General features: G+C 51.4%; 1 long non-coding RNA gene across 2 annotated transcripts; it reads right to left on the bottom strand.

The window, feature by feature from the left end:
• Nucleotides 1-22914: 22914 nt before the first annotated feature.
• LOC122492720 lies at nucleotides 22915-47429 on the bottom strand. Of its 2 annotated transcripts, none has more exons than XR_006299746.1 (4): nucleotides 44299-47429; nucleotides 36812-36929; nucleotides 36304-36491; nucleotides 22915-25574 (listed from the first exon to the last, which is right to left on the bottom strand). It is a non-coding gene; the product is annotated as an uncharacterized LOC122492720 (long non-coding RNA). The 2 variants fall into 2 exon arrangements; XR_006299747.1 differs by lacking the exon at nucleotides 44299-47429 and adding an exon at nucleotides 37039-37341.
• Between the last annotated feature and the right edge of the window lie 22650 nt (nucleotides 47430-70079).

The raw sequence follows: 70079 nt of genomic DNA, 5'->3' as shown, positions 1-70079 counted from the left end.
CTGGCGAGAGGAACCAGAATTCAAGCTTACAGAACTGGGTTTTTACAGTTCTTTACAGGTCCTTACAGAACTTATGTTTTATTGCATGGCCGAGAGACTCAGACTCAAAGTCCCCAGGCTCCTAAGCCGTGATAAGCCCAGCCGAGATGGTCACCTATACCTGTAAACGTCTCAAAATAAATAATGCATAATTCCCTTAAAGCAGCACCGTCCCACAGAAATGTAACGTAAGCCACGTTAAGTCATTTAAATTTTCCAGAATGGACGTTAAAAAAAAAAAAAAAGGAACAAGTAAGATTAATTTTATTTTTTTTATTTATTTCTTTTTTCTTTTTTTTTCAACGTTTTTTATTTATTTTTGGGACAGAGAGAGACAGAGCATGAACGGGGGAGGGGCAGAGAGAGAGAGGGAGACACAGAATCGGAAACAGGCTCCAGGCTCCGAGCCATCAGCCCAGAGCCCGACGCGGGGCTCGAACCCACGGAGCGCGAGATCGTGACCTGGCTGAAGTCGGACGCTTAACCGACTGCGCCACCCAGGCGCCCCTAATTTTAAATGATGTAGCTCAATTGACAAAAAATCTTATCGTTCTCATCAATAAATATAAAAAACTATTTGCTATAAATATCAAAACTGGGGCGCCTGGGTGGCTCAGTCGGTTAAGCGTCCGACTCTTGGTTTTGGCTCAGGTCATGATCTTGCAGTTGGTGAGTTTGAGCCCCGTATCAGGCTCCACGCTGAGAGTGTGGAGCCTGCTTGGGATTCTCTTTCCCTCTCTCTGCCCCTCCCCTGCTTATGCTCTCTCTCTCTCTCTCTCTCTCTCTCAAAAATAAATAAATCAACTTTAAAAAATATATAAAAATCATCAGTGAGATATTTCACATTCTTTTGTCCCACGTTCCAGGCTTGGAAATCCGAGAACATGTTATATTTATGTCACATCCGAGTTTGGACTAGCCACATTTCAAGTCCCAATAGCCACAAGGGACACAGGTACTGCGTTAGACAGTAGTCTCAGAAGGTGACGTTTCTACCTCGCATTTCGACTTCCCATAAACACTTCATATAGAACAAAAGAAACTGTGACACACGACATTTTATTTGACTTAGAGTCCTAGCGCTCTTAATAACATGAGAATTTCTAAAAGTTTCTTTTGACTAGCACTAAGTAGGTCTGAAGCCCAGACTTGGCCGGCACTTGTCTTTCAAATATCGATAACTGCAAGCGAGTGCACATGACTTAGACTCATCGTTTGGGGCGTCTGGCAATAGAGAAAGAAAGAAAACCAAATTCCCACCGCTCTACCCCTTAGGGCCATTCACCCACGTTCAGCCGAGCACATAGGTGCTGTCTGCCTGGGGACGTTGGGCACAAAGACTGCTCTCAAGGAAGGCACCGCTCGAGTGACATCCAAGCAGTGGGAGAATGCCTAAGGGTGCATGCGCCCGAGCGGTGATGGCCAGCAGGTGCTTCCCCTGGGAGTCTGCCCGATGGGAGACTCTCGGCCTGGATTCTGGAAAATGGCTAGACGCTCTGCAAGGAGGAAGGAGGACGGAGAAGGACAGAAGGTAGCCGTAGACACAGAACGTGCAGGACCGTCGGTAAGCACGGACAGGACTGTTCGTAGCAGGGACCGTCCGGAGCCACAGCCCGCGATGCAGCCACACCTGTGACCAGTGTTCGTAGCCGCGTCAAAAAGCAAAAAGAAACAGGCGACGTTGATTTCGATAACTTTTTTTTAGTTCGGCCCCTTTCTCCCAACTATGGTCATTTCAACGTGTGTGATAGTCTACCCTCTTTTTTTAGGTTAGCCTTGAACTCCGTGGCGTCCTTTACATTCACCACACGTCCCCACGTGGACCAGCCCCGTTCCCAGTGCCCCGGAGCCACCGGGGCCTGGTGGCTACCATTGATGGCTGCGCAAATCCGGACGCGAGCGCCCGTATAAGGACTAACAGCTCCTGCTCGGAATTTTGAGTCCGAGTGGGAAGGCAGACCAGCGTCAAGGGAGGCGGCTAGGGAGGAAGAGGGAGGTGGGGTCCTCCGACACGTCCCAGGAGCCGGCGCCCCTCGCTGCGCGTCATCCTCGGTGCCGGGCAGGCGACACCCAGCTCCTCCCGCGTGGTCCCGAGAGCGGCTGGGTGAACAGCGGAAAGGGAAACCGAGCGCTGAGGAACGTTTGCTAAATTTTGCCAAGTGCCTGGACACCAGATCACGAGGGTGACCCAGAAAACAGCCAGTGCACCTGTGGGGGAGGCTTGGCTGTCAGCCCGGCCGCGGAGGTCACCCGAGGTCACTGCCAGGGGCGCGGAGCACTGGGAGGCCGCCTAATGTGGAAATGTTTGGACGCCGAGCGGCGCAGGCGCAGCGGGCAGCCGCCGGCCGGGACCTGGCCCGGCCAGCAGGGCCGTGAGCGCAGCGCCTGACGGTAACCAGACGCGCGGGGACGCTGGGAGCCGCTGCGCCCGCGCTTGCCAAGACCCCACCACATCTTTCCTAATAAGTCTGGCGGTGCCTGAGTCCTCTCGCTGCAGATCGGCCTCTCCCCTCCGCCCGGTCTTATTTAAGAAAAGGGGGTGGGGTGCTGCAGGAGAGGGAGAGCGAGCCAGCCCAGCGAGAACTTGGCCTGCTGCCCTGCTGTCCCCTGGCCTCCCCTCTCGGCCACAGATCCGCTTTGTGAATGGAGGGGGCGTTTTCTCCAAGGTGGCTCTCTAACCCTTTGGGCGCCCGGGTCGAGCTCCAGACGTTGAGCTCGTGTCCGCTGCTTCAAGCCTTGTCCTGGCGTGGGGAGGGGGCGCCCCGATCTCCCCTGCGCCCTTTCTTTCCTCCTCCTCTCCTCCTCCCCCCTCCCTGGAAGGGCGCCACCCACCTAACTCCAGAAGGAGGTCACCCTCCCCGCCACTGGGTCTGGCTGGGATCCTGGGCCCCGGAGCTGCAGCAGGGAGACGCTTCCTAGCGGCTGTCCCAGCCCCACTCCAGGGAGGGCAGGGTTACAACACGTGTGTGTTTGGGTCAGGAGCACTTTTGAACTATGGCTCCAAGAAAGAACAGCCTGTACAGCCACTCTGAGTCTCCCAGCAACAAAGAATGTGCAACAGATTAGCCCTGGCTTGCAAAACAATTTTTTTAAAAAAACAGAGGTGCAGGCTGGTCTCTTTATAGGGTTCTGGAGCAAGGGTGGCTGGATTGAAAGTCGCCCTCACTGCCTGGGCCGCAGAGCACCAGCCCCGCGCCCGCTGACGGTTTATGACCTTGGCTGACTAGTAAGCCCTTGTAACACCATTGCTGTCGGGGTCTCGCCAGCTTCTCGACCCAGATGCGGTTGAAGGTCAGCCGCCAGGGGACGGGGGCTCTCCTGCCATTGGAACAAGGTTACAAAGAATAATTTTTCCTGCCCAAGGGTTTGTAGATGATTAACATGTTTCTGTTAACTGGAGAGTTAATAGTTATTCAAAGCACTCTTTGATAACGGGGGCGGAGGAGAGAAAATGAATGTGTTAACCATTAATCGAAGGGAAATGCCATAAAAGTTAGGGTGGAAAACGCGAAGCCTGGGAGAGGAATTCACGGGCAACCTCGTGGGGAGGAGGACAGGGCGCAGAACGAGGCCATAAAGTTCATGCACACTTACAGCCGGGTTTTGGGTTTTTTTGTGTGTTTTTTTTAAATTCTTTTCCTTGTTTCGTTGTTCTGAGGAAACAGAACCGGGGATAACAAAATAACAAGCGAGGGAACATGACAAAGCCGGTTTTATTGGCTTTTTTGCTCCAGACTCCCACAGCTGAGTCTGCCCACCGTGTGATTCCTTCTTCCAGCCCCTTCGGGAAGAAGAGGAACCCAGGCCCTCGTGCTGGAACAAAGCGAGGGTGTCCAGGAGGCCCGCCCTGGCCGGCGCCCTGGTCCCTGACCCAAATCACCCCCACTCGCCTGGAGGGGAGGCTGCCCATTCCCCGTCCGGAAGACAAACAGCATTAGCCTCAGTTTCCCCACCAGGTTCCAGCATCTCACAGCAGGCTGGCCCAGGGATCGGGAGGACATAGGGCGCAAAACTGCTTCGCACGAACAGCTTCCAGGCCCCCTAACGGTGGTGCAGGGCCACGAGGAGGCTTAGACAGTGTCATCCCACGACCGTCATGCAGACGGGAGCCTTCTCTCTGTGCAAGGCTCGTGTGGAGTGCTGGCGGGCTATTAAGGCCAGATCCTGCCCTCAAAGGGCTTACAGTCCATTCAGGAGGTAAGACGATCTGTGGCAAGTGCCAGAAGAGCGGTGCAAACAAACCGCCAAACTGCAGAGCAGACTCGAAGGAAGGAGGCGCCCCCCCCCCCTTCAGTGCTGGGCCGGTCACGGAGCGCACAGAACCGCCCTGAGCCGGACTCTGAGGCTGGGCGAGGCTTTGATGGGAGGGGGGAGAAACGGGCGCGAGACAGGAATGGCAGGAAATGTTCAAGGAAGAAATCTAGCTGGAGCAGAGAGGAGGGAAAAGGAGATGGTGTTTTAAAGAGAGCCTCGGGCCTCATCCGAGAGGAAGTCAGCACGCTCCAGTGCGTTGACTGTATTCCCTGGGACTTTGGAGGGGGCAGGGGAATTACCAGAGTGCACTTGGTGGGGCGAGGCGGCGGTGGCGGGGGGGGGGGGGGGAGGGGGGGCAGGCGTGAAAGACGAGAACAAGCCGATCAGCTGTTGGGCCACCAGGGTGGCCCGGGCAGTGAGCGTGGGGCACAGAAGACAGATGGATTCGTGTGGGGCAATGGTTAGGAAGTCAGAAGGGAGAGCCAGAGAAGGTTCCAAAGACAGCAAGTGAGGGGGGCGGGGGATGCCAGCTGGGGATTGGGGCTCTGTCATCCCTGGAGCTCAGGCTGGGGAGGGCAGCCCGAGGCAGAAGGAAGGCCCTGCCTCCTCTGTGCCCTGAAAGGAAAAGGATCAAAGAGTGAAGATACAGCTCCTTTGGGGGCCCCGGGAGGGAGGCCAGACAAGAGACCTTGCTTCGGTGGTCCTGTTCTCATGAGCCTGGGGCGTGGGGGCCAGGGCATCTGCTGAGAGCATGGCAGGGAAGGGGGAGGGCTCACAGACCGTGGAGAGACTTCCACGAGTCCGGGGAAGGAGTCGAGCCATGAGGGGGACCAAGGACAGCAACCGTGAACTCATGGGCCCAGTGGGCCAGGTTATCTGGTTCTTTCTAGCATCCCAGGAGTCCAGAAAGCCCAGAGTAAAAGCAGTGTATTTACCCCTTCAACACATCTTGAAGGTTGACTGTGGGCCGGGCGCCGTTCTAGGCACTGCGGGGAAACGGCGAGTCAGAGATACCTTCCCCGCCCTCACCAAGCTCGCGGCAGACCGAAGACGTCAAAACGGGAGGCTACGATGCAGCATAATGGGTCTTGGTCCTGCACATCACATTCGCCTTTGGAGATCTTTAGGATCCCAGAGTCCCGCCATTATCACTACCACCAAAAAAAAAAAAAAAAAAAAAAAAAAAATCTCTTAACACAGGGCACGAGCAAGTGTGTTTTCTAAAGACCGAGTCTAACACAGAGCAAGCGGGACACTGCCTCTCGCCCTTGCTTCCTCATCCATAAAAGGAGATCATAACGGCATCTTCTTCATCGGGCTATAGTGACAGCCGGACACGATCCGTCCTGCAAAGCCTTGAGACACAGCCTAACACGCAACAATCGCTTAACACTCGCTGGCTGTCAGCTGAAAGGCACGGCCGGGGCGCTGACGGCATGGTAACGCGGTGCTGTGCGAACCCGCGTGGGGAATCTGTGCCAGGTCTGAGGGTCAGGAAGGGCTTCCTGGGGAAGGTGACTTCTGGGCCGAGACACGCAGAGAGCGTGGGGTTAGCCAAGCCAGAGTGGATGGGGGTGAGATGGGGAAGGGGGTCACATTTCAGGCGGAGGGAACAACGTGTACAAAGTTCCCAGGCCACCGGGCCAAGAGCACAGAAGGGACAGGAAGTGGTTTTTCTGAGGCTGGAGTGCAGAGAGAGAGAGAGAGCAGGAAGACAGGGACCTGGCAACATGTGAATTTTATCCCGAGGCCACCAGGGAGCCCCTGCACGGTTTTAGGGGGAGAATGATCAGACCTGTGTTTTAGAAGCATCTCTCTCGCTGCAGTTTGGACGTGAAGTTGGAGGGGGACGAGCCTAGAGGGCAGGGCGAGCTGTGGGAAGGTTGACATGATCCCACCGGGGGAGACCCGTGGCCCGAACCACTGAACAACCACAGAAGGCGGTGGGGAGACAGAAATGGGCAAAGTGAGATGCCCCTGGGTGGCCAGTCGAAGGTGGGGCCGAGGGAGATGAGCTTTCCAAGGACGACTCCCACTCTTGGGTTTGAACGACCTCCCGGGTGGGTGGTGGCACCACCTCGGTGAGAAAGGGACCGTGAAGAAGCTCAAGTTTGGGGAGAGAACGATGAATCGGTTTCAATGTGTGGCGTTTCCGGTGCTTCTGAGATGTCCCGGTGGGGCCGTGTGTCCAATGGGCAGTTGGGAATCAGGGCTTGAAGCTCTGGAAATGTGAATGGTTGCAGGTAGGTTTTGAGCGATTAGAACCAAGGCTGGGAAGCTGTTCGGCGAAGAGTCAAGGGGATATGGGAAGGGGTTCCATTTGCTCGAGGAGCAGTATTAAAACGGAGTAAATAAACATGGTCTAGAGTGGAGAGGGAGGTGGACAAGGTCCAAAAGAGTTCCCGGCAAGTGGCAGCAGCAGTGAAAGTGCGCAGTCAGAGAGGGAGTCCTCTGAGTCCAGAATTTTTTTTTCATGTTTATTTATTTTTGAGAGAGAGAGAGAGAGAGAGAGAGAAACAGAGTGCGAACAGGGAAGGAGCAGAGAGAGAGGGAGACACAGAATCCGAAGCAGGCTCCGGGCTCTGAGCCGTCAGCACAGAGCCCGACGCGGGGCTCGAACTCACAAACCGCGAGATCGTGACCTGAGCTGAAGTCGGACGCTCAACCGACTGAGCCACCCAGGTGCCCCCTGAGTCCAGAATTTTTGAGGTGACATACTTCTGAGGGACCCTTCAGGTGGAGGCACAGCCATCTGTATGACCAAGAAAAGGTAAAAAGGAAAGTGAATGGCTGAACTATTGAACTGGCAATGAGACTGCCCAGGTGATGTGGAGGGGACGGGTGACCTAGATGCAACCCTCACTGGGGGTGTGACTTGGTGGCCCTAAAAGGTGACAGCATGGACAAAGATTTGTGATACTCACGGATGGCCAAGAGGCTCTGGACAGTGGTGGCACAATGCTGCGGAGCCCGCACTGGAGGGAGAGTCACCCTCCTTCCCTCCCAGACGCTTAGAAAGACATGGGCAAAGATATGAATGCCTTTGGACCCACTCCCTCCATGCGGCTCCTGCAGGGGCGCTGACCAGGGAAAGCTGACTATATCCCAAGAGCGTGGGACTGCAGACACGCATATGGTAACTCACCTACTTACGCGGGCATAGAGAGACGGCTTCTCTCCTGAGCTCTGTTCCTGACGTGCTCCATGAGCGAGAGCCTTAGATTTTCCATCTGTCAAATGGGATAGTAATTCTTGATGTCTGCTTGCCTTACTTGGACGCTCTGGCTATAGATATTTCCCCCGAGTGTTTTGGGTTCACATTAAAAGGAACTATGTACACATGAGTGCACTCACTGCTGCATTTTCTTGAACAGCTACCGGCTAAAATGGATCATCATTCCTCTGCCTGTCTTTATTGAGAGATTAAAAGAGAGAATCCCACAAGACCATAGCTCTAGAATTCTCTGCTCTGTAAAATCTCTTTGAAGAAAAACGTCTAAGGGCGTACCCAGGGCTGACGGATGGCGAGAGCTATCTCTAGAATTGTTTGGTTTTCCAAACCCCTTTCCCTGAACATTCTAGACTAAAGCATTCAGCACGGAGGAATGAGAAGGAATATGAGTAATACTTTGAGACCATGTACAGACATGGTTTGGATTCCAGGTTCATGCTGTCATTCACTTATTCATTTTTTCCGCTAAAATGTACAGAGCGTTTATCGTGGGCTCCCTACGAGGCATCCAACCACCAAGCCCAGGGTTTGGTCGCCACTGTCTGACTCCAGAACCGGCTGGCCCTGGCTTGGATCTCCCTCAGAATCAGATTGTTTGCCTCGCACCCCCTACCTGCTCACATTTTGCTCTTCTCCATGGTCCGTGGGGTAAGGTGGCTGCCAGGTAAAAGGAAGTTGTTTTCTGGTGTGCGTGTGTGTGTGCGTGTGCGCGTGAGAGAGAGAGAGAGAGAGGCCAATAGAAGGAGGTAGACTAGCAGTCCCAAAGACCACTGTTCTCCACTATCCTACAGTGGGATTTCCTGGGGGTGAGGTGTGCAGTTAACCTGTCCAGGTAAAATGTCCCATATCCTTAAGGAGTATATAAGTTTCTCAAGCACAAGGATCTGAATCCCTTGGTCCTGGGAAGGGCTGTTTACCCAGTAGAGGGTTACTGAATGGTAGCTGAATAAATGATTCACTCGATGAATTTGAGGAAAAGATCATTCACTTAAACTCCTGCTGACGTAGACAGACACTGAAGAGACTTCTCTGTTCTTGCACAATGTGGTAGGCCTGCAGTTCACTACCTGGACCCCAAGTGGAAGGCACAGGAAAAGAGCGACAAAAACACTGTCCCTGAAGAGTCAGTCCCTATAAATTCACCCTAAGCTTTGACTCATCTAAATGGACCGCCACTTGCGGCCACGTTTGTAGAGCCGAGTAGAGGAAGGACCCGAACAGAAATAACCCTTAGCTCCTACGTCTTTCCTCTTTCTTCTCGGGGGCTTAACGAGGCCCAGGACCACGAGAGCCTTCTCAGCCTTTCCAGCTGCCCGCTTCCGTGGCCAGCCTGGGAAAACAGTGCTCCCCGGAGCTCCCCTGAGCACGGCCGACACGTCTGTTCACCTTCAGGAAGAACACTTTACAGCCAGGTCCACCCAACAATAGAACGGGACGCCTCCCAAAGCAGGGAGGGTGGGCCCCGTGTTTGCCCGTGAAGGCCGTGCCTGGAGCACTGTGAAAGGGACTCCCACCCCGGGTCGGCTACAGCAGCTTGAAACTTCTTTTCGCCCTATGGTTTGGGGTCACGGGGCTTTGCAAAGAATGTGGTGAGCCATAGACTGACCCCACGAGAAAGAAGGGTGGGCTGAGAAACGCAAATTGAGCTGGTGTTTGGGGCCATCCTCACTAACAGATCCAACGCGTGCCAGCTGACCCAATTCGCGGTCCGCCTGCACGGCTAGAAAACTTGACCGCGGGACAGTTTCAGGGACAGCGTGCAGTAAAGGCCTCCACGTGGCAGAAACTGCTGGCGTTCGTGTTCTGCTTGTCTCCACCCTCCCCCTCCTGAGCTCTTTAGGCACTGATTCACATGTGCAGTGGGTCCATGATGTGTGTGAAAGGCGCTGGCATAAAAGTGCTTTTATGGCTCTGGCTTGGGTTTGTAAGCCAAGCAAACAAAAATCTCGGGAATAAAAGGGGCAATAAAATAATCGCATAACGCTTTGAACTCACGCTAAATACCACCTTTATTCCAAGCCTCTCAACGGGTTTTGCAAACAAGTTTAGAACTGCCGTCGTGTCCCCCTGTTATCGGGGGGGAAACCGAGTCACGGCGCAGTGAGCGTTTGAGAGCTTGCGGGATTTGTTTCAAGGGAGGGGTCTGGGAGACGCCTCTGTGTCGGGCCGTCGGGAGGGCGCCCCCCCGACCACACCTTTGCCCTGAGCTTAAATGTATAGATTCTTACCCACACAGCCCAACACAGCTGAACTCCAGTGGGTGGCTCATGGACCCTGGAGTTAACAATAGTAGTTTTCATGCTTATTGTACATCAGACACACCCGATGCTCTCCTATCTCTCCCCTGCATCCCTCACGGTGCTGAGGGGTGGTTACTGCTATCCTCATGTGTAAATTAGAATGATGAGACATGAGCCCATTAATACACTTGCCAAGGACCCACGACTGGAGGGGGGGAGTGCCGGGGGGGGGGGGGTCTAAGCCCAGAGCCTCCACTTTAGGGACCGGGGACACTGACTTTCAAAAAGGGGGTTCAAGCCAACGTTTTTGTCCAGAACCAGAAATTTTAATGCATTCTTCGTCTTTATTTCAGAATATGGGGAAGGCTAGGACAGATTTGGGTAGGTTTCCCTTAGAGTCCAAGGAAACAGTTTGGGAGACAGACAGCTAATGAACAAAACCACGAGGTGAGCTGGACAAGCATTTCTAAAATTTTATATATATATATATATATATATATACACATACATATATATGTGTGTATATATACATATATATGTATACATATATTCTATATAATATATATATATGTATATAGAATATACATATAAAGAACTCCAAAAAATGTCACAAGAGATTCTTAAAATGATGGAAAAAATTCTATTCATTGTTCTTGGTTTGTTTGGTTGGTTTCAGGTTTTTTACTATTTGAAATTTGAAAATTGTCACACTGAACGCATTTTAGTTGTCCAATACGGGAATTATTTGGCAGTTACAAAACCAGGTACCACTGGTCCAAGCACCGCCCACTCTGGATTGTGTGGGCCTCACTCGCTCCTTCTGAGCACACCTACAGCCCCTCGTGGCTCGCAAGGGGACTCTGGTAGCTGTTCACCAAACCCATCTCCCTTTGCTCCCAGGCAAGCCAGGCCCCATTTCCTCCTTTGCTGTTAATTAAGGCCATGTGGCTGGTTCTGGCCAATGGAATGTGACTTCCAACCAATGATCGCTAAACTTTCCTGGGCAAGTCTCCACTGTCTTTCAGTACGATCAACCTCCTGGACTGAACACCCAAGGTGCCTGATCTTGGAACCCACATATCGAGGATGGCAGAGACGTCATCAGCCTGGAACCTTAAGGAATGGATGGAAGAGAGCCCCTTCCCCATTGTCCTGCTGCTGATCAAGCGTAACTGAGTCAGTGTTTACAGCCATCCTAACAAATAGATCCTGTGTACGTAAACTAATCCCATCCACGGGGTAGAAGCTGGTCATTTGGATGACTCAAAAAAAGAAAGAAAAAAAGCTCAAATTCGGAACCGTTTCAGTGACAGTTGTAATAGTTCACAAAATGTCATAAAATGTTAAAATAGCCAGCATAATCTTAAACTAATAGAGCAATTTAGAGATAAGAATCCACCCTCTCCAGGCCAAAAATGAGACGTTCTATAACATCTCCCCACGACAGAGCAGAAAGAAACCCGGGGCACAGAAATATCTCCTTATTTTCCTTCTTTGGTGAGTTAGCGGCCGGTGATAAAACTCAGCCCCTTCACTTCCCCTCCTGGATACCGTAGGCTGAAGATGACAAATTGATTTTGTCTTGAAGCCACCTGCTAGTGACTGATAGTCACTACCTGCATCGGGAAGGATTCTGAGGCCAAGTCAGGAAAGAGTACAGCGATCAATAGGCATTCTCCGTCAAGCACACGGAAAGGGATGTGGCCACATAAGCCCCGGGTCAACCAGTGGTTGTCCAATACCCGCCCATGGACAGATCCCGTCAGAATCCCTTGGGAGGCGTGGTAGCAGTTCCCTCTCTAAGCCCCAACCCTCACCCTCCCCAGATTTGAGGAATTAAAATCTCTGGCTGTGGGCCCTGGAAGTCTATGTTTTTGTCATCTTTCCTTGGAGTTGTGATAAAGAGTTAGCTTTGGAAGCCACCCTGTAGCATGTGGACATCTACCCAATGCCTGGTAGTAAAGAGCCCCGGGCAAGTCACTTCACCTCTCTGTGCCTCAGGTGCCCCACATGTAATTTAGGGATAATAATAGCACCTCCCTCTTAGGGATATTAGGAAGACTAAATGAGGTTTTACATAAAAAGCACTCAACAAACATTACCTTTTATTCTGTTCTCTTCTTCTGTGAGTCTGTAAGAGGCATTTTGCCCACTGCCACCGAGGTAGGGAAAAACGCTGTTTTCTAAGATTTCCAGGTGCCCCAGACAGCACCGTCGCCACCCCCCCCCCCCCAAGTAGCAGGAAAGACGAAAGCATTCACTCCCCATGTGCAGCCCTTCCTCAACTCCACATCCGAGCTGCCTAAGGACCCTGGATGGCACGCCTGGGGGAGAGGCGAATGGGTACACGGTGCGGATCTAAGTCACAACCGTTACGGTGAGAGCGTCAGGGACAGCAATGCTGGTGAGATGCTGGTCATGGTGATGACGTAAGAGTCGTCACCACGTGATGTGATGGCCATGTGCCAAGCAATGTTTCCGATGTGGGTTCAACCAATGTCGCTGATGAGCTAGATCACCCTCAAACATCAACTCCGGACCTTTCGAGCCTTTCCGTATCATGGCGTGTTGACTGTCTCTGCAATACTAATGGGAGAACCCATCTCTCCATAACGCGAGGGGGAAAGGAAAAGGGAAAACTCTCTCATTCTGCAACTTGTTCCCAGCCAGATGCAAACAAACAAAACTCCTGACTCGGGTGTACCTCAGGAAGGTATCTTATTGGAAGGAGAACTGCTAACTCACAAACAATCCAGAAGTTTCCAGAAATGAGTGGGAAGCAAAGAGCACCCCGGGGCAACAGTTTTAACCACAGCCAAGGTCAACACAGCAGCAATCTGGTGGTAAAGCTGCCTCCCCGGGACCCCGACCGACCTGCTGGCCCCACGGCCCTAACACTAACAGGTGGGGGGGGGGATCACCACCCACCACTGGGCCAAGTCCACTCTTCCTACCATTCACTTGAGTCCCCCACAGCGCTGCCAGCTGGCCGAGCCTGGGTCCTGTGCCCACACCCCAGGGCCAGGGATCTTGGAGAGCAAGTAGCTGGCACTTTCTGTTCACCCTGGGGGACGGTGGAACCTACATATAAAAAGTGGGTTTAAATTCAGGGCAGCCCGAAAGCAGGAAATGTTTACTACACCCCGCTAACCCTGGCTATTTTCAGCTTTTCAGGAAAAGCAGAAAACCGACGTCTTACTACTGACTCTCTCTTAGTACTCTCTCTGCTGCTCTGTGGCCCGATTTACAAGCAGGCATTGGGAAAGGTGAGGCCAGAACCTACGGTGGGTTTTGGACACATGTTTTGATGGCCTTTTCAAAGCAAAGCCTTTGCTCCTGGACAGTGGCAGCTCAGGAGCCAGGGGACCTCTGTCAGTCCCAGACAATGGGTTAACAGAAGGCCGGGGCACCGAGGGACCCTGAAAGGTCAAGAGCCTGGACGTGCCCCCACCTCCAGCACGTTCTGTGGAACCACTCACCAGGTGAGGAGCCGGGATGTCTGAGCTCTGGCCCTGCCCCGTCTTTGCTCCTGGCAGAGCTTCGAGCAGATCTTTCAACTTCTGTGACTCAGTTTACTCAACTGCCAAATGGAGATAATCATGTGGAGCTCAAAGGACTTTTGTAATACTCTAATGAGTGTTTATAAACCACTTTGTAGGAGTTTATGGTTATTTGAGCTGGGAAAGGAATTACAAATTATTCGGGAGTAAACAGTATTTAAAATCTGGCTTTTTAACAGTCAACAGGTTTTCCTGGATGTCTACGAGGCTGTCATAATAGGACACTCTGAGGTCCCGTGGTGCAAACTGGTTTCATTCAAAGTATCTCTCCTCCCCGAGAAGCATATGACATGCTTCGGGAGGGCCATTCATCTGCATCGCGTGCCTTTCACTCCACACCAGCTAACAGAACAGCTGGCTTCAGAATGGAAGCCAGACGCCCAAGTTTTGCTTTTTGGTCGTTTTTTGTTTTGTTTTGTTTTGTTTCTCAGGGATCAGGCAATGGAGAGTTCTCCCCAACTACATCCAAAGTGCCATACACTTCCAAGAAAATTTGTACCGCACATGATATCAATAGATAATCCTTCACAGAGAAATATAAAAGTCTGTCCCAACAAAGTTTGGAATAGAAAAGATAGAGCCCAGGGGCGCCTGGGTAGCTCAGTCGGTTAAGCATCCGACTCTTTTCTTTCCAAATTTTTTTTCCATTTATTTTTGAGAGACAGAGTGAGACGGAGCATGAGTGGGAGAGGGGCAGAGAGAGAACGAGACACAGAATCTGAAGCGGGCTCCAGGCTCCGAGCCTCAGCACAGAGCCCGACGCGGGGCTCGAACCCACAAACCGTGAGATCACGGCCTGAGCTGAAGTCGGACGCTCAACCGACTGAGCCACCCAGGCGCCCCAAGCATCCAACCCCTGATCTCTGCTCGGGTCACGATCTCATGGTTCATGGAATTGATCCCTTGCTGACAGCGCAGAGCCTGTTTGGGATTCTCTCTCTCCCTCTCTCTCTCTCTGCCCCTCCCCCACTTGTGCATGCTCTCTCCCTCTTTTTCTCTCTGTCAAAATAAATAAACATCAAAAAAGAAAAAAAGAGAAGATAGAGTACTGACGTGTAGGGAGGAAACGAATAAAATACGGCGAGTCCCTGCACCAAGCTATGTGTTTCCGTCTGCCCATTCTCCCCTGTGTTTGCACAACTTTGTGAGTGTAGATATCACCGCCTCCACTTTACTGATGGAAGAGAAAGCTAAGAAAGGTAAGCTGCCTCATGGCAAAGTCACACACACGGTCAGTGCGCGGCGGAGCTCACGTTCACGCCCACATAAATCGTCTCTTCTGCCGTTTCGTTATTGTGGTTGTTGCGCACCACCATCATCGACGCCCCCTCACTACATACGCACGCGCTGCACAGATGTCCCAGACCTGGTCACGTTCCCTTGCCCAACAATCGATGCCTTCCAGCTACCAAGTCACATAGGCAGGATGTGGAGGGATAGATAGGGCGAACGTTGGCACTTCCTGGCTTTTCTTGGGTTGGCCAGAGGAGAAGGGGCTCAGGACTTTGAATATTGGTAGAAAAGCCAACCTGAGTTCTTGTTTTGCCCTCCGTGTTCAAAGGCCAGCCCGATTCTTGGCCAAACAATTTGCAACCTCTTTCCCTGGGCAGCATGAGTCAGGGCCTCCTACCCCTGACCCACATGGAAGAAGGAAGACATGGGAAAATGGGACCCATCTTCTTGGGAGATAGCGTCCCTGTCCAAAAAGCATTTTCATATCGGTGATTCCATTTAGGTCTAAAGGAGCGAGAAGTCTCTGAAAGGAGTTGGGGGCGGGAAATGACCAGAAGGAGACAGGTCCAGAGCATTTCCCACAAACCACTCAGCGCGGCCCCCAAGACCCACCACGATCTGACAACAAATTTCCGTTCCCATCGTAGGGTTATCTATTCAGATTCACTCGACAAACTTTTACTGGGAATCCCTGCCCTATTCTAAGCATAAGGTCTACAGCAGGGTGTGAAGGATTGGTCCTTGGCCTCAAGGAGGCTATCATCCAGAAGGGAAAAGGAAAAATGATATCCATTCAAGAAAAATTAATTTAAAGAAGAGATGAACAAAGTACCTTTGGAAGAACATTCCATTCTTCTCAGCTGAACCAGACTCTTCATGGCTCAAAAAAATTCCTGTAAGTTCTCAGCTCCAAGCCTTGGGCCCGGCCACCCTCTCTGCCTGGGGTGTCTTCCAGGCTCCCGCTCCCTTTGGTTTAAGGTGCTCCCCACCCCCGGCTTATCCTGGCCACTGCCTCCTCCAACAAGCCTTTCAGCATGACCCACACTCTCTCCTTTGAACTCTTATGGCTCTTAGCTAGTATCTCCTTTATGACACCTCCTATTTTCCACACAGTTAGCTTGTCTTAAGGCCCACATAGCATTGTCCCCCCCCCCCCCCGCCCCACTTAAGGGCAGGGACTATATCTTACCCAGGGTAGAAACTCAATACATACTTATGGAATTTAATTAGATCCCACTGAAAATCCTAACAAGTAGAATAATGCGGAAACTTAATTGTATCTGCCATTAAAAGATTCCTATTACAGAGTATTGTTGACTTTAAAAGCAGGTAACCAGGGGCACCTGGGTGGCTCAGTCGGTTGAGCATCTGGCTCTTGATTTCAGCTCAGGTCATGATCCCAGGGTCGTGGGATCGGGCCCTGCGTTGGGCTCTGAGCTGAGCGTGGAGCCTGCTTAGGAGTCTCTCTCTCTCTCTGTCTCTCTCTCTGCCCCTCCCCCTTGCTCATGCTCGCTCTCTGTTTCTCTAAAAAAGGTAATTTTATTTTATTTTTTTTTCAACGTTTTTATTTATTTTTGAGACAGAGAGAGACAGAGCATGAACGGGGGAGGGGCAGAGAGAGAGGGAGACACAGATTCGGAAACAGGCTCCAGGCTCTGAGCCATCAGCCCAGACCCCGACAAGGGGCTCGAACTCACGGACCGTGAGATCGTGACCTGGCTGAAGTCAGATGCTTAACCGACTGCGCCACCCAGGCGCCCCTCAACAAATATTTTTGAACATGTCCTATGTTGGACCCAGGAAATAAGGCCAGGCAGATACAGCCTGCATGCACAAAGCCTAAAATCTGGCAGAGCAAATAGGCGTGGAACACGAAACTATCTGACACAAGGGAAGGGTCCCAGGTGACAGGTGAAAGGGTGCTTGGGGGGGACCCACCTCCCCAGGAGACACACAGTGGTGCCTGGATACTCCATTTGGTGGCCTCTTTCCTTGTCCTAAGAAAGGGCATGGGGAACTGCTTCCTACCATCACGATAGGTAATATCATTTTTTTCCCCTCTGAAGGGTCAGAGGGACAAAACCCATCAGTGCCTCCATTTCTACTGGGCTGGCTGTCCAAACAGACTGGGTCTAGGCAGCGTGAAAATGAATTTAGATAAAAGCTCATTTTATTTTTTTTTAAGTTTATTTATTTTGAGGGACAGAAAGAGAGAGGGGGAGAGAGAGAGAATCCCAAGCACACTCCACGCTATCAGCACAGAGCCTGACGCGGGGCTTGAATTCCTGAACCTCGAGATCGTGTCCTGAGCTGAAATTGAGAGTCAGACACTTAGCTGACTGAACCACCCAGGCGCCCTACTAAAAGCTCATTTTAAAAATCAACAAACTACAGGCCTGTGGGCGGTTCATCGGGTTAAGCTTCTGGAATGGATTTTGGCTCAGGTCATGATCCATGTTCTTGGGTTCGAGCCCAGGCTGAGCACAGAGCCTGCTTGTGATTCTTTCTTTGTCCCTTTCCTGATCTCTCTCTCTCTCTTTCTCTCTCTTAAAATAAACATTTTTAAAATTTTTTTAATGTTTATTTATTATTGAAAGACAGAGACAGAGCATGAGCAGGGAAGGGGCAGAGAGAGAGGGAGACACAATCTGAAGCAGGCTCCAGGCTCTGAGCCATCAGCCCAGAGCCCGACGCGGGGCTCAAACTCACAAACCGCGAGATCGTGACCTGAGCTGAGGTCAGACGCTCAACCAACTGAGCCACCCAGGCGCCCCTAAATAAACATTTTTTTAAAAAATCAACAAATGGGGGCGCCTGGGTGGCGCAGTCGGTTGAGCGTCCGACTTCAGCCAGGTCACGATCTCGCGGTCCGGGAGTTCGAGCCCCGCGTCAGGCTCTGGGCTGATGGCTCAGAGCCTGGAGCCTGTTTCCGATTCTGTGTCTCCCTCTCTCTCTGCCCCTCCCCCGTTCATGCTCTGTCTCTCTCTGTCCCAAAAATAAATAAACGTTGAAAAAAAAATTAAAAAAAAAATAAAAAATCAACAAATGAAGCAGGTATTTCATAAACATGATGCCAAACCACAAAGCTCGTAGATGAGTGAGCTGTCCCCAGCCCTCGTTACAGAGAACCCCGTCCTCATTCCTACGATCCTCTTGCTGGTGACCCCACCCGGGATGCAGGCCTCTGCCCCGCTGGGCCTGGCGTTTCAAGGGTTTGTCACTGTATGGGCCTTGGCTCTCCTCTGTATTAGCAGCTCCCATAGTCTCAAATAAGGGACCCCTTTTCAGACCCCCCAAAATATGGCAGACTCACATGTGATAATGGTTGTATGTTTACCACTTCTTGATCAAGAAAATACAGCATGACAAAAGCCCGTAAAGAATTTAGGTATGCCGGGGCGCCTGGGCGGCTCAGTCGGTTAAGCGTTCCGACTCCCATTCAGGTCATGATCTCGCGGTTCACGAGTTCGAGCCCCGCGTCGGGCTCTGTGCTGACCGCTCGGAGCCTGGGACCTGCTTCGGATTCTGTGTCTCCCTCCTTCTCTGCCCCTCCCCCACTCTCATTCTCTCTCTCTCAAAAATAAACATTAAAAAAAAAAAAAAGTATGGGTGTAGTGGCTTCACCAAATCATGGGATTAAGGGTCATTTTGGTTTCTCCTTTAATTTTGTTACTTTCCCCATTTCCAACTACTATATTGCTGCTCTTATCCTAAAAATATATATACGCTTTATTTAAATGCTTTGTAAACTGTAAGCGCTTTCTGTGAGGCTGTCTCCTCATCTGTGGGGTGGGGACGAAAACGGCACAGAGCTTCTAGGGCTGCTGTGGGAACGTACAAGTCATCACGTTCTTGCAGAGGGACTGCTATGCAGTCAGGATGGAAAGCACTCAACACGGCGTCTGGCATCTAGAAAACATCCATGACTTCATTTCTTGGTTTGTTGACTGACTGACGGATTGTTCCCGCTATCGAGGCAGGAGAATCACAGAGAGACTGCCCTGCCCTGGGGATCACAGCCCAGTCTCTCAACTTTGTTTGGACAGCTCCCCGCGGGCGCATTGGGGACAGTCCGGTCGGTCCCCCCGCCAACAAGAAAACGAAATCACAGGTCAGGACCCCAACCCCAACACGGTCAGGATGCTGGCTGCTCAGAAGCTGAAAAGCAGCCAGCACCATCCGGGGCGGCACCTTTAGGTCTGGATAATCCTCTTTAGGGACAGGTGCTGTTTTAGCGCTGGCAGTCTCCACCCGAACCCAGCTTGCCCCGTGGGCCTGCGCAAGGGGACTTGGCTTTTAAGGCAGGTCTCCTTGCCTTTGCAAGTGGAGGGGAAATGAACCGATGTTGACTGAGAATATTCCAGTACTCTGGCAATACGCCAGACTGTGCAAGGTGCTTTTTCCTACTTTATTTCATTTCAGGTGACAGCAACTCTATGAGACAGACATGGTCATGTCCTATTTTTCAGATGAAGAACCTGACGGTCAGCAAATATAAGAAATGTGCCCAGAGTCAAAGGGCTTGTAAGAGGCCAGGCTGGAATTTTAACTTTGGTCCAGTTAATTCAGAATCCTACACGCCGCTGTCTTAATCGCACAGACTTGGAGAGGTCACTCTGAACGCTGATCCTAATCTGCAAAGCCCTTTCCTGTCTTCAAAGGGGAGAGTCCACAAAACCTGAGGCATTGGGCACTTTTCTCCTTCCTTCTTCAGCATCTTTACCCCCACCCCCGACTGGCAAAGACAAATGACCTGCCCAAACAGGAAGGTTCATCTGGGGGCAGAGAGACCCTTGGTCGGTATGAGACATTCTTTGATCAAAATTTAATGTGCATGAGAAGCACCACTGACTCATCTCATTGGTCAAGGGACTCAATTCCAATAGCAAATTGAAGGAAGCATGTGTGCCAAAGAAAATCCTTTCCAAAAAGAGGGATGTAGGGCGCCTGGGTGGCTCGGTCAGTTGAGCATCCGACTCTTGATTTCAGCTCAGGTCACGATCTCAGGGTTCTGGGATCGAATTCTGCTCAGCAGGGAGCTGCTTAAGATTCTGTCTCTCTCCCCCACTCTGCCCCCTCTCTTCTTGCTCACTCTCTCTCTCTCTCTAAAATAGAATTAAAGGGGCGCCTGGGTGGCGCAGTCGGTTAAGCGTCCGACTTCAGCCAGGTCACGATCTCGCGGTCCGTGAGTTCGAGCCCCGCGTCGGGCTCTGGGCTGATGGCTCGGAGCCTGGAGCCTGTTTCCGATTCTGTGTCTCCCTCTCTCTCTGTCCCTCCCCCGTTCATGCTCTGTCTCTCTGCCCCAAAAATAAATAAACGTTGAAAAAAAAATTTTTTAATAGAATTAAAAAAATAAGGATGTATGGTGGTGATTTGTCTCAAATAAATGAAAACCAATTGTGAGCTTTAAAAAATCGTTTAAGGCTAGGTGATAGGAATCAAGCCTATCACTCAGTATTTATAGATCCACGGTTGAACTCTGCCATCACCGCCCCCTCCCTCCTAACTGGGATCTACTGAGGTCAACTATAATTCTCAAGCCAGCATGTGCTAGAAAAATAATAAACCCCTTTATCAGCAGAGATTGGAAATTTCCTAACTCCGCCGAACCACAAAATATTAGCTCATTAAGTGTCATCATTTAGAGATGATGAAAAAGAGGCCAGGGAGTCGAGTGCCTTCCCAGAGTCTTTTTTGCAGGGACTTCAGGGATGTCGGTGTCTAGGGGGAATCAAGGTCACAGAATACGTAACTGTCGGGCACCCCAATAATTTAATTCAGTACGAGTGAAAATGACTTCACTTCTTGGTGGGGAGCCCGCATTTCCTTAGGTAGCAATGCAATAATCAAGGCCATAGAAGTGGGCTTGGAAGCCACAAGGAAGAAATGCGGAGAACGGTGGAGCCCACCTGCCTTGTCTACACTCTCCCTGAAGAGAGCAGACTGGACTGTCCACAGACCACAACACTCTCGGACGGCAGCTTCCAATCCCAACGCCAGCGAGACTCACTACTGATGTGCTTTGTCAAATCGGTCAGCTTGGAGACGTCCTAAAAGATCAAGTGAACTGTAAGACGGCTGCGGGTTGGCCCTTTTGAGGGACGGCCCAGAACGTATTTGGGCAACGTGAGTCCTTAATTCCGAAAGTTAAAATTATTCTAAGTCCCGGGGATGTCAGGTACAGCATGGTGACTACAGTTAATAACACTGTACTGCCTATTTGAAAGTTGTTAAGGGAATAAGTCTTAAAAGTTCCCATCATCACAAGAAAAAAGAAAAAAAAAGAAACCTCTGTAATTATGTGTGGTGAAAGATGTGAGTTAGGTTTATTGTGGTGATCGTTTCGCAATACATACAAATATCGAATCATTATGCGTACCTGAAGCTAAAATCATGTCGTATGTCAGTGCCTGAACATAAAATAAGGTAACTCTGTGATTGCCATGATGGACAGGCGCTCGAATAACCCAAAGGGCAGATAATAATATAGTAAAAGTTGTCAGACCTGAAAATGAGGCTATGATGTTTTATATAGAAGCTTTGGCTTTCAAATTATACGTTTAACTAGATCAACACATAAATTGTCTCCTGGTTGAAAGCATCCGACACGGAACGGATGTGACCACGTGCATCCTGGGTGACAGCAAGACCCTCCGTGTGACGGAGGAAACACTGGTGCCCTGGATGAAGCACCGAGCTGGATAAATCCGGCTGTCTGATTGATGAGCCCCGATCGGTGCTTTCTGTGAGGCTGTCTCCTCATCTGTGAGGTGGGGACGAAAACAGCACAGAGCTTCTAGGGCTGCTATGGGAACGTGTAAGTCACCACGTTCTTGCACAGGGGCTGCTATGGAGGCAGGATGGAACGCACTTAACACGGCGTCTGGCGTCTTAGAAAACATCCATGACATCATTTCTTGGTTTGTTGACTGACTGATCGATTGTAACTCACCGGAAAACAGACAGATGTTTGTTTGGAGTACGAACAGGGGTGATGTTTTGTCCTTCATCACTCCCTATGGTTCTCTGCACCAGTCGGTTGAGTAAGTGCCCTGCCTGACTCAGCAGCAATTCTGTGTCAGTGCCATCTGTGGCTTCCCTCGGTGTGGACGGACAGCACCTTGAACTGTTGTGCGTGCAAACTCACACCCCCGTTTATATTAGAACACAATGCTAGGGGCGCCTGGGTGGCTCAGTCAGTTAAGCATCCGACTCTTGGTTTCGGCTCAGGTCATGATCTCATGGTTCGTGGGTTCGAGCCCCGCATCGGGCTCTGCGCTGACAGTGTGGAGCCTGCTTGGGATTCTCTCTCTCTCCCCTCCCCCCCGCCACCTCTGCCCCTCCCCTGCTCGCTCACTTTCAATAAATAAATAAATAAATAAACTTTAAAAGAAAAAGAACACAGTGCTAACCCCCCGACCCGCTGCCAGCATTTGGTCACACGGAGGAGACCGGTCCCAGAATTCCAAAGAGTAAATTGAGAGCCTTTTAAGGAAAAGTCTGTGGGATATAAAATAAAAATGCCTTCGGGGATCGACCTACAGCGATACCTCCAGGTGTGGCGGGGAGGAGAGGACTCACTTGGGGCAGACTGCTGGACTAATGGGGCTCGTGAGCGTGTTAATCGGTGGGGGAAATGCTTCTAAACGTCATCCAGTAATGCGGCCCTTGCCTGGTCCACCGAGACGCTAGGTGCCAACATCTCCGTGTAACTGAACGCGGAGCCGCCGAGATTCCAGACCCTCAACACGCCCGCCAGAGATGCCGTGTATGCATCCAAGCGCTTCAGTGAATCCGTCTAGGATAGTCTCTCCTCTGGTGTCCAAGCCAAAGAGAAAACCTGTTCCCAGACCGAGCAGGGCTTTCAGAAACTAGGTGACTATTCACCAAGGAGACATTGAGGACATTTGCCTGCAAATAATTGTGATAGAAAAGAATCAATTAGGGCCCCATCTGCAGTTCGTTAATACGATCCGTTGGAAAAGGAGGCCAGATTCACCAAGTCAGTCCGAAAGGCTAAAAATAGGACTAATGTGAGCCTGGCCCAGTGCACTGAAGGCAATAAAAAGATCTCTACATCTGCTAGAGCAGGAGTCCCTGGACGCTCCCTGACTCTTTACTACTTATCCTCAGTGGTAATTGGGAAGGGAGGCATTTATCTGCTTTCCAGAAAAAGCAAAAAACATTCCATGAGGATCACTGTGGCCAAAAATATCATCCTGTGCTGATGCAGGAGAATCAACAGAGGTTGTTTTCTTATAGCACAAATCTCCTTCTAAATTGTCCGAAGGAATACATCTCCCTCGAAAAGATTTACGAGTCACTTGGGCAGCAATTGCCAAGGTGCGGTGGGGCAACGATCATGCCTTTTTTTTTAAAGGAGTTTATTTATTGTGATGTGTTTATTCCAAAGAATATAAACACACCCAACCTGTGACTCCAAGCCAAGACTTTGCCGTCTGCAGAGATGGAAAAAAGGAAATCAGAAGGTGGCACACGAACGTTTGAAAACTGGAAAATAGTCTTCTAGGGCCGAAGCCGGTTGGGTTCCCATGGCTTGGACAAGTGATGTGTGCACAGAATCATTTTCACAGCCTCGCGGAACACAGAACCAGCGAGATCTCCAAATGCCCAGTGAAAACCCGCAAAGTTGCAAGGACCACTTGGTTTTCTCCCTACATTAAGAAGTCTTCATCCAAATGACCCGAGCGACAGTATAGGATTCCTTTCCGGATCACCAATCTCTGGGCCCAGATCTCTGAAGTTGAACCAGGCGTACCCCGTGCCCCGGAGGGGACAAGAAAGAGCGTTTTACCTTTTTGAGCCAGCTAGAGGCTACGGGCGCAAGAAAGGAGTTCCTGGAGACTTTTGACAGCTTACTCCACCCCCAGGCCCTTATCCTCGTTTTTTGAACCACAGCCATTCACATCCTGGGATGTTGAGGGGATGCCCCGGTAGGAGGCACGTGGACCCTGGGTGCACCCGGATGGGACTGCGATTTCAGAGGACACCTGAAATCTGGTGGGGAGGTCAGCGTGGGGAGTGAGCCCTCAACTCACACGGAGAAAAGAGGGGTTTGATGCCTTTTTGCTTCGCACTAAACCTCTCATCTCTGGTTAAAGAAACTGGCTCATTCCACGATGGAATACGATTGCGTTAGAGCAGATGCGGAAGCAGAGAAAAAGAGAAAGGAGCTGCAGAATAACACGTGAGCATGATTTGCTTTTGTGCAAAAGGAGAGGACTTAAATACGCTTGTGTATAAACGTAGAGTGTTTCTGGAAGGATTTGCCGAAAGCGTTAACGATAGTTGCTTATCCAACAACGGTAAGAGAGGGGGCACCGAGTGTGGGGAGAAGGCTTTTAAGTTCCACTTTAGAGCCATCTGTGTGTTGGCAATTTTTGCAATGATCTCTACCGCTTTGATAACAAAGGCCTTTTCAAAGATAGCAAACAATGGGAAAATAGTCCAAAGCTGGCGTCGATGCCCCCAGAATTTTAGTCCATGGGACGTTCGGTAGAGTGAGTGGTTCACTTGCATTTACAACATAATCACAGTACGTAATGCACGTTACCTAATAATCATCATGACGGAGACCAGCGTTCCCATATTAACCATGATCCAGCACGCACGTTGCATAACAGTCTCACGTAAGAAACCTCTTTCTGCAGAAGCACAGGATGGACACGTGGGCATGAGCTCGGATCGCCCCGGCTCCAGCTGATGAGACAGCCCCTGTCCCTCTGGCTGTAATCACAACCCCCGATCCACGTCAGGCACTGGCTGAGTCGCATCGCAGACATCAGCTCTCATCTTCCTGGTAACTCTCGGCTGTTGGTTCCACGTCTCTGTTTACAGACGAGGAAATCGAAGCTTTGAAAGTTTACCCCATTATTGTGACAGCGACACTGGCCCCCTCCCGGCCACAGCACGAAGTTCTCCCTCGGATTACGTTTCCCCATCCTCCCGACAATGAAATGTGAGTAGAAGTGAGGTGTGTCGTTTGAGGCTCATGTAACCTGCGCTTTCTCTCACCCTCCGCGCGGAGATCTCCGAGGCCCTAGGGGTCGGCGAGCCTGGGCTCCTGAATCGCCACCTGAGGACCATCACCCACTGTCCTGAACTGGACGTAAATATCAGTGCTAAGGCTGTGACATCGGAGGGGTCTTTTGTTACTGCTGCCCGTGTTACCCTAAGTAATGCAAAGTGCCAGAATGCAGTTGGATTTCAAAGGAGAGAGGGCTGGGCCAGGACGCTGGGGCCATTCGCCTGCAAAGCACGCTCCCTTCCCCCCATGCTGAAATGCTCCCAAGCCACACCGTGTAGCTCCTCAGCTCATCTGTGGCCTTAGCCAGCCGCCGGCCCACCGTGGGGCCTGGGACCCAAGCCAAGAGGCGAAACGATAGGGGCCAGGGCAGACGGCACCCCAGCCATGCAACAGCTCCCCGGCTACGTTTCTCCGCACAGAAGAGGAGGGGGCGGGGGGCCCGGGGCGGGGGGCTCCCAGACAGGCTGCAGTTCATCAGCAGTGTCTTCGGGGATCGCTCCGCCAGGGAAGGCTCTGATGCCAGCTTCATCTCCCGTCTTCCTCCATCGCCTGCCTCAGCCCCTGCTCTGCGACGGCTGATACTCAAACCGCTGTGCTTCCAACCGCTTTCCCTCTGGGAAGCCGTGGGCCTGGTCGGCGACGGCCTTCTTGTCTACGCGTTCCCCCGGCCCGTTTCTGGTCAGAGACGGAGGGATGTGATGAGCCACCGAGAATCCGAGGAGGAGGCTGTCTAGTCCAAAAGGGGCTGCGGATGTGGGAGCCGGGATCAGAGCTCCAAAAATATTCTGTATTTCAGAAGCTGTCTTATCCCCTGCGTGGCTGGGTGGCCCAGAGAGATCCATTGTCCGGTGAGGGGCCCTCGTAATGAGCTGCGGGGAACAGAAAAGCCATCGTCTTTGGGGAACACGGGATGCGGCTTCGATTTTGGGTGTATCTTTGGCTCTTTGGTTAGGCGTGGTCCCTGCAAGCTAAAAAGAGATGTATACCACACAAATAAGGGGAGAGAAGCAAGGAGAAAAAACATTCGAGGGGTCTTTGCTGACCTTCCGGGGGGTGGGGTTACCTTAGAGGAAGGCTCAGTTCTTGGGCTATCCGTTCGCCACTGCTCTGCCCGCCCGCACAGCTTCCCGGCACCCTCCGTGAGAGAGCGGCGTGCTGGTGATAGACCTCACATCTGTGCAAGGCCCCGGAGGAGTCAGCTCAGACCACGTCAGCTCTCCCTGCATGACTTCCATGAGGACAGCATGGCTGGCGGGTGGTCAAAAACCAGAAGCGAGGCCCAAACCCTGGAGACAAAGGCGGAACTTTCCGGTCCAAACCAACCATAGCCACTGGGGAATGAGAACAACGTGCTTACGTGGTAAGCCCTGCAGAGAGATACTTTTCTAATATTTTCCAAGACCTCAGCTTTCTTTTCTTTTTTTCCAATAAAATCCTACGCAAGACAATGTTACAGGCCAGTTGCTTCACCAACGTTGCATCACATTCTCACTGGCAGGATTAGCGTTTAACCATCCGAGAAAACCAGGATATTTGTATCCTGAAAACGCAAGTCATTAATTTCCTCTTTCAGTTCTAAGTGTTTCACTGGTACCTCCAGAAGCTTCTGTGAAATCTGGCAAGAAGAAAGGTGATCGATGATGTTATTTTAGGGGGCACCTGGGTGGCTCAGTTGGTTGGGCATCCGGCTTCGGCTCAGGGCACGATCTCAACGGTTCATGAGTTTGAGCCCCGCTTCGGGCTCCGGGCTCACAGCTCAGAGCCTGGAGCCCGCTTCGGATTCTGTGTCTCCCTCTCTCTCTCTGCCCCTCCTTCACACTCTGTCTCTCTCCCCTTCTCTCAAAAATAAATAAACATTTAAAAAAAACTTTAAAAAAAAATAATGTTATTTTAGGATAAAACACTGTATTTATCAGCGGCATCCCTTTTCTTGTTTCTGACAACGTAACTTTCCGTACGTTGGCGCACTCCCTAGCCTGACAACAGATACCTCCTCCAGTTTGTAGGACACAGTCACACTTTGTTCCAGACTCCCTGGAAGGCACTGAGGATCGGGCGGTGATCAGCTCAGCCCTCGTGGACCTTATGCTCTGCTGGAATGAAGAGATGAACCCCAAGAAGCTGAGCTGCCATATCGACTCGTACTCGGCAGACCACCCTTGCTGCCTAAGGTACAGCATTTCAGCTGCATATCCACGTGCCCCAGAAACACAGTGGGAAACCTGAGCCAGCCTTCCTCGTGACTTCAGGCCTTGCCCCGACTCCAGTGGAGACAAGCCAAAATGTTTCAGCTCCCAACCCAGGGCAGATCTCAAATATGACACGTGACTCAAAAGCAGTCGGTGAGATATGGCCCCTTCGGCGAGGGTCTGATTGGTTCCAGAGGAAAGAGTTTAGACAGCCCGGCTCAGAGCACACGTCTGGAGGGGAGTCCTCGGGGCCTGGGTTTCTGGCAGGCCTCCGGGCTCAGGGACTAGCAGGGCTCGCTACGTGCTCACCCGTGAAGCGCTGTGAGACACGCAGCCCGTGGAAGCCAGCAGGGCTGGTCCCACCTGCAAGCTGCTTACCTCACTCCACCACCCCCTGAGGGGGGGAGTCTGGAACATGTTTCCAGGGAGGGCAGCCTCTTAAGGCTATAATAATGTCGATCAACTCGAATGGACTAATATCACAACACTGTGATGGGGTCTTCAAGAAAAGATACTAAAATGGTCGCATTATCAGAGAGCTGAGCACGCTAAAGTTGACCGTCTTACTCTGGGCCAAGCCAAGTGGTGAGTCAGTCAGGGACAAGGCTGACATTTTCTTTTCAGCAAGTCATATTTCCTTCCATTAAAAAAAGTAATGGAGAAGCCAGACCCCAAACGACAAACGCTGTAAGATTCCACTTCTACGAGCTCCTGAGAGGAGTCAAATTCATAGAGACAGAAAGGAGACCGGTGGCCGCCAGAGGCTGGTGAGTGAGGGGTGGAAATGGGGAGTTAGCGTTTCAGGGGGACAGACTTTCAGTTGGGAAGATAAGAAAGTTCTGGAGATGGACGGTAGCTGATGGTTGCCCACGGTGGGAACGTCCTTAATGCCACTTAAAAAATGGTTAAAGTGGTAAATTTGCGTTCTGTATATTTTGTCACAATAAAAAAAGTTATGGAAATATTCGCTCTGATTCTTTAATTAGATCCTTTGAAGATGAATTGTGTTCTGTTTAGCATTTTCTTTCTGTATGTGGGCTGGCCTTTCCACAAGGCATCAGACAGAGACTCTTGAGGACAGAGACTATTATTTATCCTTTGAGCCCCTCAGCACCAGTACAAATCCCTAATATATAATGTGGGACAAATGTTATTTGAAAGAAAAAAAAAAGAATGAACAAATGGACCCAGCATTGCCTCATCAGCAAAGGTCATGTCACGGCACCGTGTTTTTTCTAAAAACATGTTCACAGAACAGTAACGACAACAAAGACAAAGGACATTATTGAGTGTTTTGCATTCAGAGTAATTAAGATTCTCAATCCAAAAAAAAAAATTGTTAAATACACATATGTAGTCATAGTGAAAGTTTCCTGCCTACATTTCCCATAAAGCTCTTACTTCACTCTAATAAGAGGTAGGAGTGATGAACGAATGAATGGCTTATCCTTCCTGGTCCACGGAGTTAGATTTTCCCCATCTGGATATCAGAGCATTCCATGCAGAGAAAGAGAGTGTCCTGCTGGTCCCTGAGGAAGTAAAGGAGGCACCTAAAGTTGGTCCAGCATCAACGTCCCTTTCCGGGGCAGCTCCCTCCTCTGGGTGAGACAGGAAGTGATCACTGGCCGCCCTCCCACTGACTCAGCCGTGAAACCTTTACAGTAATTCGACTTCACTACACTGATGCTTCCTTGGGCGAAGACTTTCTCGTTTTCTGGTAAAGCAGATCTCTGAGGCGCGAGAAACCCAACAGCGAGAGAAAGGAACAACAGAAAGCAATGCTTGCCTTACTCAAAGCCAGAGAGCATGGATGGCAGAGAGAACTGAGACGCCTTTCTCCCTCAGCTTTCTTTTCAGTGCTGAGCAACCCTCCCAGTGTCCTCAAATTCCTAAGGGTTTTTTTTTTTTTTAATCTCACATTTTGGTACTAAATAAATCCAACCATTTGTGCACTCTAGTCCTTTTTAGCAAAGAGTGCGTTAGCTGTTTTCTCTGCAGAACAAAACCAAAACCCCATCCAAATGAAAAGCTGCACATAAAAATAAGGGATGTCTTCTGATCAGTGCAGTAGAATTGCCATGAATTCGGTCAGGGTTCCTGGCCTGCTTCACCATTTTTTTTTGTTGTTTTGTTTTGTTTTGTGGCATTAGGTACATTCACGATGCTGTGCAACCATCACCGCCATCCGTCTCTAACGTTTGGGGAGATCTCAAAACATGTAATCATGGTGAGAAAGCTTTTTCTGGGCTCAGAAATTCGGAATGACAGAAACTATCATTTGTGGCATTATCATGGAGGAGAATCTGAAAAACCTCCGGCCACAAAATACCTAGATATGCTGTACAAAAATAACACACACGGTTTTAAAAGCACAGCTGAGATCAGTAAAGGAAATCCCTGAGGCCAAAGCGGGCTGAACACCGGAGCAGGTGCGGACACTTTGGCTGCCTGTGCAGAGGGAGCCCTGGCAGGGAACAAAGTCACCTTGAGCTTCAGAACCACAGGCCATGCTTCACGCAGCCTTGGGGTTTAAACTGACACACCTGTATGTTCTAGAAAGTCCATGCTGATTAGATAGCATCAAAAGAGTCCCAATCTAGTAATATCACAGGGGCACTTGCTGAAGCAAATGAGAAACTTCTCTATGGAAACAGATCCCCAGCCTTGGCCACACAAGATTCCCATAGTGCACGTTCTTTGAAACGGAAGTTCACAATCAAAAACTACAAAATGCTTCAAGGGACATGAGCACGAAGAACCAGAGCCAACAAACACGGCAGGCAGTGATGAACCTCAGGAACCCCCAAGAACATCAGATAATGAAGCTCTCAGAAGAGGCTATAAATTATGCCTAAATGAATTTAAAAATATAAAAGGGAGGATCAAAATTATAAGCAAATAATCAGACTCTATTTAAAATTAAAAAAAAAAAAAAAAAAAGACCCAGGGGCACCTGGGCAGCTCAGTCGGTTAAATGTCTGACTTTGGCTCAGGTCATGGTCTCACGGTTCACGGGTTCGAGCCCCAAATCAGGCTCTGCACTGACAGCTCAGAGCCTGGAGCCTGCTTCGGATTCTGTGTCTCCCTCTCTCTGTCCCTCCCCTGCTCATGTGCACGCTCTCTCTCTCTCTCTCTCTCTCTCTCAAAAAACGAATAAACATGAAAACATTTTAAAACCCAAATTTGAAAAATGACCAAATATAACTTCTAGAAATGAAATGTGCATCATTAAAAACAAAAACGTAACGAATGGGTTTTAAAGATCAGCTTAGACAGCTAAAGAGAGCATTGTGACCCAGGAAATGGTTTGGAAGGGGATCACCTGGAGCACAGCGCACAGAGACAAAGAGATTTTCAAAATGAAAGAGAAGTTGAAGACATGGAAGATGAACAAGAAGCTCTAGCAGGTATCACACTGGAGTTCCAGGAAGACGGGAGCAAGAGGCGATATTTTAAAGACAGGGGCTGAGAGTTTTCTAGGGCAGGATGGAAATCAGATTTCAGGAAGCAACACTGGTTCAAAGCAAGATAGACAAAAACTAGACACAGTTTAAGGAAAAATTGCCAAAGGGAAAATCCAAGAGCAGAGAGTTGGGGGGGGGGTAGCTTGACATAGACTTTTCTATAGCGACGATGGAAGCCAGAAGTCAGTGGAACCTTTTCAAAGCACTGAGAGATACAGGATGAGCTTACTCGGTTTACAAGCTAAACATAGCAAAGGAACAAACTCAGGCGGTCACAGATCCTGCTCAGGGTTAGTCGTAAAAAGTTACTTCTGTAGGAATGACAGACTTCACGGGGATGTGATCTGCACAGGGTCACTGCTCTTGGCCCAACGCTCGGCGGTCACCAACCTGGAGTTCTTGATCATACTGAACAAGGAGGCCTGCCCTCCCGTTTTTCACTGGACCCTACGAATTATGCAGCTGGTCTTGTTGGCAGGCCCCGAGGGCCTCGTACCACTCAGGAGCAAGCAAGCAACATCCTACACAATGCGTGGTCAAGTTCTTTAAAAACAAAGCAAGCATTCTGCAGAAAAATCGAAGTCTTGTAGCTTGAAAGACAAAAAAGGACTCATGCAAATATATCTGACGGAGTTTTTCAACTACAAGCGCTCGTGTCCCTTGTACATGGGGAGAGAAGGGGAAACCAAGCTCTGTCAGGGAAATTACCAGAAAGGAGTGAGAAAGTCACCAAAAAGCAAACACCTGTTAAGCCAGGTGACTTGTATGCATGCACCAAGGAGCCGTGCAAAATCCAGTGGCTAGAGAGAGCTGATGTTGGTGGAAAGAAAACTATTTCTCTTAAGTCTTCAATAGGAACACTCCACGGCATCACTGGTGAAGTCTAGATAGTGGTCCAAATCAGACAGCTGGAAACACACTAACGCCAATCAATACAACCTAGAGGAAGTCCCTCCTCTGCTCCTTCAAATTAGACAAGGACCTTATAACAGGTAACGACGAGGAGAGGCTGCTGTAAAAAGCGTCACGGTGCATCCCGTTTAGTTCTCTCATTATCAGAAGATTCTGGTAATATAAGAAGGTGCCTTTAAAGGCAGTACTGGTATGAACCTATCTGATTCATTATTTTTTCAAAGGCTCAAGTTTATGACCTTAAATGATAGTGGGCTCTACCCATTAAAATAGCTTTTCACTGTTACCCTGACTTTTGAAGAAATGCAGAGTTAATTAAACTCTGTGTTATCATATTTGCAGCCATCTTGGTCCATTAGGCGAAAGAAAAAAAAAAAGTATCAGACGTCTAATAGAAAGTACCATGTCTCAGTCTAAAAATTCAGAGTTGCAAAATACATAGGCTCGTAATATCAGAATTAAAATGGAAACTTTTCAACTGCAGTTTCTGAGGTTATGTGGGTGGGAGAGAGTAAGACGGTGAGCCACAGTGAAGTGGCAGACGAGAGAGAGAGACAGAGACACAGACAGAGACACAGAGACAGAAAGAGAGAATGATGGATGCAAGTCTATACTGGGTTCTGGGGTCCTGGGGGCCATGTCTGTAGTTTTTCACTGGGGATAGTTTTTCGGGGAATGGCCTGTGACTGTCCTCATTGAGGTAGCAAGTGAAAGTTTCCCAGGATATGAAACTAACAAGCATTAGTAAATTACCCAACTGGGTATAAATGCTGAGCTCCTTTCAGTGAGCCATCCTCATGCTGGAAGGGGGGAGTGTGGAGGGTCCTTTGGAAGCCTTGCACCATAATGTAAATCTTCGGTAGTCCCAGACACTCCCTCCCAGATGGGACCTCTATCCTGCACAGCATGGCACAAGGAGTAGAAATTGGGGAGTGGGCGGGATGAGTTCAGAAAGGGGGCTCCAAATTGGCTGCACCTAAGCATCCCCAGCGCCCACACACGCCTGATTCTCACTCATTCCCTCCTTCCCCCAGAGAACTCTCTGAAATTGGCTCTCTTGGCCGGTTTCTTTCCCTCCCGAGACAAGCTATGGTAGGAGGTGGGGTCACTGGCACATCGGAGGCATAAACAAGGATGTCTGAGCTCAGGACTTGCTAAAGACACCAATAATGGCCTTCTCATCGCGGCCTCCGCCTCCATGCTTAGCCTCTTCCTCCTTCGAAGATTCCTCCCTCTTGGCTTTGATGGCCCAACGTCCACTCCTTCCTCTTTCGGCTTTTGTACGGCATCTTGAGTAAACGATGATGCTACGATCCAGCGTGGGCTTCTCTGCGTGCTTTGGGGATGTACGTTTTGTGGAAATAACAAAAAGAACCTGTTTCTGCTGGTTTCCCATGCAAAGAAGACTAAGGTTTGGCAGTGGTTTGCTTATTGGTCTCTAGCCGGTTGGCCTAAGATGTGTGCCTCCATCAGAAGGAGCACCCCACCTCTCCCAGGCCAATGAATCTGACCTAATTGAAATACGGGATAAGCACACTGCAAATATACTAAGGAGAAGAGAAGAGGACAAGGTAACAAGTCATTAGGACAATGGAGACAAAGGGAAGAAAGGATGGTGACTTCACTGGTGGTGCATTCTAGAAGAGTCCCTGGCTAACACCCTTCTCCCATGCAGGGTCCCCTTGTGAGGATGGCAACCCAGGGACTAACAGCCAACGTTTCCAAGTCAAGATCTTTTAAAGAGCTGGGGCACAGTGGGCCAAACAGGACGTTTTTTTCAAAACGCGGTACAGGTACACAGGAGACGTCTAAACACTTCCAGAACATTGCAGGTAGCACCGATCAGAAAGCAAGCTCACCCTCCTGCTTACTGCTTATTTATATTTAGTATATTTACTGAATGTGCCTCTTGCACTACAGTCCCTGGGCATGTAGGAGGAATGATAATTTTTTTTTTTTTTTTTTTGGAAAGGGCAGTCCCTGCTCTTAGGACTTAGGGCCCATCATCTGCAAATGCATGCCAACACAAGCCAATTCCGGGGATCATTTTGTATGCCTGCGTGCCTTGTTTCCTACCAAAGTTTCTGGGAATGGCTGCATGAATGTGATTTGAAAGAGGGCTTCTGCAGTCAAGGCTTCCACAACCTAACATAGGAGGGAAAATTCTGGGCAGACCGGCTAAACTAATCCTATTTAGGCAGAGACTTATAGAGATAGAGGAGATGTGTCTACACAGTCACAAACACAGCCTGCCAAGGGACAAGTGGGTTGTTAAATATCATTTTTAAGCTAAAGAAAATCTCTTTAAAATGCACATTGTGAGGAGCTTAGTACAAAGATCCAAAGCCATAGGAGCTGCATCTTGAAAAATGCACAGGAGGGGTGCCTGGGGGGCTCAATCAGTTAAGTGTCCAGTTTTTGATTTCAGCTCAGGTCATGATCTCACGGCTCGCGGGATCGAGCCCCAAATCGGGGTCCGTGCTGGGCGTGGAGCCTGCCTGAGATTCTCTTGCTCTCTCCTTCTGCCCCTCCCCTGCTCGCTCTCTCTCAAAAAAATAAAGAAATAAACATAAATAAAAATAAAAATGCACAGATGGCAAAGCAGACAACTACATAGATTTGATATTTTGGTAGACAACTTTGAGGACTGCGCCAGCGAAGGGAAGGCTGAATTAGCACATCGACGCTGTTCCAGCCTGGCCCCTGCGGGTTCCCGGGTGGCCCAGCCAGACCAGAATAGTTGTCTGCAGGAAAGGTAAATCACGGCGTTCCCAGCAGCTGGCACACTGCCAACCTCCACTTCCCATTCTTTCGCTCTCCCTCCTACCCATGACCTGAAGCAGGAGGAACAGAGAAGGAAAGGTGGGGCTGGAGGACACGGGGGCTCACGGCAGAACCGAAGCCACCCCGTGACCTCTCAAAGGAAGAGTGATTAAGAACCGTGGCCCTGAGTTTGAATCCTGCCATCCCTTCGGGACCCTTCCAGTTCCAACAGCCACCACCTGCGGCTGTTTTTCAGAGCATTGCCCACAGGCCATTAGACAGCTTTGCCTGCCTACAGAAGGAACCAGGAAAACGTGGGAACGGTTAAGGAGCAGCCCTTACCCAATGACCGATGGCTGATGACAGGATTAAAGCCCGCATCCCCAGGCCTCCAGTGGGAGCAGCCCCGAGGGGCCCGCACTTCGGAAATCCCATGGGCAGAGTCTGCAGGGCGCAGTGCAAGATGAAAATGCAAGTCCCTTGTTCCAAAGTTGTTAAGAATTTCAAGACAGCAAGAGCAGCACATCAGCCCAAGCACAGGGCCCTCCTGAGCACGGGGCCCCGCACGGGCACAGGGTGCACACCCACGAACCCAGCCCAGCCCGTGGGATTAGGTGGAACCCATCAGCCCAGGGACTTCTCGGAGATGGCCCCTGCTTGGCTCGCTTTCCGGTCCAGCTGCTCTCTCAGCAGATTTCTCCAGGAATCACTTCCCTAACACATCCCCTGCCTGTGAGTCCTCATCTCGGGGTCTGCTTCTGGGAGCCTGACCTGAGACAGGACCTCAGGTGTGCTCCCTGAACTTCTTGAAACCTCAGTTTCCTTCATCGGTAAAGATGGGAGGAAAACAGAGTCTCTTGTTGAGGTGCTGGGAGAATCCCGTGAGATAATGCATGGAAAGTGTTCAGCACCATGTCGGGCCATGAATGCTAGCTAACATCATTTTTGTTATAATGACCAACAAAATTGAGTGCCCTTGCCTTCACAAAGGGACTCTGGGTAAGTAGAATCCCGCCTGTTCCCTCTGTCCCCTGTGTTTGGAAGACCACACCTGAGCCTGTGGCCCAAGTTTTGTCACTAAGGTTTAACAAAGATAGAGCCATATGAGAGGGGAAGCAAAGAAGCCCCTTTGACAAGATAATTAGAACAGAGTGACTCTGACGTAAGGGTGCTGATCGCCCTAGCTAGCTTGGCCAAAATGAATTACATGTATGATGAGATTACTGGACAAGATCCTTCTAGAAGTGCTAGGTGTCATCAGCCCCGGAAGTTCTTCTGAGACAAGAGAGATGAATGCGAGGCCACCATGGATAGCAGAAGTTGTTGGAAGGGGACAAGAGTGAGTAGCCTTCTCTTTATTGTCACCCGCATGCCTGAACTGTCAACACCACAGCCTAAGCAGACATCTTGTTGGAAATCCTACCTTTTCTCACACAGGGGGTTGGTGCTGACCTTAAGAATTTCCCAAAGACCATAATTGGCCTCCCTCTCCAGCCTCTCAGACTTGTCTAGGCCAAGGTGGGGTACAGGGATCGAGCCCCTCCCATAGGAATCACTTGTGCTTTGGAAAGCTCTCCATCCATTGGAACGCATATCCCTCAAACACACAATCACAAAACCCCAGTGACAGCCAAGACTCTATCCAAGCCAAGACTTTCTTAACCACTTAGAACCCAACAAAAGAAAGGCCTTTGGGACAGCCGAAGTTGGTTTCACTGTATCAGGTGCATACTGAGTGACCTGGTCGGCCCTCCCTCTGTGGGAGGCAACTGAGGATACCAAAATACCTGAGACACAGCCCTGCCCTCAAAGTGGCTCACAGGTTCATCCAACTGGGTCAGGGAAACCCAACTTTTCTCTGACGTGGGAAGACGTGGTTTTTGGATGACCAGCCCACATCACATGGCACGCAGATGAGGAATCGCCCCTGCCCTTAGCCTTTTGCTTCTTGATTCCTGATATGACATACGGAAATGGATGGCTGGAGCAGGCTCCTCCCCTACCCCGCACCCAGGCATTCCACACTGTTGCTGTTCATATCAAAAGAACAGCCATGGCATCCCTGGTTACTTCCTGGCGTAGGGCAGGCAGTGACTGACCGAATGAATGAATGAATCCATCAATTAATCGGCCAGTCAACCCACTAACCAACAAAGATACTTGGGAGTGCATTTTCCCAAAGAAACAACACTGTGGGTGGCGAGCGGCCCCAAGGCAACCCCACACCCTGACTCTAGCACCAACACAGCTGAGATGCAGCTGGGAACAACTGGTCCATTTCAACTCTACTCAACATACTCCTCTCCACGAACTCCGGGAGCCCAGCTGCAGTCTCACGTGGTAGGCTTGCTTCACGAACGGGTCCCTACCTGACTTTTCCTGGCCAAGGCTTGCCCAGAACAGAAGGCGGTGCTTTGAATCAGCAGGGCTTCGAGTTAAGGTGCTTCTGAGGCTTGGCGAGGGGCCCGGAGAGACAGCCCGACTCACTGAGGGGCAGCTCTATTTCACGGAGCAGCCTGGTCCAGAGGACAAGTTTGGGTTTCATTGGACTTCTCACCTAGAATAAGGTCCAAGTGCTTCTCACTGTAATGCGGCACTATGAGACATCTGTCACCATTCTGGAAAGGCTATTTTCTCCCCCTTTGATTTGCTTCACAGCACGGGCTGTTGTTGCAGCTAATTGGGGTGGGTAAATCATGGCCAGTCCTCCCTCCCGGGACTCTCTCAGACACCAGCAGAGTCCCTCAGAGGCACTCTTGCCCCTGGGAGTACTCTCGGCCATTCCCTTGTATCCCTGCTTGTCAACCGGTCCCCACACCAGCAGCCCCCCCCCCCCCCCCCCCCCGCCGCAAGCAGCGCTTTCTGTGTCTTGCTCACCTGATCAGAGCCCCGGGATTGGATGCGCCTCACCATCCCTGCAGGTGGGGACACCGTCGCTGCACCTGAAAGTGGGTAACTGCCAACTCCTGGCCGTGACACGTCAGAAAACGGTTCCCTGTAAATAGCGAATTGGAAGCACTATACCCACCATCCAGAGCCGTCGCCAGAACCGTCACGCGCATCCAGCCCAGATCCTGGCATGAGGTAGATGTTTTCTGTCGTACCTTCGAAGCAGTGGCACACGGTAGGATGGACAAGCCTCCTGCTGGAAGGAGGTGCCTCGTGCTTGGAGATGTGATTTCCCTTTCCGACCTACCAACCGCCGGTATGTAGAGATCCGAGCTCAGGACCAGGATCAGAATTTCGGAATTCTCAGATTCAAGTCATTACTCGCACGCCATAAGGATCATAGAAGAGGTATCTGCATTGCAGAAATTCTGCAGAGGGGGCTCTTGGGTGGCTCGGTCGGTTAAGCGTATGACTTTGGCTCAGGTCGTGATCTCACGGTTCACGAGCTCCAAGCCCCGTGTCGGGCTCTGTGCTGACAGCTCAGGGCCTGGAGTCTGTTTCGGATTCTGTCTCCCAATCTCTCTGCCCCTCCCCCACTTGTACTGTCTCTCTCTCTCTCAAAAATAAATTAAAACCTTAAAAAAAAAATTCTGCAGAGGATTCTATAGTTCTCGGACACCTTCACTTGCATTCTGGCCCCCTATTTAACAGAAGCCATTTGCCGCCGAAGAAGTTCATTACTGAAGCTCATAAATACAATTTTTCCCTTGTATAAGTCAGGGTTCTCCAGAGGAACAGACCAACAGGCTGTGTGGAGAGACAGAGAGAGAAGGATTTATTTTAAGGAACTGGCTCACATGATTGCTGGCAGGTCTGAAATCCGCAGGGCAGACTGGCAAACTGAAGACCCAGTGAAGAGTTACTTTTGCAGTCTCAAGTCTTGAGGTAGAAATCCTTCTTCCTTGGGAACCTCAGGTCTTTCTCGCTTAAGGCCTTCAACTGATTAGATGAGGCCCACCCACGTTACGAAGGGCCATCTGCCTTCTTCAAACTCTACTGATTTAAATGTTATTTGTACCTAAAAAATACCATCACAGTGACATCTAAACTAGTATTGGGGTACCATAGCCTATCCTGGTTCATACGTAAAATTAACCATCACGTCCCTTTAGTATTTGTAATCCTTGTCGCCGAGCCAGGTTGACGTACAGAGGAATGAAGCGTCAGAGATGGGGCAGAGAAACTTACAGGGCAAAGCTTCTTTCAAAATGTAAGCTCCTCACTGACTCTAAACTACCAGAAGGAAGGGGCATGTCAGATTGGATTCTGATCTCCACCTCCAGGCCCAGGGCACGTGAGAGATGCTTCACGAACAGTGAGTGCATGTTAGCCTCGGGATCTGAATGAGCCCGGACCCCCATTCCAGCCCTGCGGCAGATTGGCTGTGTGGCCTCGTTCTGATTACTGAACTCCGTGCCTCGTTTTCTTGTATGGAAACAGGAATAATAAAGTGAGAACCCTAATCCATATGAAGATTAGGTAAACGAGTGTTTGTAAAATGCTTACACCGATATCTAGGTGTTTGTTAATACAATACACCTCTTCCCCAGCTCTGAGCCACAGATGATATTGCATTGGCCATTTAGTGGCACCACTGCCCCCAGAAGTTTGAGCTTGTTCTCATCAAGCCTGATGGAAGGTCCTTGCATCCCCTGGTCCACGACAAGAGTACAGGGTGCCAGGCGAGGACCCCTGGTTCTGAGCGCACCTGCCTGCCCACACACAGCCCAGGTGCTGATCACGAACTACAGCCATCCTGCCAGGGAATTCTGCCCAGGACACACGGTCCTCACAAGCTGTAACCACTCGCAACCACCGGGAAGAGTAGAACACAGCAGAACAAAGATTTGCCTTTATCTTTGCAAGGAATGTAGAATGAATGACCTCTTCTCTCTAGATGGCCATTTTCCCTGTCTCACAACTTTGAGTTTGCTCAAGGCTGGTGTTGGACCTAGGCTGATCATTTAATTCCGTATAATTTTTATTAGTAACGGTGATCAGAATGATGGTACTGGCTCCACCCATCAACATTGCATTCAACTCAATTTTATTTTTTTTTCTAAATTTTTTTTTTAATCTGTACTTATTTTTGAGAGAGAGAGAGAGAGTGGGCTGGGACCCCTCAGATCCACTAGCAGAGGCGGCAGCCGTAGCAGGGGTGGGGTGGGGGCAGGGCTAGGGGTGGGGAGGTGCCACTAATTCAAAATGGCGGGAGATGAGAAACAACAGAATGGACCTGTCTGGAGAACACAGGCTCTTTCACGGTCGAATTCATCCTTCAAACCAAAATCTAATGGGAGCCAAGTAGGTGAAGGCCGAGCTGTTTTTATTTAAGCAAAGGTGGAGGGGGTGGGGGCAGGAGGTAGGGCTCTGCTTCTGTTCTGCTCCCTGGACCCTGCATCGACCACTTGCCTGCTGAATGGCCTTAGGCAAGCTAACTGCCCCTCTGGCCCTTCATTCTTTCGCCCTTGAAGCAGAGAGAATGCTTCAGAGGACTATGTAGGAGAGTGAATAAAATGGCATACAGACAGCACCAAGCATAATGCACAGGGCTTACTAACAGCTCCTACCCCTCCTCTTACCTGGGGTGAGTGAGGTGAAGAGGAAGCTAAACTTTGTTCCCTAAAAGGCTCCCGAGCTCCAAGTCCTTGTCTGGATAAACTATATGGGAGACCCCAAAGGCATCAGGGTGTCGGGGCTGGGTCTGCCTTAGACCCCAACCGAGACAGAACAGAGAGTGGTAATGTCCCTCACGGGGTCATAGGTCACCTGTTAATTCCATCTGCCTTCCGTCTCCAAGGGAGCAGAGGAGTGCTGGATCTCTATTCCCTCCTCTGTGTTCTGAGATCCCTCCACCGATGGGTTCTGGTGGGTGTCCCCGAGAGCTAAGGATCCACGACCCTAGGTGGCCAGTGTCCCCGCAGTTCTCTGGGTTTGGGAGCCAGCAAGAACCTTGATCCTCACTGCCGTTGGTCTTGGGCATTTTCCTTCTGTGCTCTGGGGCTCAAAGGAACACAACCACATGTAAGTTCAGCCCAGATTTTTCTCCACGGAACTGGCTCAGCTGTTACACCTTCTAAATCTCGGTCCAAAATGAAGCTTCCGAAATTGGATTCCGCCCCCCAGTTCCACTTTACTGAAGGCAGTTCAGTAAATCTCAGGAGGTACACTCTTCAGCCCTCCCACCCCAACCATGAACTTCCCCAAACCCCCTGGTGGCTGCCTTCTTGTCATTGCTGAAATATCCATTTGGGATAATTTCCCAAACCACATTGTTATTCTTTAAATTAAAGTCTTCCTGGAGCACCTGGGTGGCTCAGTCGGTTAAGCGTCCGACCCTTGATTTCAGCTCCGGTCATGATCTCACAGTTTATGGGATTGAGCCCCGGGTCAGGCTCCGCACTGACAGCATGGAACCTGTCTGGGATTCTCTCTCTGCCTTCCCTGCTCGTGTGGGCTTTCTCCCTCAAAATAAATAAATAAGCATTTAATTAATTGCTTTCTGGCAAAAACAACTACAAACAACGAGTTCATTAACATAGCCCGGTACACAACTAACATACTGGATGACAGCAATACTTAGATACACAAATAGCAATCAGGTGGAGAGGAAAACAGCATATCCTTCAAGAGATTTTTTTTTCAATAGCAACACAACAAAATATCTGCAAAAAACTTAAGATTCAGGCAAAATGTCTCAGAGAAAAACCTTTCAGAAATTAAAAGAAGGGGCACATGGCTGACTCAGTCGGTTAAGCGTCCGACTCTCGATTTTGGCTCAAGTCACGATCCCGAGGTCACGAGATCAAGCCTCACATCAGTCTCCTCCCTGGGCACGGAACCTGCTGGAGATTCTCAATCTCCCTCTCTCTCTGCCCCTCTTCAACTCACGAGCTCGCTCTGTCTCTCTCTCTCTCTCGCTCGCTCTCTCAAATAAAAAAGAAAAGAAAGAAAGATAAAGAAATGCAAAAGAAGAGTAGAACCAATGCAACACATGCCATGTTCTAACAGAGGGAAATTCACAATCATGTCAATATCCCCATGACAATTAACACTATCATATCAATTATGTTAATTAATAAACAATGTGATTTCGATATAAAGATCAACTTTTTTTAAACTAAATAAGCAGATTCTAAAATTCATATGGCAAATGAAGCAAACAAGAAGGGCCAGGAAAAGAAAAAGGAAAAGGAAACAGAGCAAAGGGGGAAAAGGGAAGGAATGAGAAGAAACAACCATCCCATGTATCAAAGTGCATCATAGAGGCTCAATAATGACAACAGCACCGTACCTGCCAATGGACAGCCCAGTCAATGGAGTAAACTATACATAGACCCGGTTCTGGTCCGAAATTCGGTAAATTACAAAGTCGACACGTCTAATCATTGGGGAATAGGCCAATAGATGACGTCAAGATGATTGAAAAAGAGTTAAGGATACCATATCATACCTCATATTTTGCCGCAGCATCAACTCTAAAGGGATCAAAGAGGGCTGCCTGGGCGGCTCAGTCAATTAAGTGTCCGATATCGGCTCAGGTCATGATCATGTGGTTCGTGAGTTCCAGGCCCACATCGGGCTTTGTGCTGACAGCTTGGAGCCTGGAGCCTGCTTCAGATTCTGTGTCTCCCTCTCCCTAACCCTCCCCTGCTTGTGCTCTCTCTCTCTCTCTCTCTCTCAATAATAAATAACAAACATTTAAAAAACTTTAAAAAGGGATCAAAGATATAAAGGACTTAGATATAAAAGTACAAAGATATAAAAGTTCTTAGAAGAAAACACGTCAAATTCCTCTAGAACCTTGGAGTACGGTTCTCTTTTATCAGAATCCGTTAAAAAAGAAAAAGACATTGCAGTATTCTACCACCTAATTTTTAAAAAACGTATACCTACACACACAACATAAGCAAAATCAAAAGACAAGAACACGGGGTAAATATTTGCAAGCCTTGTCACAGAGAGCTAATCTTTCCTTAACATAAAAGGAGCTCCTAGAAAATAGTTAAGGAAAAGGATCAAGCCAACAATGCAATTTTTGTTTAGATGGGCAAAGGCTACGGGTGCAGAGGCAGCTCATAGAAAAGGAAAGGCAACGGCTCCTCAGAGAACGGAATGAGGCTCAGGCCCACTTTAATGAGAGAAAATGCAAATTAAAACTGCATTGAGATGTCTCTGCAACGAGGCTGCGGGGAAAGAGGTCTCTCCTCGATTCCCAGGGGCTGCGTATATCGCACAACCCCATTCAGAGTATCCGGAAAGCCTTGTAAATATCATAAACACACTCACTTGTGACCCAACAGTCCTCCTTGCCGGAATTCGTCCCACAGACGTACCTGCACATACAGGAAATGTCCTGGGTGGCACTGTTTGTAGTAGCCAAACCTTGGAAGCAACCCAAGGGTCCATCAGTGGGAAACTAGTTAAACAAATTTATGGTGTGTCCATAAATAGGACACTATAAAAGCTGTAAAAATGAATGGAGACACTCTTTAGGCACTGATTTGAAAGATCTCCAAGATATACAATTAAGTGAGGAGAACAAAGTCCAAACCCATTTGCGTAGAGTGCTTTTGTCAGCCTTGTCACAAGGGTATTCTGCTGTCGCTTCAATTTGCACTTTTCCTAACCTAAGTGAGATGGTGGGTCCTTCCTGTTCTTTTATGACCATTTGTATTTCCTTTTCTTTAAAAAAAATTTTTTTAATGTTTATTTATTTTTGAGAGAGAGAGAGAGAGAGAGAGAGAGAGAGACAGTGTGAGAGGGGGAGGGGCAGAGAGAGAGGGAGACACAGAATCCGAAGCAGCCTCCAGGCTCCGAGCTGTCGGCACAGAGCCCAAAGTGGGGCTCGAACTCACGAGCCGTGAGATCATGACCTGAGCCGAGGTAGGACGCTTAACCGACTGAGCCACCCTGGCACCCCTGTACTTCCCTATCTGTGAAAGGAGGAAAGAAAAAGAAAATGCTCGTGTGCATGCACACACACACACACACACAAACACACAGAGGCATGATAAAAATGCCCAAGAAACTACTTGGGTTGGGTTGAAGGGAGCAAGGGTAGAAGTCTAGCTTTTTCGAGTGTTGATTTTTGAACCAAGAAAATGAACGATCCATTCCAACGTAAAAGCAAACTAAATTCGGTCTTTCCCCACCGATTCCTCAGGCTCCTGCTAAGCCTATCGTTTTCACGTCTGTCGAGTATTTTTCCCACCTCTAATTGTGACTTTGGAGGAAGGGGCAAGGTCAAGGGTGAACGGGCAGCCGCAGGGGGGTGCCCACAAGACAGAAAGATCGCCTCATGTGAATGGACTCCTGCCCAGTGAAGTCAGAAGAGGGGCTATTTTCACAACAAGGGGAACCAGTGCCCACTGTGGAAAGAAACTGGCCACTGAGTGGGGGGGCATCTAGACAGAGCAACTTCAGCCACGGACCGCAGGTTCCTGCCACCAGCCGGGGAAAGAGCAGGCTCCCAATTCCAGAATAGTTCCTCTCCAGCCTTCAGTGCGGCGGCGGGACCCAGCCCCGACCTGATTTCACCGTTGTGTTCAGAGCTTTGCCTGGATGACGAATGTGCACCTGCTCTCACGTTTGGCTCAGTAATCTGCATCTCTCTTGGAGTGCCCAGGACAGCAGCCTGTCCCTGCCGCCCTCAGCTTTAAATATTTTCCCAGCCTGAGGGGACCCCCGGCCACCGCTTTAAGGTTCTACCTTCCTTTACGGAAGAGCCAGGGCTGGCCAAGGCTCTGCAAGATGAGCCGGCTCATCCGACGCACACGGAAAGGAAAAAAGCAAACCAGGGGTCCCCAGAGCTTCGGGTCCCCGCAGGCCTGATGCCTGCATTTTCCTCACTTTGCTCAGATTTTATGAGCTCAGAGCACGTGCTAGAAGTTAGCAGAGCGGCTGCCCCAGGAAAGAATGTGCTTGTGCCCCCATTTGGGACTTCAAGGGAAAGCACGGAGTGGCCTGGGAGCACAGGGAGAGGGGGAGATGCCAGCTTCTCCGGTTCCCACCAGCCTGGACGTTGTCCACATGAATGAGCTGGTTGGGTTTGGGGAGGCTCCGGTCCCTGAGAGTGAGCAGCAGGCTGGAGAGAACGCATTTGTTCTGTTGCTGACAGGGGGGAACAGGTTTATCACTAGGATCCTGGCTCAAAGGGGGCAGGAGACGTGGACACTGGCCACCCAGGAGGGGTCCTGGAGACAGAGGGCTGGAGGCTGGGCATCGAGCAGAAGCCACGGCCCTCCGGCCCCTCTGCAACCCCGCTGCCCGAGGCATCCCCTCCGTGGGTCCCCACCATCAAGGGCTGCTCTGTTTCCCTAATTAAAAACAGCAGAGGAAGGGAGACCCTGGGCCTGGTTCACAGACTCAGTGACAGAGAGAATATGCCACGTTCCCTGGGGCTGGTGACTCACCCACTCTTCCGAGCGGACATGTGTTTTCCCTGCTGTCCGCAAAAGCACTGAAGAACCAGGGACCGTCGGTCAGGGCCAACACGCCATTGGTATCAGGCATAGGCAGGCCACACACCAGGAGGCCCTGGGCAGGACATCCGAGGGCAGGACTTCCCTGCACCCAGCCCATCGATGTTCCTCATGGGGGACACTCAAGACTGCAGCCTCCAAAAGACTTCATGGAGTGTGGTCCACCGACCGGACTAGTCCACCGACTGGTCTTCCTACCCTCATCCCTCCCATCTGGCCGGGACCGGGCGACTCCTGGACCAGGCAGCTCATCTCCTCCCGACGGCCGTGGTTGTGCCTCAGCATCGATGACACATCTTTCTTCATGACAGGTGTCTCACAAAGACCCCCCCGCCCTTTGCAGACCTTAGATCCTGAGTGGGCACAAGAGGGCCCGTGGACGATTTCCAGACTACGATGTGCCTGCGGGCCTCCCCTGCAGAGTGAGAGCCCTCACGTGTCACCAGCCTCACCATTCACGCCCACGCCTGCTCCAACGTTCCCATGTCCCTCTGGAAGTGTGAGCCCCACGGGGCCATCCCCTCCCCGAGGTTCTCTGAACAGGGCAGAGGGTGTCAGAGTGCGGCCCCTCAGTTACTCGTTGGCTGGATATGTGCCAAGCACTGTGTGCTCCAAGCTCTTCGAGTAGGGTTTCTAGCATAGGGTGGCTCTGCTGAGTCGGGGCAAAACGTGGCAGCCCTGGACTTCTCTGGTTTGAAATTCAGCGTTCTCGGTCTCTCATATGTGCCTGTGGGACCAGGTTCTGTGTGCATCGGAGGTGACCGCCATGCGGAATCACCATGGGAGGTGAAGCTTCAGGAGGAGGCGGCTGGGAGCGCGGCAAGCCGGGGCTCTGGAAGCCGGCCCGCTGACGTGTGCCCTCCTGCCAGCCTGCTGCCTGACTCAGCATCGCCCTTTGTGTCTATTCACAGTCTGAGGGCCGTCGTGAGGGAGTATTCCAGCTTCCACACTGCGCCAGTGTGAAGTGAAGCTCCGAGCCTGGACTCCCGCCATGAAGCAAGTCGCAGGCACGTAAGGGACCAAGTGCCCCCGTTAGAGCCTGCACGTCAACAGAGGCAGCACAGGGAGAAACAGGCAGATAGGCAGCAGTGTTGGATGAAAACTCCAGGAAGTGTGACCTGTACCTGAGTCCGGACTGACTCCCAAGTCCCTGTGACCTACGGCGGATGTATTAGGCATCTGCTGCTGTGTAACAAATTAGCCTACGCTTAGCCGCTTAAAACAGCAATGGCATTTCTTATGTTGCAGTTTCTGTGGGTCAGGAATCCAAGAGTGAATTAGCTAGATGGTTCCGGTTTAGTGTCTCTCCTGAGATTGTCGTTAAAATGTCAGCAGAGGCTATAGTCCTCTGAATGCTTCACTGGGGTGGGAGGGTCTCCTTCTAAGACGGCTCTGCTGTCACACACTGGTGGGTCGTTGCCAACAGTAGAACTTGTTCCTCACACTCGTCCGTAGATCTGTCCACCAATGGCCTCAGCAGTTGACAGCTAGCTTCCCAGAGGGACTTATCCAAGAGAACAATTCGGAAGAAGCCTCAATGTCTTCCAAGACCCAGCTTCAGAGGTCACGCTCGGTCACTCCCATAATATTCTTTCGGTCACACAGGTCAGCCCCATTCATCGTGGGAGGAAACTACACAGAGGCATGACTACCAGGAGGTGGGACTCTCTGGGGGCCGTTCAGGGGCTGCCTGCCACATCGGGTGAGTCTGACTGACAGCCGACATTTGTTTCACCAGATGCCTCTCTACACCTCTACTCCCATGTCCCTTGGGGTTTGTTTCTGTAATGGCACTCCCAGTATCAAATATGTGTCAAAGGACACCCAAGCCTGTTCAGCAGAGGATGGGAAAACTCCAACTCATCTAGAAATAATGGGACACATGTTCATCCAGGAATAATGGGACGCATGCTCATCCAGAAATAATGGGACACATGCTCATCCAGAAATAATGGGACACACGCTCATCCAGGAATAATGGGACGCACACTCGTCCAGGAATAATGGGACGCACGCTCGTCCAGGAATAATGGGACGCACGCTCGTCCAGGAATAATGGGACGCATGCTCATCCAGGAATAATGGGGCACATGTTCAATTCTGCCATAGAGAAACCACCACCGCTAAGAGACAGCAGAGGCCACATCCAACCAGCCCTCACCTCCATTCTCCACCGAGGCCCTGGTGGAGTGCTTGAGCTTAATGTAGAGACGGGGGCCAATTGTCAGGGGAGAGGGACAATTTAGGGGGCAATGCTGGGTGCTTCCATACATGTTGTCTTTCCACATATCCCCTGGACTTTGTTCTAATGTCTTGAGGCACAGGGGACATTGAAAGAAAGGGAGTAAGTGAAACGTGGGCTTGTAATCCTGAGGAAAGAGTAAGAATTACCTACGTTTGGTCACTGAGTATAAGCCGTTACTCTTGGGGGAGGGGGCTGCCTCCTCTTCCCATCAGGTGGCATGGGACCGTGGAGGAAGACAGCAAGAGAGACATCAGCGTGGCAGTGGTGAATCTCGAGGTCCCTTCACCAGCAGGACAGGAGCAAAGGACTCCAGAGCGGCAGCTGTGTGCAAAACTATCTCCCACCAAGGGGACCCTTTGAACCCTCCTGGGACCTTTACCTTCCAGGGAAAGGGAGGGCTTGGGTTCCAGAAGTTATGCAGGTAGGACTTTAAGCCAGAGCCTGATGTTAGTAGGACACATCATCACTCGCTGAACATAAACCCCTGGAGAGCTGGGGAAACACAGGTTACCATGGCCACCGTCCAAGCTGGTATCAGATCCCGAAGCAGCAGCAGAAAGCTGATTTGGAGCCACCTTGGTTTCTCCATCTGCAAATGGGGGGGAAAAAGGTAAAAAACAGCTGTTCCCACGCTGGCGAAGCCAATGCCCCCATGACCAGCAGGGTATCCCAGCTCAAATGTGGCCACACCAAATTTGTTAAATACCTCAAGGAGGACACAACACTGTCCATGCCACTGAAATTAAAACTTTTACTTTACTCTGGGGCATTTGGGTGGCTCAGTCGGTTAAGCATGCAACCTCAACTCGGGTCACGATCTCATGGTTCGTGGGTTCAAACCCCACGTCGGGCTCGGTGCTGACAGCTCAGCGCCTGGAGCCTGCTTCGGATTCCGTGTCTCCCTCTCTCTCTGTCCTTCCCCCACTTGCTCTCTGTCTCTGTCTCTGTCTCTCTCTCTCAAAAATAAATAAACCTTAAAAGCATTTTTTTACTTTACTCCGCTTAAATGTTAAAATAGCATGTGGTGATGGAAAGAGCTTTGAGCTGAGGGTACCAGTGTCTGGGTCTGGATCCAGCTCTGCCATGAACTCGGTCAAGTTTCTGAACCTCGAATTTCTTGACTGCACAAACAGGATGGTAACGGCAAGCTCACGTGGTAACATTTGCATAAGTAGCCTGCAGTCTATATGCTTTCATGTCACCCGTTAGTTCTTCTCGCCCCCCCGGGCTCGCGGGAGGGCGGGAGTGACACGGCCCACACACACGGCGCAGGGCCACCGCTGTCCTCAGAATGACTTAGTGATGGCTCATGGGCCGAGGGGGCAGAGAGGGACCCCAGGCACTATCACTACAAAGGCCCCTCGCTCCGTCCCCCCCCCCCCATCACAGGTGGGCAATCCAGAGCCAGTCTGCTCAAAATTACATAGACCTGGTCTGGGCTCCGGAAGGCAGCCCAGGGAGCCGAAGCACAGGCCTCCGTGACTACCAGCTGTGTTGTCGATACTTTCCTTTGAGGAAGACAAGATCTTCTCATTTCTGGCACTTTGCAGAAATTCGTAAGACTGCTGAGTCGCCCGACACCTTGAGGCCTCCCTTCCTGCCGGTGCCCTGTTTTCCCGCGCAGCTCCCCGGGGCTGCCCCTGCACCTGCCCAGGGGATGATCCCGCCCTCCTCCCTGCTCTTGGCCTTCCTCGTGATTTCCTCTTCCCTTATCAGCTTCAGACCCTGTGAAAGCTGCCCTACACCAGGACTGCGTCCTCTCTGCTTCCCTCTCTCTCTCCTCACCCCCGTCTCTGCAGACGGCTCCCGGAACCACATCCCCAGCCCTGACATCGCTCCGGGCGGCCACACGGTTCTGGTATCGGAACGCCAAACGCCCTCTGCCCTGCAGACCAGCTCCCCCCCGCGCTGGTGAGCACACTCTCCTGTTAGTCACCTCCCCCGGCACCTCAAAGTCCTTCTCCTCCACCCCGCATCCAGTTACGGCAAGCTCCTGGGGAGGCTTCCTTCCTAATGGCTCTCATATATATTTTTCTTTCCATCACCACTGTCAGCACAGATCTTCCAGCAACACCCCTTCCCTATCGCCTTCCCTCCCGGGAAGCCCTCCACTCGCCGGTGTATCATTCAGGATGGGGTTTAATTCCGATGCCTCGCCAGCCGGCCCCAATCTGCGGTTCCACACCTACCTGCTCCTGCCCGAAGCCCTCGCCTTAGCCCGACCACCCGTTGTGTTCCATTGTGGCTTCGGACGCGCGTTCTGTAAATGGCTGCTGCTTCTGTCCCTTTCTCGAAAAAGCTGATCACGGGAGCCCATACTTGCACGGGAATTTCCCGTTTCAGGCACTGCGCTAGCCGTTTTCCACCTAGCCAATCCTGGAATCCTTACACGGACACGAGGAAGCACAGAGAGGTTAAGTAAGTTGCCCGAGGCCACACAGCCAGCGGGTGGTAGGGTCAACCTTCAACCCTCTGCCATCCCTGGCTCCAGGGTCCCCGAACCAAGAACCCCACACTGCCAAACAAACCCGCTGGTGCAGGGGGGGGTTCCCTTACAATTCAGGATCTCAGCATTAATCAAGCCTGGCGTGGCCTTACGGCGATTTCAAAGGGTTCATTCCTGGAGGAGAGAAAGTTTTCCCATCGACCTTCAGGCCTGGGAGGGGATGATGAAAACGTAAGTCATCCTGCCATTAAAATTAAGTTCAATCACCCCTAATGGAATGTCACCTCCAAGATAGCCATTAAAGCCACCCGCCTGAGGCACTCACGGGGGTCTACGTATATCACCATTACCTTGTCCGAGGACAGGGGAGACCGGGGGAGACACTCCGTGGCACTGAGAGCGCCCTGCAGAGGAGTCCACTGCTCGGCCCCGTGACGGGGAAGCCTGGTTTCCAGGTGGTGGAGACTGGAAGGTCTCCCGGGAAACGCAGGCTTGACCCCACACGCAGGGCTCGCGCTGCCTTTCAGCTGAAGTCAAGCTCCAGGAAGGGGTGGCCTTGCCTGGTCCCTGGGCACACACAGCTACACCGCCACAGCATCCTGGAGGTTCTAGCTCCCCCCGAGGTCCCCGGGCCCTCGAGGAGCACTCCCATGTCTCGAACATTTGTGGCACCAAGAGCCTTCATTCACAGGCACAAGGAGAGGAAGTTGTTTTTACTCCATTTTGCAGATGAGACCAACAAGATTCAGGGAGGTGGGGTAACTCGGCAGAAATAATTGGAGTGCAGCGAGAGGGCCGGGGTAGGGCCTCTCTCCCACCTGGACCCCCTTCCTCACCCACCAGAGCTGGAAAGACCCACCACTCCCGAGCCAGCCTCCTCTGCGGTAGGCCAGAAGTCCCCTCCTGTTGTCCAGCCCTGCCCTTGTCTGCTGCCCCTTGGCTTGGCCTTTGAAAGGCCTTCTCCCTGGTGGGTCCTCTCTGACCCCCTGCAAGGTGGCCCAGCAGATCCTCCTACGTGAACAGTGGCCCTCACTTCCCTGCCCAGACCCACTCCCACCTTAGTGACAGGCCACCACCCCGGTCCTGTCTGCCTGCCCTGTGGACGAGCCAGACCCGGCGTCTTGCTCTGTCTTCCCTGGTCAGCACGGCCTCCTCCACTCCCCGGCAGGCAATGACACTCTGGCCACTGATTCCTGGGGAACTCAGCTTCTGACCCGAGCCTTGTTCTGCACCCTCTGGGGTTGGTTTTGACCGGCCTCGGCAGGCGGACGTTTGCCCCTGTTCTGATTCCCCTGAAATCACCTGCAGGGACATCGCGCATCGCTGAATTCACAGAGGCTTCCAGCTTTTAGTTATTTTCAGGAGCCTTTGTCTCCAAAGCCACGTGCTTTTCCGTGCCTCATCCCTCGGATGGATCCAGGGTGGCGGAAACAGCCCGCAACCTCGGGGCCTCCCGGACCCCCGCATACCAGCCAGCTCTCCAGGGCTCTGCCGGGAGGAAGCCCAGTCCCGAATGGCCCACCGCTTCCCTAACTGTTCAGCCCTCAAAGATGCACCAACACCCTGTCCTCTTCCCAAGCAAGACGAGCCCAGGCGAAAGGTAACCTTGATTTCAAGCAAAGGTCCCCACACGAGTCGTTAACATTCATGAGGTGCTTATCGGCACCAAGCACCATCTGGAGGATTTTACCTGGATTGACCCCTCGCATCCTTCCTATGAGGAAGCCACCATTACTTCCCCATTTACAACCAGGGAGGTTGAGGAAAAGGGGCCAAGTAACTTGTCCAGAGTGAGTCATTACTGGAGTCTGGGTTCAAACCCAGAGAGTCAGACCCGAGAGCTGCGTCTTGGGCGCCTCCTCTCATGTGTGAAATGTAATCATGGCGCTGAGGGAAGAGGAGACTTCGGGGTCAGAATTGTCGATTCGCTCCTTACTCTGTGAAACCGGCGAGTTATTGAACCTGTCAGAATATTGGTCCCCTCCCCTGTAAAAACTGGGCAAACAATGACTGCATCTGGTAGGGCGCGTGATCCCAAATTAAACAGCACTGCGTGTGGAAGTGTCTAGAACACTGTCTAATACGTGGTGGGTGCTGGGTCATTGTTGTTTCCCCTGAGGAGGTCTTCAAAGCGCCCGTTGCCATGGTGATCACTTCAGGGCCGAGTACTTAGGGGTCAAGGGGATTTGCAAAAGCTCCTTGAACTATTCTAGAGGAACACTTCTAAGTTTCTAGAGGTTTTTTAAAAATCATCTGACGTGAAGAGAAGAAAAGTCTTGGTCTTCCTGAAGATCGTGGCTGGATTAACAGCATTCACTAACACTTCATGTATACATAATAAAACACGATGGTTTTCACGGAATACATAAACCATCAAATAATCCTATTTGGTCAGTAGTCTGGTATTTCCAGCTTGTCAGAAAGCCAGCATAACACCGTCTGCGTCTGCTTCAAGAAGAGAAACTTTTCCACTCTCTGAGATAAGGCTTGTTGCCCTTGGTTCCTGGTCCCCGGGAGCACCGTGGGCATGTTGTGAAGAGGCCGTAGGCAATTCTGCTCTGCAATTCTGTTCCGGAACGCAACCACTGCGTGCCCCCTCACCGGGGCCCGGCCCTTCTGTGACTGGCACGAGTGAAAATTTCAGAGGGACTTCACGGAGGGATGGGTGTTAACGTGGGCACCGAATAGAGTCAGGATGCTGCCCTGCTTCTCAGAGAATCTGTGGGCCTAATTCTAATTCCTCTTCCTCCCCTTGGACAAATCATTTGACATCCTCAAGGCCTAATTTTTTAATCTTTAAAAATATTTATTGGGGCGCCTGGGTGGCTCAGTCGGTTAAACATTTGACTTTGGCTCAGGTCATGATCGCATGGCTTGTGAGTTCAAGCCTCATGCTGACAGCTCAGAGCCTGGAGCCTGCTTCAGATTCTGTGTGTGTGTGTGTGTGTGTGTGTGTGTGTGTCTGCCCCTCATTTGCTCGCATTCTGTCTCTCTCTTTCTGTCAAAAATAAATAAACATAAAATAAAAAATAAAATTTTTTTAATGTTTATTTATTTTGAGAGAGAGAGAGTGCACAAATGGGGGAGGGGCAGAGAGAGAAGGAGAGACAGAGAATCCCAAGCAGACTCTGTGCTGTCAGCACAGAGCCCCATGTGGGGCTTGAACCCACGAACCACGAGATCGCGACCTGAGTCGAAACCAAGAGTTGGATGCTTAACCGACTGAGCCACCCGGGTACCCCAAGGCATATTTTCTTTAAATCACTTCAGAAGTGTGAATGATGTTATAAGCATCTCTGAAAATATAGGGTAAAAAAGAGAGAGAGAAAGAAAACGAAAATACAGGGTAAATATAATTTCCCTTTCCACATGTTATTCTACACCCTTGAAATATATCTGGAATGTTCTTCCCTCTTCCCCTTCCCCTTTTTCCAGTAAATTCCGATGTGTCCTTTGAGACTCATTGGACAAACTGCCTCCTCCAGGAAGCCCTCCCATACTCCAGCAGTCTAACTTGGCTGTCCTTCTCTGTCTTCTATAATGTCCAGGCTTCCTTCTATCTTGGGACTAATGATCTATTTCATTAACCAGCGAACTCCTAGCTGGTAAAGTGGGCCTTGGCTACCTTTGGACTCCCAGAACCCAGGCAGGCAAGGCCTGGCCCAGGGTAGGTTCGCAAAAGAAGCTTGTCGAACAAATGAATCACGAAGCTGAATTCCATAATCCAAGCCATATTTTCTCATCCACTCTCAATACGGCATACAGATTATACCTCTAGAAACAACCAAGTCCGAGGTTGTGAGATCAGAGAATTGGGTCAGAAAGCAAGGTGAGGAGCAGGAAGCCCCACCCCCCCGAACGTTCCAGGGCCTCAGCTCCATGCAAGCTCACTGAAGACACAGCGACACGGGGAGGGAAGGATAACCTTTCTGTCCCTTGCCAAGCTGTAAAAAGGGATGGCAAGAAATCATGCCCTAATTTTCCTCCTCAGATCACGCCAGCTTGTGGAATTTAACCACGAGAAGACGGATAAATCCCAGGACAAAGCCGGAGGACGAAGTCGATGTCTGGCATCAGCCAGATTCTGGAACCCAAAGTCGCAGAGTCGTGCTGAGTCGTAAAGGTAATCTGGTCTGTCCTCTGCTGTGCATATGAACCTCACTGGACCCGGCGGTCACTCCCGGTCATGGCGCGGTGGGGGGTGTCAAAAATCTCAAGACTCTAAGTTGTAAGTGGCAAAGAGAAAAGTCGCTCAGATACGGTGACATTTTTGAGAGTCAACGGAACACTTATTATGCACAAAGCCTCACGTTGGGAGGCATGAGGGGCCCGGAGGTGAAGAGAATACATCACGCCTGCCCTCAAAAAGCTCGCGCTGTGGAGGGGACTCGGGGCCAGGACAGCAGTGGCCCAATCGAGGGCACCTATAATAAGGGCTGTAAGACAAACAGAAATGGAAAGTTGGGGGTAGAAGCCATGTGTGGGAGTTCTGCAGAACGGCTAGCCCCGTTCCTTCAGAAACTCAACCAAATCACATGGTAGGCGTGATTCAAAAGAATCACCTGTGAGAGGGGGGAAAAATTGGGACAATTGGAATCTCCGTGTGGATTGGGTATTGGATGACAGCAAGGAATCACTGGCCCTTTTTAGGCCCCGAACCAGAATATCACTATGTCTGAAAATGCCGGTACTTTTTAGAGATGCAAAGTCTAGTATGCAGAAGTGAAATGACATGATGCTATAAAAAAATTCAGAGAGAGAGAGAGAGATGAAGCGGGTGCGGTAGAATCTTGATTCTGGATGACACATGGGTGACGCGCGTCGTCCTCTGCTCCCTAGCTTGCGGAATGTTTGAAATGCTCATAACGCAGAAAGGTTGAAACAGAAGATAAGGCGGCAGGCAGTGAAGAGAGACTTTCGGCTGAGCCTTGAAAGGCAAGCAGCATCTCACGGATGGAAACAGACAGAACCGTCATTGGTGGAGAGACCAGCCCAGCAGAGGTCCCTGGGGCGGGAGGGCTGGGGGTGGCTCTGTTTGCCTCTGTGTGGATCAGAGCTCCCAACCTCGGCCCCAGGGGTGAACATGGCCAGCCACCTGCATTGACCTGTTTCTCAAGGATGTGGTAAGCGCTGATCAACAAATAAGGCGAAAGACTCGGAAAATACTGGGCCCTGAACGAGGGCCGAGGGGAAGGGTGCCAGACAAGTTTCCAAAACAACCTGTTTGTTCTTACTGGGCTGACCCTTGCCTCAAGGACAGCCCCCTGCACCCTTCAGTGCTTGCACAATTTCCCCTCCTGCTGCATCCAGACTCTCTACAGAGACCACCAGCCCCACGTGAGGGGCGTCCCTCTTTGCAAGACTGTCTTCTTGGCAACACAGCCCTCATTCCAGCATCTCTGGAGACAGCAGATCAGAGGTGGCCATGCAAGAATACACCTGCATCCGCCTGCCTCTCCCCCCCACCCAGCTCTCCCCACCCCCGATGTGGATCCCTCTGCTGGGGAGGGTGGGCTTTTAGGACCTGCGACCATGTCCTCCCCTCATCTCTGAACCTGATCTGCTTCTGGTTTATACAGTTCTGCTGAGATCATGGAAAAACGAAGCCCAGTCGTATCTACGGTGTGGCCTCAGTGTTCGCCTCGTGGGGTCACTGCATTTGACAGCCCGAGAGCCACTCGGAAATTGCCCGTGGTTCACTAGGGCCAGATGGGAGGTTCCTCTCTTGCGACCTTATCTTCCCTTTGCAGCCCGGGTAACTAATTGCCGAGGGTTGCAAAATCAAAGAGAAAACATTTACAGTGAGAGTTGACCTAAAAAAGACTTAGATGGGGGTCAGCATACTTTCAGCGCGGCTTGACCTCTTCCAGACAAAGCCCCGGGGGGAGGGGGTGCCATGTGCTACCAAGAGTGTGGGTTTCAGAGTCAGCCTGAGAACCGGGTTTGAAGCCTGCCTCCCCACCTACTCGTTTGGACAACAGAGCTGACCTCGGATCACATTTCCTGTCTCAGAGGGGTTTACGGATTAACCGAGGCTCCCGCAGGCGAGATGCAAACACGCGTCGCCTCCTTCTCCTGCTATAGACGTCAGGTTCTCCATGTCGCAGATAAGGCCATCGGAGGACGTGAACGTCAGGCCACTTTCAGCTCCGACTTCCTGCCATTCCACAAAACTCCAGGGGCAGTGGGTCACTCTCCTTGGTGGGCTCGGTAATTTGGTGCATCCCTCATCCAGCCTGTCCCCACGCCCTGGGCGCAGCTGGTCCTATAAAACCACAAAGACACAGACCTGGGTGGAAGCTTAGCCCCACAGGCACCCAGGCTACCAAGCTCCACTTCTCCACGTGAAGAGGCTTCTCTGTTCTGTGGCCCCGTGGGTTTCTCCTTCCTGATTCCTGCCCTGCCTTGAAGGTCACCAGTTGGGTAGAAACGCATTGGAAGAAACTCAGACCTTAGCCATCTTCCTGGTAGGTAGCGTCGTGGATGGAACATTCCCTCCGCCAGATGCTGGGAAATGAATTCACTCCCCGCAGGCTGAAGGCTTTGGGCCCATCTGTTCCTCAAAGTTCCTCACCTCTCAAGTGATAATCTGCCCTATCCACTCCTGGACGGTTGGGTGGGCTTTTCTGGTTATATCGTGGATCCTATGAGCGTGTTCTGGAAAGTATAAAACCCTGGAAGAATGCAATTTGGGTCTCCATACCAGACCTCCAGAAAGGGCCCCTTCACCTGTAGAGGAACATTCCTTTGTCCCTTTCTCAAGACCACGCCTGCTGGCCAACCCCTCTTCGGGCATAAATGCTGGGGCTCTTTCTCCCTGTGCACTAAACCCTTGTGAAGCGGCCTAGCCAACCCTCCCTGGGAAACCCCACGGGGTAAGCTCTTCCATCAGCCTCCCGTGGCCTCCAAGAGGGTGACCATATGTCTCCTGTACCCAGACTGTCCTAGTCTTCTCCTGATGCCTAGTTTCATTACCAATAGAGCCTCCTTTCATTTCCAAACAAGCGTCCCCCCTTGTGTAAGAAAGTGTATGGTCACCCTACCTCTAGGCCAAGGGTCACCTCTACCGGCCTGCCATCTTGCCAAACTGTCATCCTCAGCACTGAGGTCACTTCACGGTGGCTCACCCCCTTCAGATGTCATCTAACACAGATGTTATCCCCTATTTCACTGCTGCCAGAGGGGACACAGTTGTCGTTATATACAAGGAAGATGAGAGGGCGCCAGGCCCCCGTGTGTCCGTGAGGGACACAGCTCTGTTCTGCACCCCCGGCGGGGGAGCACTTTTCCTCTTCTCCGCAATTCTCCTCTTGCCCAACTCTTTATGTGAAGGCGTACCTCCACCAATATCAGCCCCCCTCAGCCGGGGCTGTCCCTGGTCGTGGCTCCCAAGGCCTTGAAGTGGCTTCCGTCTGAGGAGAGGCCCACGGTTGCCAAGGACGTCGTGGGCCAGACAGACGGAAGCTCCTTATCCCTCGGGCTGACCGTTCTCTGCCGTCGCCACACCGCGTCAAGGGCAACTTGCACGAAGTTTGAGGATGCCACGGATAGTTGAACTGCTCGTGTTTGGACGTTTTTTTCCCCTCCTCAGCCAGCGACGCTGTGACTTTTTTCTTACCGGATTGGAGAGGGGACAAACGCCTTCTAGATCACCTCATGTCTGCCACGGTTTACAGTTATGTGACTTCTGCCGCCGTGTGCCTTAGAGGGACAGCAAGGACACAGGCACTGCTCCCATTTTATAGCTGGGGAAACTAAGTTCAGATAAGGAAAGAAGTTCCGGTCGTCAAGTTGACCGAGCCAACCCGGCTTCCTTCTAGAAATAATCAAGCCTTTGACCAAATGGTTCACGCGCAAACATATTCTCTCTCTCTCTGTCTCAGACACACATACTCACACATTCACACAAACGCTGCTGTTCCCCAGGGGACTTCGTATGGTTTCCCTGGTCTGGTTTTACTCATGATACTTTCCTACTTCCTGGCTATAAATATACCAAGGTCAAACCTGTCTCTTAGTTTCACTCTACCAGCCAAATGAGCAGTTACTCCGAAATGAGACAGCAGGGAGCCGCCAGCAAAGGGAGAGGCAACAGATTTGCTCCGTCCTGGACAAAGCCAGCATTTTCTTTGTGTTTGGCCTTTCGGATGCCGCCGCGAGAGCGCTGTCCAGTGAGGCCAAGTCCCATCACCCACTCTTGGTCCCCCAAAGGCGTGGGCTGGGCAAGCACTTCAGATCCCACCTACCACAGACGGGCGGAGGCCGGGCCCCTTCATGGCCAGCCACGAGCCCAGCTGAGAAAACCCACCTTCAGCCTTTTCAGCGGGGGCTTCAACCCTACCCCAGAGAAGCCACCTCTTCTAACTCCCCGTCTCCCTCGTAACGCACATACAGAGCAAATTCTTCCTCCCTTCCTCGTAGACTTCAAATCAATGTTTCTTTCATTACTGTTGTTGTTTTGAATTAAAATACAGCCGTACAGTACCATTGTTACATAGCCGTGATATTCGCGAGCACTCGCTGAGCGCTTGCTACGTACCCAGTGCCCTGCACCCATGTTTGCATATAATCTTCTCAACAGACCTAGACAAGTTAAGTTTCAGCAATACTCTGTAGCCACGGTCCTCAAACTGTTTGGTCTCGGGAACCCTTTACCACCCTTGAAAATGTCTATCATGGAAACCTCCGGAGGGCTTCCGCTCACGTGGGTTCCGTCTTTCAAATGCCCTGTCTTAGAAAGGAAACCGAAGCAGTTTTAAAACCTGTTCGTTCACTTAAAAATAGCAATAATAAACTTCCTGCACGCTGACATAAATACCACGTTTTCAGAGAGAGGACACAGCGGTGGCGAAAGTGGTCCTGTTTCACGGGTTTGTGCGTCCCTTCAGTGCCTGGCTTCGGGACCGAGTTCTCATTTCTGCTTCTCAAATCGTGGTGCAGCTCTCTGGTGAAGCCCGTGGGAATCCACCACACACCCGTGAGACAGCACCGGGGAAAGAGGCAAATAATGCTCGAGTGTCGTTTTCCAAGAGCCTCGACTTCCCAGAGGCCACCCTAAAAGGTGGAGGTTTCTCCCCTCGGCGCAATGGGAAGCCGCAGAAGGGGTGAAGTAGGGAGTGACGTGCCCCGAGCTACGGGTTGGGATGGGTGCTGTGTCAAGAAGAAACAGAGGGGGGACAAGGGTGGGAGCAGAGGGACCGATTGGGAGGCTCTCAGAATAGTCAGGGCAAAGAGGAGGGGGGCCCGAGCCAGGAGGCTGGCAGAGACATGGCTGGGTTCCAGAGAATGCTGAATGCGTGGCTCCATGGGCCCAAAGGGGAGACGTGCGGGAAGGGAAGGAAGCCTCTAGCGCCACACTGAGAGGGGCCCAACAGTGCCAAAGGACTTGGGGGAAGTGCCTCCCTGGATGCATGGCTGTCTGCACCTGCCATGTCCTGGGCTATGCTCAGAGCTTAGACATCAGACGGTGGGCTGGCCTAGGCCAGAGAGAGGGGCCTGCCCTTCCGGGAGCAAGAACAGGACAAGCAGAGCCTCAGTGCTCCCCTCCGTGCAGCATACCAAGGCCCCGGAGAATGTGGCCAAACTCGTGCCCACGCACTCTCCAGATGCTGGAGTTGGCATAGCCATGGGCACACAGAGGCCACAAAGCCAGGAACCAGCACCTTCACAGGCCCTGCTTGGAACACCTGCTTTCTCCAGCCCAGAAAACTAATGCAGTTCACGGCTGTACTGACCTGTGCCCACCCACCCCGCACCCCCCCCCCCGCCGCCCTGTTTTAGTACCCCAACCACTGCCAGCCCCCCCAGGCCCCTTCATGCTCCCCCAGCGGTCAGTGCCTAAGGGAGCTGCCCATGGTGTGGTGGATTGCATTATCAGCCCCATTCTTCCCTTCCATACATGTAGCCTCGCCATTCGGGAATGCTCTTCCCCGCCCCTTGGCTTCAGGCTTAGCGGTGTGGCTTTGTGTTGGCCACGGGCATATGGACAGAGGAGCCATTGTGCCAACTCCAGGCCTGGGTCTTGAGAGTTTTGCATGTTTCCACTTGCTCTTTCGTAGCCCTGTCATTATCGATAGAAGAGTCTAGTGCCAGGTCATTGTGGCCCCTTAGCCTGGGACCTGGGATGGGCCACCTTGGAATAAAATCAGCTCAACCAATGCTCACAGACCTACAGCCTGAAACTGAACCATCCCCGTTAACCCACAAATCTATGAAAATAGATGTTTATTCTTATACGCTCCTGATAGTTTTGCAGGGTTTTTTGTTACACAGTGATAGCTAGCTAATACATCTGTTTCCTCACCTACAGTCTCTTTAAGACTGAGTTATATGAAGGCTGGGACCCCATTTATTTTCCATCTTGTTTCCCAAGAGCCTAGCACACTGCAATTATTTAGTAAGTGTTTTTTGAACATATGAAGGAATGTACAGATGCCCACCTAGACTATTCCAGAAAACCTCTGACCTGAGGATGGTCACAGAAAAGTCTAAATAAAGAATACCTACTAGGTACCCCCAAGGGCATGCCCATCCACCCAGGGTTGGGCCAGCATTATGCCAGCCCTCAAAAACAGTCAACGGGCCATTTAGCTGTCCCTTGACCGAATTGGTATCCTTGGCTACCTTCCCATGGCTCAGAGCAAACAGCCTCTGTTAGAGGCAATCCCTAATGATTACTGGCCATTCTGTGCCCCACATCACCCTCTCTGAAGTAGAGAGTATATTCCTATATACTGAACGTTTGTGCTCCCAACAAAGTTCATATATTGAAACCCTAATCCCCAGTGTGGTGGTGTTAGGAGATGCAGCCTTTGGAAGGTGATTACATCATGAGGGTGGGGCCCCCACACATAGGATTAGTGCCCTGAGACACAAGAGTTTGCTCCCTCTCTCTCTGCCATATGAGGACACAGCAAGAAGTTGGCCAACTATGAACCAGGAAGCCCGTCCTCACCAGACACTGAACCTGCTGGTGCCTTGACCTTGGACTCCCCAACCGTAAGAAATAAATCTCTGCCGTTTAACCTCCCCAGTCTACCATAGTTTGTTTTAGAAGCCCAAACCGAATGAGACACATGGAACAGCAAGCATCCCGAGAGGATCCCATTGGTCGTAAACGGAAGGAGATGGAAGGAGACCAAGTGAGGCCCTACTGAGAAGCAGAGGGAGGCTGGGGTGGCTGGTTAAACATCCTGAGCTCTCCCAGAGTGACATCTCTGGATATGGGGCCATGTCCCAAGGATGTGGGATGTGGGGCCCCTGAAAGGGACAGGCTGAGTGGGGTATAGGAAGGACGGTGGACCCTGCTATGACCAACCACCCTCACCAGCTCCATGGCATGGGGACCCAAGGCCACACCCCAGTGAATGCATGGTGCCCTCTGCTGAGGGTCAGCAGCCTAGACGGGGGCAGGGTAGGTGGACCCCGACTCAACTTAGGGCTCCTTTCTCTTTCCTGCTGCCTGTGACCTCTTGGATGTCCAGGAGCACAGAGGAGATGGACAGCCCCAGCTTCACCTGGAATGTTCAATGTTATTACTGTTCCTGGAGATGAGGCCCCTTCCAGTCCAGGGAGGGGACCTCAGAGATCCAGAGAAGTTGTTAGACCGTTCCTCTGTGGGGGAAAGTGCCACATCTGAACCGTGACCATGAAAATGCTCCACTGTTTCTGGAAACAAGTTTAGGGGGAACGCTTATAAATTACCTCGCTATCTGAAGGGCAACCCCAGATCGTTTAAAGGAGGCCGTGAAATAGCCCTTGTCAGTTTCCTCCGGGTTCGGGATTGTGTCTCTATTTTAAGCAAACGAACACTACCATGTCGAACCCGGATCTATGAAGACAGAGTTAACTGGGCTCAAATTATGAACGAACCTGGCCATTTGGTGCCTTGCAGCTGCAGGCTGAGCTGGGCACCCAAAACACCACCTTCCTGTCCAACGCCAAGAGCTGTCGGGCTAAGCTGATCAGCTCGCACAGAAGCAGCTGAGCAGTGCAGACACAACCCCACGCTGGAAACAGAAAGGGGTCCCCCAGAATTCAGTCTTCCGGAAAGAGGATGTCACCCACAGCCCTACCTCCTCCACAGAAATGCTGTTGGCTTCGGCTTCAGCCAATGACCCAGCGCCATGAGGCCCCTGGGCCTCCGTGTGCTCACCAAGAACCTGGAGGTCATGCTGAACTCAGAAAAACTCCCCTCACGTTGGGCTTATGTCTCGGGTCTGAGTTTCAGAAGCTGAGAAGCAAATGACATAATGGAAGGGTGAGATCCGAGCGCTTATTATCTGCGAGCCCGTTGTCCGTGCAGCAGATGCCACACGGGAGAAGTCACCCACAGAAGACGTATTAGGAAGGATGTCACCCCCTGTTAAAGCAGCACATTGTGTCCTGCGAGGGCCGGTGCAGTAAGTGGGAACGGAGAGAGGGTTGACATTTCGATTTAAAGCTCCAGTAACTTGCAGGTAACGTTTCAAGGATGTTCGGAGCGCAAGAGGCAAAGGAAGAAGACTGAGGGACAGAGATTAACCCCTTCGCCTCCACTGCACATTGGCCGTGACCATCTCAGCTACAAATAAGGGCAGAAGGCACCGCCAGGAAAGAGGGGGTGGGTGTTAAGAGGTTTCCATACCTTGGGACCAAGGCTAGGCGTAGTCACAAATAATTCTCAGGCAAGAACACGCTGCACGATGTATCTATTCCTTCAGACTTCCATTAACTGAAACAAATATTTATTAACTGTCCAATCTGATCAAAGATAAACATTGAGTACCTGTGTGAGGCTTAGCCCGGGTCCTCAAAGAGCCGAAGACAAAGCCAACCCACTTAAACGAGTTAGAGCGGTCAGAGGCAGCAGACTGAAAGAGCTAATGCAAAGGCGAATCAGAGGCCCGCGGTCCAGGGGCCTGGGGCAGGCGATTCAGCCCCTCTGGGCTGCTCTCACGGAAGCAATCTAAGTCCTTACCTAGCTATAATACACCACGCTTCTAAATATCCCAAGCCAGCTGGTAGCAATAAAAGCTCACGTGTACAGGGGAAGAAGAGCAGAGATAAGAAAAGGCAGAAAGGTCGGGAGAAGAACTGAAGGAACCCTCTGAAGGCCCTGGGCTCTGATCGAACAAGGACACGAAAACCAGAGTCAGTTTGCTATCCAGCTGAACACTTGACCAAACCCAAGGTGTACTGGCCTACACCTAAGACTCACTGGAACGATGCCTTTTCTCCGGGCTGTGTATCTATTGTCTCCGGGCTATTGTGTCAGATGCTGACAACAATCCTGCCAGATAAAACAAGGAGTGTTCGCCCATTTCACAGATGGGAAGCTGAGCCCGGCAGCCCAGGAGCTGGCCCGCCGCTGATGGTTGAATCCCCCCTTAGACAGCCTCACCGGGGAACCCGAGAGCCCCATTTTGAACTGAATCCCAAAATACAGATTTTTTTTTGGAGCCTAAAGACCTTCTAAGACTGCTGAACCAAGACATCAAAATACTCTCCGAACAGAACTGTCCTTTCATCCATTTCTGGAAACTTCTATAGATAGGACCACCACATAGCCCTTTGCCTGAGGGTAGGGGCAAGCCCCCGAGGTCAGCTGGGAGAAAAAAAAGCCCCTCATCAATCAGTACAAGGAGGCCAGCCGTCCACCGGGCTAGAATCCCTGCTGTTGGGATGGCTTTTTTCAAACCCAGGGTATAAAACGAATTAGGTCTGCAGGAATATTGAACTGCAAGATGGGGCGCGCACACACACACACACACACATGCATGCGTGTTCCGTTGAAGCTTCACTTGGGAACCACATACCCACAGAAGATGTATGGACGAACCCACGTAGGGAAGATTCAGAATCATGCACTCTGGATTCTTGGATCATGGACTAAGGAACTTTATTGTTTTTTAGGTTTACTTATTTATTTTTGAGAGAGAGAGAGAGAGGGAGAGAGAGAGAGAGCACGAGATAGAGAGAGAGAGAGAGCACGAGATAGAGAGAGAGAATCCCAAGCAGGCTCTGCACTGTCAGCACAGAGCCCAACCCGGGGCTCGATCCCACGAACTATGAGATCACGGCCTGAGCCGAAACCAAGAGTCAGAGGCTCAACCGACTGAGCCCCCCAGGCACCCCCCGCAAGGAGCTTCAAAGAGCCTCTAACGCCTCCTTCATTTTGGGAAAGAGGAAACTAAGGCCCAGAAAGGTCGAACGACTTGCTCAAGGTCAAAGAGCTCATGTTCAAGTTCATCGCCAGCCTGCCTCTCCAAACCGCAGGCCACAGCCTTCCCCTTTACGGAGCTAAGAAGAGCCGACTCCCTCTGCCCTTGCAGCCCCGCTCGGCAGGGGGTCGCCATCAGCAGCGCATCAACGCTGAGCTCTCCCAGGGGTCATGGCACACCTTCCACCATGGAGGTGAGCAAGGACTGGGCGCGGCGGGGGATGAAGGGCAGGGCTGGGAGGCGGGGGGGGGGGGGGGGGGGTGCCAGGAAACAGACTCCCTGGGAAGGGAGTTGAGACGGGGGTGGAGCAGAGGCGTGCACCCCAGAGGAGGCTCAACGAAGTGAGGGGCTGGGCCGTCTGAGCGGATACACCAGCTGGGCACAAACGAGGTGACAAATGATCCCGGTTACGCAGATTTCAAAAACAGGCAAAACTAATCTAAGGTGATCAGAGGCAGAGAAGTAATGGCCCTCGGGTGGGTAGTGGGGTTGCTTCCGGGAAAGGAGTATGAAGAAACTGGCTGGCTTGGTGAAAATACTCTCCATCTTGATCTGGGAGGTGGTTCTGTGGGTGGATGCGAACAGGACTGTGTACTGAGCTGTGCATTTACGGAGCTGTGCGTATGTGCACGTTTTATTGTGCGTAAGTTGTGCCTCGAACAGAATCCAGTGGAAAAAACAAAGAATGGATCCAATAGGGCTATCCTGTCCCTAGGAGTACCAGACATGGGGTCTCTGACTATTCATTTGGGCCATTTTAAAGGGGGGCCCTGAGCATCAGAAGGGGGAGTGAGCTCCACAGGTTTCAAGGACCCTATAACCACATCCTCACACTCTGGCTGACATCTGCCCAAACTGGTTCTCTCCCAACCGTCTCCTGGGGACCGTGGGTCCTGCTACTGTCCTGACTACAAGGCTCCCTTCCTCCCTCCCTGCCCCTACCCACCCCAATCACACACACACACACACACACACACACACACAGTGGCCCCAGCTAATGCCTCCAGAACCCTCTCAGCCAGTTGCCAAGCTCTTTCCCATATCTTCCTTAGGTCCACAGTCAGCCCCAAGCCTCCTCTTGGTGTTTCAGAATTTTCCTTGCGCCATGGCCTTCCCTTGCCCAGGAGAGGGACCCACAGCCTAGGCCGGCCCACCCTTACCCAGACGGCGGCCCCTCTCCCCTGGGTACCCAGGACTCCTAGGCCCCAGCCTCGTGCCTTCTGAGACGAGATCACTCCAGGCTGGCCCGACGCTTCTGCACAGCGGCCCTCAGGTATGTCATGAAACCAGTATCTACAGGACAAAAGTCTCTGTGTAAACATGCTTACTTAAACACAGAATTACATGCCGCTCACCCACCCCAGATTCCACATCCAAACCACTTGGTCAAATGTCCTTGTCCCAATGCTATACACCCATGGCTCAGTGTGGTGACGTAAGTAAACATGGGCTCAAAGAACTCAGCCCCAAGGTTGCTGGGTTTGAGCACGTGACTGTGATCAAGGAGTTTCGTGATAAAGCCCAGGTGAAAAGGGCTTGCAAAGATTACACACCCGACGACGGCAACAAATCAGGAAGCCGAGAGGTAACATCTAACACGATGATGTCCTTGCCCCTGGGAGGCTGCCTCCATGGACTGAAGAGGGAGGACATCCTGGAGGAAGCGGCATTTGAAGCGGATGACTGCAGTGAGAATATTACCGGAGCCCTTCACCCAGGACGCGTGTTGAGTCCTCTCAATAATGCCGTGGGGCCCTCGCCGCCCGCCTCCCTCACGGCGCTTCCCCGCTCGTGGTGTCATTCGTCCTGGCCGGCTTGGGCAATGAGAACACCTGCGGGAGGCAGGTACAGCCAGAGGGCCGAGGGGCTCGGCACCCCCAACCCACACCCCACTCCCCGAAAGGCCCGCCACACCTCGCCTGGAAAGCGCTTTATGACTTTCTAATCACTTTCACATATGTTTTCTCCTCTGAGTCTTAAAACCGGGATGGGTGTTATGATCCCCATTTTATTGGTGGGAAAAACAATACAAAACCAAACATGAAATGACTCAGCAGGGCACACGGTCAGTCAGCATCCAGGCTAGGTGAGCAGGTCCGTGACATGGTGCCCAGGGCTCCAAGAGGCCAAGTCGCATGCCACAACTTTTATTTTTATTTATTTATTCTTGAGAGGCAGGGAGAGCATGAGCAGGGGAGGGGCACAGAGAGAGGGGGACACAGAATCCGAAGCGGGCTCCAGGCTCTGAGCTGTCAGCACAGAGGCCGACGCGGGGCTTGAACTCATGAACTATGAGATCGTGACCTGAGCCGAAGTCAGACGCTCAACCGACTGAGCCACCCAGGTGCCCCCGTCACATATTTAAAAAGAAAAGAAAACCAATGATATGCAGGGCTGGGTGGGGGGACGGGGAGGGGTCCGTCAGCTTCTCTTAGATGCCCCAGATTCCTCCTACCTTCCTACTGTGGGGGTTTTCCACCGAAATCCACGTTGGCCACCACACCCCCTGGGATTCTGAGAAAGCCTTGCCAACCTTCCCAACAATGGAAAAGCTGGCTTTTCCTCAAGACCCCGAACGCCTGCACACAGAGAGGCCAACGATCGTGGAAGAGACGGTGACATAGCCTAGAAAGCTGTGACTCCCCGCCAGTGGAGGCGATCGCAGATTCAGGATGCACACCAGACTTTTCCACAGCTGCGTCAACAATAGCTATAGGGGAGAAATCAAGACGGTGCGGGAGGCTTTGGCCGCAGATCCCAGGTACCTAAACCAGCCAAGCTTTGGAAGGCAGCCACTTCAAATGTTCACGCTGAAACAATGCTTCGATATTTCTTTGGTTTCCACTGAGATTTCCACTGAATAACAGCTGTCGACAACTCAGGAAGATGGTGGTCCGTTCCAAGTCTTTCTTCTTCGCAAGTGTTCTTTTATAAACAGCCCACTGCTCTTTTCAGCAAGAGCAAAGCAAAAGACATCCACGGTTGTTCCGAGGGGGGCAAAACACTTCCACGAATGTTCAAGCCTTTGTTTTGTGCCTGCGTCTGAGGGATCAGAGTTCCTATGTTAAGAAGACAGAGTTCGGGGCACCTGGGTGGCTCAGTCGGTTACGCCACCGACTTCGGCTCCGGTCGTGATCTCGCGATCCGTGAATTCGAGCCCCGCGTCGGGCTCTGGGCTGACAGCTCGGAGCCTGGAGCCTGCTTCGGATTCCGTGTCTCCCTCGCTCTCTGCCCCTCCCCCACTCATGCTCTGTCTCTCTCTCCTTTAAAAATAAACATTTAAAAATTTTTTTAAAAAAGGACTCTTATTATTATTATTTTTTAATGTTTATTTATTTTTGAGAGTGAGAGAGACAGAGCATGAGTGGGGCAGGGGCAGAGAGAGAGGGAGACACAGAATCCAAAGCAGGCTCCAGGCTCCTCGGGGCTTGAAAAGATCCACAGATAATGACCAGAGCCGAAGTTGGACGCTTAACCAGCTGAGCCACCCAGAAGCCCCAAGAAGACAGAGTTCTTAAATATACTATTGAAGGAAGTGGATATTTGAAGCACCTTCTATTATCTTCTAGAAGCCTCCTTTGGTTTCTACAAAAGTTTCAGTGGAGTAAGTGGTGCTTACCAGGGGTTGGGAGGAGGCAGGGGGGGGGTTAGTAGTTCATGGGGGCAGAGTTTTCAGTTTGGGAAGATGAGAAAGTTCTGGAGATGGAGTGGGTAATAGCAGCACAGCAATATGAATGCCCCTGAGGCCACTGAACTGCACGCTTCAAAATGGCTCAGATAAGGGGCTCCCGGGAAGCCTAGTTGGTTAAGCGTCTGACTTCGGCTCAAGTCACGATCTCACGGTGTGTGGGTTCGAGCCCCATGTCGGGCTCTGTGCTGACAGCTCGGAGCCTGGAGCCTGCTGCGGATTCTGTGCCTCCCTCCCTGTCTGCCCCTCCCCCGCTTGCTCTCTGTCTCTCAAAAATAAATGTTAAAAAAAAAAGCTTTTTAAAAAATGGTTCAAATGGTACATCTGATGTTAAGTGTATTTTACCACAATAAAAATCATGCACAGAAAGCGTCCACGAAAGTTTTAAAAACTGTCCGCATGCTGAAAAGAATCCAAAAGGTTTTACACGTGTTTGCTCCTGTTCTGCTTCCTAGTTAAAACCAGCCTGTCTGGATGAGTTTACTGATTACTAACTCTGCATTCAAAACACCTGATTCGCTGAGCACCCCAGGGGATAACCCAGCGCCCCCCCCCCCCCGCCCCAGGCCAGTCCTGTGTGGGAGCCCCCAGCCCCCCGCAGCGCAGCTGTGTTCCAGCACCTTCCTCCTGCGTAGAACTCTCTAGACATTGTCTCACCTGTCCTTTCCTCTGGAGAGTTCTGTCCTCCCCACAGGGCTCAGGCGACCTGACTATGAGGTCGCGGTAAAAAGTCAAGAACCAGTTCTTCGAACCCTCTGCTCCGCTAGCCAGTCAAGTGGTTCCAGACAAATGTCTCGAAGAGGAAAACAGGCAGCCAAGCGCGACAGCGTCCTGAGTCAGCCCCATGGGTCGGCTGACAGGCTGGACCACGGCTCAAGGGCCCGGTTCTGGGCACACGTCCCTCAGCCGGTGTCCAGAAGGAGCACCCTAGGGGACTCACCAGAGGGGCACATAGTGAAGGACAATGAAACAGGAAGCCCAGACATTCCTGGAAGGACCTCTGGTTTCTACTTCCGCAAGCCTTCTTTCTTCCTTCCGCTCAGATTTTGAAACAGTGCCTTCCAAGTCACGTTGCCGTAGGATGAGATGGATCGCCTTTTCCAAGGCACCTTCCCTAGAGATCTCTTGCCTATCCCCAACAGCCCTGCAAGGGTTCTGACCGACTGGAGAGATAAGGGCACTGAGGCTCAGAGATGCTAAGTAACTTTCCCCAGGTCACACAGCTAGTGAGTGGCAGGGCCAGAATCGAACCCGGATCCGCCTCACCGCAAGGCCACACCACGTCAGCAAAGAGAAGTGAAACGCGGAGAGCTCACACTGGGGTCGCGTCCATTTATGACACCGAAGATCCGGGGCCTTGAAAAACTGCGCAGCAATTGGAAACGCTCTGTTCTCAGAACTGAAGCCGTCCCAGACGCCAAACGCTTCGTGGCCCCTTGCGCAGTCCCCGGCACCTCGGAGGCCCCCAGGAACCATGGCGGGTCATGGAACGGAGTCAAGGGCTATTTGCGTTAGTTGCTTGGATGTGGCCCCATTCAATAATTCGGTGAGCGGGCGAAGAAACCACATGAAAGAAATGAGCACATCCTTTGGAAGACTGCTTGACAGAATACGACAACACCAAGGCATCAGGCTTCCCCTAAAATTAGAGCCGCCATACGGTACTAATAACACCGTCTGGGCTCAGGCAAAGCGCTGGTCTGGCCGCGTTGGCAGCGTCCCTTCAAGAAGTACCTTGCCACCGCATACCTGCGTAATCACGGGCGTAGATGTCCGCAAGGCCCTGGCCAGCCCTTGCCCTGCAAGGAGGAAGTACCTTCGCGTGGGCTGGAGCACAGCTCAGCACGGGGTCTGCATTACACCCTTCTGCTCCCAGGGAAGAAAGAACGGCCCTCCTGGTCGCGGGAGGGGGTGGTAGTAAGCCAGGTCGGGAACACTGATCAAAGGCCCTTGTCGGAGCAGGAGGAGGCCCAGCTCAAGGGTTCTGGAGCCTTCTCTTGCATTCAGGCAGGCCGTTTACGCAGCCCCAGGCCACAGGTATCTGCACCAGCCTCCGTGGCCCTTGAGTTTGGAAACCCTCCCAAATCACATCCGGGAACAAGCAAAAGAATTGACCTTGAGCGGTGAGGTTTTGAAAAATATTTCCAATTCAGAGGTTCTCCAGCTCCGTGATGCATTCGGAATCCCCTGGAGGCTGTGTGAAAACAGATTGTGGAGGCTGCCCCCAGGGCTTCTGAATCAGTAGTCCTGGGTGGGGCCCGGGATCCACATCTCCTAAGCCCCAGAGGAGCTGCTGAGGCCGCTGTCCCAGGAGCCACACTTTGGGAACCGCTGTTCTCTTTATTTAAAGAGAATGATTTAAGGGCATGAGAACGTTGCTCTGAATAACAAGGATATTATTATCAAATGCCTCCCGTGTGCCAGATACTTCGCTGCCTTTGATATTTACAACACTCCTGCCAAGAAGGAATTAATATCCTGCTTTGCAGACTAGGATTCTGGGACTCGGGAGTTCAGGGACATGCCTAACGTTGCACAGCTAACCACCAGCAGAGTGGAGATTTTAACCGAGGTCAGGGAGACTGGAAACTCTCTTTCTCTCCACCTTCTTCCACTGCCTGTCTGGTGAACCGGGGGCTGGCACTGGAGGGGGGCGGGGGCGGGAGGAAGGTACATGCCAAGCAGGGGCATCGGGCGTGATGATGGGCACCTGACAAAGCCGTGTGCCAGGCAAGCCTAGAGACCACCCTGCTCGGCCACCTGCAAACGAGTCAGCCCCCCGAGGAGGGTGTGAGGGTCACGGGCACCAACAGAGGACGTGGACTCTCAGCTGGCCCAGTAGAGAGAGAACACCTATCCTTGGAGAGACACGGTGCCTTCCATCTGAATTACACTATCTCTGAAGATCCTCTCCTGCTGGGATGGGAAGGACGCTTGGGTCCGTGGTTGAGTGCACTTGAGAGAAGGGACCGTGTTGCCCATGTGCCTTTGCCAACTCAGAGAAGGAGAGGGAGGGAGCACAACCACCATTTACTGAGCATCTACTGTGAACCAGACGACTTCTCGTACCAACTGTCCGTTTTAGGGCTAAGGAGACGGAGGTGCAGAGAGGTTAAGTGACTTGCCCCAGGC

Source organism: Prionailurus bengalensis, chromosome D2, assembly GCF_016509475.1.
Source record: "Prionailurus bengalensis isolate Pbe53 chromosome D2, Fcat_Pben_1.1_paternal_pri, whole genome shotgun sequence".
Lineage (NCBI taxonomy): Eukaryota > Metazoa > Chordata > Mammalia > Carnivora > Felidae > Prionailurus > Prionailurus bengalensis.
Note: the sequence above shows the minus strand (reverse complement) of the source record. Positions and strands in the feature narration are given on the sequence as shown.